Source organism: Lactuca saligna, chromosome 8, assembly GCF_052625555.1.
Source record: "Lactuca saligna cultivar CGN05327 chromosome 8, ASM5262555v1, whole genome shotgun sequence".
In the NCBI taxonomy this organism is placed as follows: domain Eukaryota; kingdom Viridiplantae; phylum Streptophyta; class Magnoliopsida; order Asterales; family Asteraceae; genus Lactuca; species Lactuca saligna.
The window spans coordinates 25,746,826-25,818,914 of NC_136424.1; the positions used below are offsets into that span (position 1 = coordinate 25,746,826).

The window sequence follows — 72,089 nt, forward strand, 5'->3', positions numbered from 1 at the left end:
AAAAATGGGAATGAGACATATAACTATCAATCGATACAAAAGTAACTATTATATATTCATATTTGAGGAGCGGCTTACTCGATGAAACACTTTGAGGATATGGATGATAAAAGTAACTATTATATTTTCATATTTGAGAAGTGGCTTACTCGTGAAATACTTTGAGGATATGGATGGTATCTTGTATGTTCGGGTTCTAATTCGGCTGGCCGTTTGTTTCTATGGACATGAAGATTTGTTTGTGATGACTGCATGTCATGAGACATAATCTCATATTTATACAAGGGCTCGTATACATGTAAGGTGACATGAACACCTATGTTAGGGAGACTCGCACTACAAGAAACACGAGTATTAGCGGCGACAGGAGCCGCCGCTAAAATTCTGGTATGTCGCCGCTAAAACGACTTGTCAGTGCTAAAAGTTCGTGGTCATTTCCTCACTAGAATTGCCTTGTATGTCGCTGTTATTGCTCTTCGTCACCACCAATACCCTGTCGCCACTAAATAATACACTTATAAAACACACACATACATACATATACAAAATATGCATTCCACATACAAAATTAAAAACAAAAAAGTGATAAAGAACATGTGGAGGTGTAATTTGGCGGAGAAGATGTTTGTTCCAAATGTCGAGATTTTCTAGTAGGGAACTCTAAATCACGAAAGTGGGGCAGGAAATTTCGACAAAGTCGAGTTTTCAGTGGAGAAAAGAGAAAAGGTAAAGAAAAATAGAAAAAACGGAGAACAAAAAAGAAGAAAACTCAAATGCAAAAGTTTATAGATATCTCCAGTGATGAAAGGTCGTTGATTAGGAGGTCGTCGGTGATGGAAAGGTCGTCGATTATGGATTTGGTGGTGAAATTCTGACTCAATCGACGAGCTGAAGGAGTAAACAACAAAATCAACGGTAAAATTATGTGGAGTGAATTTTACTGTAGACATGAGGAACACACAGAACAAAGCGGAATGGGGTATATTCGTCAAGGCCTTTAGCGGCGACGCAAGCGTATTAGAAGGGGTAAATTAGCAGCAACATGGAAACTAATTGTGGCAACACGTGTCGGAAGTAGGTTTTGGCGCCATGTAATTAGACTATTAGCGGTGCCATTGTCACCGCTATTGTTGTTGTTGTTATTGATATTGTACACAACGTGGTCAAAGTTGTTGGATTTGCAACAAAATTGGCAAATAAGGTGTAATCTCAAGTTTTCACACGGATCAGGGTTGAAGACTATTAACAACAACTGTTATTAGCGGCGACATCCAACAAGATTGATGGTTGTCGCCATTAATAGTGGTTGTCGCCGTTAATAATAGTTATTCTTCTATTGCATCTTTAAAAAAAAACTAACAAATAATTCTAAATTAGTCTATGTTTAGTTTATACTTTATATATCCACATTCCCTTTAAGTTAGATTCGAAGCACTTTTAACTTTGTCTTCAATTGTTTATGAATTTTCCAACATTTTTTACATGTTTAATTCAATTTACTTGCAAATTATGGGCTACCATGTTCATTCATCAGCCTCTCCATAATATGATGAAGACTATAGTCAGGGAACGGATGAATATTCTTCATAGCAAACAACGTAGGACATAAGAGGAAATAGTACAAGGTTGATATGTAAAAAAAAGATGGTCATTTCTTCATTTTCGTCACGTCATGCTTTCTTTTCCAGAACTCATACACCCATTTCAAAGTAGTAGAAAATATGTAATATTATTTGATATCATGTTTCTTTGTTTGGTACTATATATTGTAAGAACCCACACATGAAAAGATGTATTTCCCTTTTTTTTTAATTCTCAACAACATAGTTTTTTACATATATTTTTACTATATCGTATTTTCACCTTATCTCTTGACACGTGGACCTATGTGAGAAACCATAGTTTTTATCTATGTGACAAGTGATGAGATAAATTTTTCCATGGCAAGAATTTAAAAGGAGTCGGAGCCATCTTTTCTTTATTCTTTTAAACAAAAACATGCATGTTCTTTTTACATACATATTCTTATGTCCAAGTAACAATCAACACCAATATATATATATATATATATATATATATATATATATATATATATATATATATTACATCAAGTTATTGAGTTACACAATGCATATGGATGAATAATTTCCTTTACATATCGAACTACTATTTTGATGATGTATGAATAGGATGTTATATAGTATAAAATATCCATCAAATGTAAAGAGAAAAACATAAGATGTTATATAATACAAAATACCCATCAAATGTAAAGAGAAAAATACACCATCTTGAGTACAATCATCTAAGTGTTCAAGAATCCTCTCAAATCTCCTTTTATTTTATAATGTTTTAGTTTAATTTTTCTAGTTTTTATATTAATTACGTCGAATTTATAACACGTTATCAACACGAAAGCTCTAATCAAGTTGAAATTACATCTATCATATCGAATGTATGTATTACATAACTAGGTTTAAACCCGTGGAAACCACGATTGAGAAACAAAATGAATGGTAACTCAAAATAAGAAAAAGAGTTGGAAGTATAATGCTAAAATGGAAAAAAAAAAAAAAAAATCAAAGTGGATTGCTGAAATACATAGAGTTTCAATCTACAATGCTGAAAAAAAAAATGCAAATTAAATCACCAAGGGTAATAACATCCACACTAACTAACATGAAAAACACCAAAAAAAAAGAGCAGCAAGAGGAGCCAACAAGGGCAAAATAGCCCAATCCAAAACTTCAACCACTTAGAACAAACATACCAGCCAATCAAAGAAGCATAAATAGAAACCTGTAAACCAAACTCACCAAAGAAACCAACACACTAACCATCTCAGAAAATAGTAACCAACTTAAGAAGCCATCTTAAAAATAACAATCCACATATAAAGAACAAATCCTAATCACGGAATAAATAAATACATGATACACTTTGAAAAAAAAAACTTAATGAAGTCATTAATTTGAGCAGTGCCAAGCATAAGCATGTAAAAAACATAGATAAAGTGAACAGCATCAGGACCATGCTCTTGATATAGCACAACGTAAGGATGACAAAACCATAATTGTTGTAAATAGCACCAGAACCATGTAATCCTATAAAGCAACCATCATCTGCCTCAACCATCTTTGTAACAACCATAAGGAAAACTAAAATTGGATCTACTTGAAACATCTGCTAATAATAAGACACGAGGATCAAGTCCTAGCCTCATTACATACAAAACAGAGATCTATGACAAAATGTCAATTGCTAAATAAAAATATACATTTACAAAATAGATTCCTAGCTTGTAGTCTTTTAACTGTTTTGTTTTTTTTTAACATTTTTAATTTTCTTCTTTCATATTATAGTTTTAAATTACTTGTTTTATATGATTTTAGTTTTATCATTTCAAAGTTTTAATTTATATATTATGATTAAAGTTTTAATTATTCACGAAACATATTTTATAATACTTTAAATTAGTATTAGAAGATAAATATTATCTTTTTAAATCATGAATTATTATTAAAACAACATTTAGTTTATATTATTTTGTATTTTTGTTTTGTGTTTTTATATTTTATATTGGTAAACATATCATGGATTTAATATCGATAAAAAGTCTATGAAAAACTATCAAAATTTTAGTTGTTCGTCGTTATGTTAAATAGAAATTAAAGAAAACAAACTAATATGTCACTATCAAATTACATTAAAATACTCATACAAATAAACTAATAACAAAAAAATATATATATATATATTTAGAATTATAAGTATTCAATTACAATACAATATGACTTCATATTATTCTTTCAGATTTAAAACAGTAAAAATAAACAATAAAAATAACAAACATTTAGATATGCTCATCAATTTCCTACATTAAAACAACATATTAATTTTTAAGAATGCCACATAAATTTAGATTAAAGACAACCTTATAATCTTCTCCACGCTTGTTTTTATTTTAGTTCATGACAAAGACTTAGTAAATTACCTTTACCCGCATAGAATATAACATAAGTAGCAACTGCGAGAGCATTCTTTTTCACAATATCATTTTTCAATTTTTTAACAAACACTTGATTGTTGCTTTTTACAATAACAACAAATCTATTGTGTGCAATGAAGATTGAGAGCCAATAACTCCTCTTTTTCCTTCTTGAACTTTATAGCCTCTTGTGAAGCTATATTCAGGGACAATGTAGAGTTTGTATGACATACTATCTGCTTCTAAACATATTAAGAGAACGTTTTCTCGAGGGTTATAAGAAAGGGTTTGTGGGCCCTAGTTTAAACTGACTGATCCTGGCCTTCAAATTGGTAGGATTTGATTTTCTTTTTGTGTTGAGTACTCATAGAAACGAAGAAAACAATTTTTGATGAAGAAAAAATAATCACCAATAACATAAAAACCAGGGCGTTCTCTTTCTAATTTTAAACCTATCACGCCACTATCGTGCCTGCTGCAAGAAGAGTTATTTCAGGCTGACACCCAAGAACCCAAAATCTATCATGCTCCCTACGAAATGTTTGAAGACATGTCCTTTTTGTAGCATCCCAAACTCTTATGCTTTTATCCTTTGAATTTCACATGATCTCTTCTTAACCTTTTGTATCGGAAACATGCAAAGTAATATTTTTAAGTATATTGTTTTATGAAGTATGAAAAGTCTAAATGTGTCCGAATGTAATCAAGATGCCCAAGAAGTGTGAACAAACATATATGGAGTTTATGGTTCCATAGTTTGATCATGTAATCATCTCCTGCATGAACCATTACATGTTTAGTGTAATAGATGAAAGGAGTGAGATAAGTAGCTTGAAAACTCTTTGATTTCTTTATAGGGGTGGTAACAAAACATTACATTTTGTCCAACATCCATTGTTGTTGTGCAAGGATTCACTGTCTAGATACTCTATAATCAGAAATAACAAAAAAAAAGTATAAGAAAGGACTAAGATAAGTAGCATACAATGTAATTTATTATTCGTACAAAAAACTTAGCTTCTGAGATAATCACATTTCTGTCATTGATGCACTTACAATTGTTCTTGAGACCTTTGAGGCATTTCATTGAATGGGTGGTGAGTGGAAGCAACAACTTTCCATTCACGCCTGAATCAACCGTTTCTATAAGCCCAATGGGGTTGATTGATTCAAGAACAAATTTTGGTAAATCCGATAAGAGAACTCATCATATGGATTTATGGTGGATGTCGAGTTATGATTAGGGAGATGGTTTTGCATTTAATGATAGGAACCCTTCGGTGCACTTATCCTACAATCATCCATACATTCAACAAAAAGTTTGAAGATGAGTAAGCAAATCTTAGGTTCTTATTTTCAGCAAAAAAAAATCAACTTAAAGATGAGGAAAATTTTAACATTGTGTCTAAAGCTGTCAGAGCGCTATAGAGCCATAATCACATAGATTTTTTCTTTCTATAGCAAGAGGTCATTTGATTCTCGAATGCAGTAAAAATTGGAGTTCTAAATCCATAATCAGAAGGTGTGTGAGAGGTTTAAAACATAAGATTTATTAATAAAATTTAGAAATGTTTACCTTCATGATCATGCTAAACGACTTAAAATTAATTAGGAAATGATGAAATCTTATGTTTTGAATGGATCGTGGCGTTACAAGAGTGAAACGCGACCTAGAGGGAGCAAGCCCTGACCACTTTCATGGCAGAGGCAGTGGAGGAGGAAAAGAGAAATACACTGATTTTTGTTGACTTAGTGAATACTAAGAATAACTAAGAAAAGGAAATCGATAGAAGAAAAGGAAATGAAATTCGTGTTTTGGTCCCTCGTATCATCGTTAGTTACACATAGTCACTGATTCGGTGGGACAAATTGATGATTTCATTTGATTGAAACTGATTTAAAAGGGTAGTATACATGCGCAATGAATTTAAAATAAGAGAAGGGTAAAGCATAAAATTCACTTTGGTATTTTGAGCGGGAAAATTAGATGAAGGGGTGCTCAGCAACCGCCATGTGGCAATGAAGGTACTTATTTATTAGGATATGAGATAATTAAAAAAAAATATTATTATAAAATAACCATTTAAAACAAATAAAAATTTATTCATTATTAACGACTAATGATATTTATTTATTTTTTGTCAAATCATTATTTATTTATTCTAACTTTTATTTATGCATTTACATTATGAAAATAATTTTATATATATATATATATATATATATATATATATATATATATATATATATATATATATATATATATATATTATATACTAACATTTAAATTATGCAACTAGTTTTTATGTATACTAGCGTTTGTTTATACATATCCATATTTATATTTTAGATATTCTTCATAATTTTACTTAAATATTTACTAATATTCATTTATGTTTCTAATTAGTAAAATTGTACCAAGTAAAAAATTGTGTACCAATTAAAAATCTTATTAAATTATTTATAAAATACATATACATTTATAATATATATACACACACAAATACTATATATATATATATATATATATATATATATATATATATATATATATATATATATATATATATATATATATATATATATATATATATAGACACACACACACACTCAACGGTTATAAACATCAAAAACAACGACTATTGTTTTCTGCTATAAATAACATAACTATCATAGTTCTTTCTACCATAAAAAAGAGTTAATTCTTTCACTTTTCAAGGTTATCGAGATCAAAATAATTCATCCAGTTATGATTCTCGCAACTATAATGACCATAGCACTTAGCTTCATATTTTTCAATCTCATGTTGGATGTATTTTATACTAATCCATTTTATCATTTCTTAATCTTGTATGTGATTATTCTTTTATGCTTCTGTTTTGTGCAATATATATTGAAATAAATGGATTTTAATTTTCATCTTGTTATTTTGTTTAAATTTATAGTTACAGTATGTATAACATTGCAAAGCTCGAGTGTGCAACACTTGAAGTTAGTGGGAAAAATTATGTGCCATGGATGATAGATGTAAAAATGCATATTAAGTCCATGGGAATCTCAAATGCTATACATGAATTTAATAATTGTTTGGCACAAAACAAGGCAAACATACAAATTTTCATTTGTAAGCATATCGATGAAATGTTGAGATTTGAATATATTGATATTACTGATCCAAGTATTCTCTGGAATCTCTTGAAAGACAGATTTGATCATCAAAAGGAAGTTATATTTCCAAATGCTAGAGATGAATGGACAATACTAAGGTTTTAAGACTTCAAGAAAGTAAATGAATACAATTCAACTTTGTTCAAAATACGTTCACAACTCAAGTATTGTGGAAAATAAGTTATTGATGAAGATATGTTAGAGAAAACTTACTCCACGTTTCATGTAACAAACATTACCTTGATGCACCAATATCGTTGCAAGAGTTCACAAAATATTCTGACCTGAATGCATGCCAGCTTGTTGCAAAGCAAAACAATGAGCTCTTGATTAAAAACCATGAATCTCGCTCAGCGGGATCAGTAGCACTTCCTGAAGAAAATACAACAAATACTGATGGTCATCAAAACAATACACATGGACGAGGGCGTAGTTGTGGTTGAGGACGATGTCGATGCTATTTTAATCGAAACTGAAGCCATAATCATACCCATAATTCTAGTCGTGGACAAGGTAATAATCGTGGTCGTGGCCAGAAAGGGAATAATACCAACCTTCGCAAATAAACAATGTCCATACACAAGACAATGCCAAAGTGGCAAGACATGATGTTGGGACATCACAAAAATCTAATGGTTCATGTTATAGATGTGGTAACAAAGGCTATTAGGCAAGGACCTGTCACACACCTACACATCTTAGTTAACTCTATCAAGAGTCCATTAAAGGAAAAGGAAAAGAAGTAAACCTCATTGATAATGTTGAATGCACTTCGCTAACTATTGTTGATTTCTGCAATGACATGGAGGACATAAACTAAAAATTTTATTATTATTCTAGTAAACCTGTTTTTCCTTCCTTTGTTTTTCATGTAACGTATTTCCTACAATAAATGAACTTTCTTTATAATAATTATTGTGATTATGTTTATTGGCTTATTGTTTCTTTCATATGTGAAGTTTAATATGAGTCTAAGTGGAGCACAACACCAAGAAAATGTTGGAGATTGTATAGCAGATAGTGACAATACACATACTATTCTGAAATCAAAGAAATTTTTTTAAAAATTAGTACCAACGAAAACAATGATACATATAATATCAGGTCATGCAGACTTGATAGAGGGAACTGGGAAAGTCCATTTTATATTACCAAATGGTACAAGCTTTTGTATAGTAAATGCCTTATTTTCTCCGAAGTCTAATAGAATCTTACTAAGTTTCAATGACCATTGAAAATATAACATCCCAAAATTTCAAGACTAAAAATTTCATTTTTAATTAAGGAATTACAAAACCATTAGTTCAAAACATTCATAATATCATCCATGTCAAAACCCAATATGTCACTAATTAAAACATGTCATAGTAAAACAACATCAGAGTATAACTCCCGAAGATCTCATGTGTGGAAACCATGGTGTGTTGCGTTGTAATCATGCCGACTCCTTTCCCTTCGAAAAAGAGGTACCTGAAACCAAAACTGAAAATCGTAAGTACAAAGCTTAGTGAGTTCCCCCATCATACCACATACCATATAACAAATATATTGCCAAGCATATTTGGTTGATGGCCTCCCATTCGGTCTATTTCGACAGGATACCGTCGAGCATATCTGGGTGCTGGCCTCCCCCTTCGGTCTATTTCACATACAAAATTAAAAACAAAAAGGTGAGAAAGAACATGTGGAGGTGTAATTCGACGGAGAAGATGGTTGTTCCAAATTTCGAGATTTTCCGGTAGGAAACTCCAAATCCCGACAGTGGAGCTGGAAATTTCGTCAAAGTCGAGTTTTCAGTGGAGAGAAAAGAAAAGGTAAAGAAAAACAGAAAAAAACGGAGAAGAAAGAAGAAGAAAACTCACATGCAAAAGTTTAAAGATGTCTCGGTGATGAAAGGTCGTCGATTGAGAGGTCGTTGATTAGGGCTTTGGTGGTAAAATTCTGACTCAATCGACGAGCTGAAGGGGGAAACAACAAAATCAACGGTAAAATTATGTGGAGTGAATTTTACTTTAGAGATGAGGAACACACAAAACAAAGCAGAATGATGTATATTCGTGAAGACCATTAGCGGTGACACAAGAGTGTTAGAAGGGGTATATTAGCAACGACAGGGAAACTAGTTGTGGCAACACGTGCTGGAAGCGGGTTTTGGCGCCATGTAATTAGACTATTAACGGCACCACTGTCACTGCTATTGTTGTTGTTGTTATTGGTATTATACACAACGTGGTCAAAGTTGTTGGATTTTCAACAAAATTGGCAAATAAGGTGTAATCTCAAGTTTTCACACGGATCGGGGTTGAAGACTATTAGCAACGACAACTGTTATTAGCGGCGACATCCAACAAGATTGATGGTTGTCGCCATTAATAGTGGTTGTCGCTGTTAATAATAGTTATTCTTGTATTGCGTCTTTCAAAAAAAAAACTAACAAATAATTCTAAATTAGTCTATGTTTAGTTTATACTTTATATATCCAACATTCCCTTTAAGCTAGATTCGAAGCACTTTTAACTTTATCTTCAATTGTTTATGAATTTTCCAGCATTTTTAAACATTTTAGTTGCAAATTATGGGCTACCATGTTCCTTCATCATCCTCTCCATAATATAATGAAGACTATAGTCAGGGAACGGATGAATATTCTTCGTAGCAAACAACGTAGGACATAAGAGGAAATAGTACAAGGTTGATATGTAAAAAAAGATGGCCATTTCTTCATTTTTGTCACGTCATGCTTTCTTTTTCAGAACTCATATATCCATTTCAAAGTAGTAGAAAATATGTAATATTATTTGATATCATGTTTCTTTCGTTTAGTACTATATATTGTAAGAACCCACACATGAAAATATATATTTCGCCCATTTTTTAAATTCCCAGCAACATAGTTTTATACATATACTATTTCTATATGTTGTTTTCACCTTATCTCTTAACACGTCTGTATCGACCTATGTGAGAAACCATAGCTTTTATCTATGTAACAAGCGATGAGATAAATTTTTCCATGGCAAAAATTTAAAAGGAGACGGTGCCATCTTTTCTTTATTCTTTTAAACAAAAACATGCTTGTTCTTTTTAACATACATTTTCTTATGTCCCGACGTCAAAGTAACAATCAACACCAATATATATATATATATATATATATATATATATATATATATATATATATATATATATATATATATATATATATATACATTTATCTTATGTCCCGACGTCAAAGTAACAATCAAAGTAACAAAAACATGCTTGTTCATTTTAACATACATTTATTTTAATTAATAGAACTACTATAGAATACACTGGAGGGTTCCAAGGATACAATTCATGGTTTTATTTTAAGAAATGAAACTACTATACATACTGGTGATAACCAGGGTTTTCAAACAGAACATTCTATATATTACTGGTGGTAGCTAGAGTTTTCACACAAAAGGGTTTTCATTTAAAATAACGATATACAACATTGCTGGTAGTAACCAGACATGCAACTAATACCTTATGGAATACAGTAACAAACACATATGTTAGAAAATATTGGATTTTCTTTGAAAGCATATAAACATTTGTATACAGATTCAATGATAGGTATTCATCACAAAAACATCCTTATGAACTCACCAACTTAATGTTGATACTCTTTCCGTCTTTCGAAAATTGCTTGATTCTCAGGAAATCAGTAGATAGGTACTCCACCAGGATTTTGAGAAGACGGAGCATATAGAGTCACGTCTTTTTATATTTTGTTATACTTTTGATGTATACAACCTATGTATCAAACATATGTAAACACCTATATTTCAATGTAATGGTTGTGTTTACTTTCATTACTATAATGCGATTGTTGTGATACCGTACATGATGTCCTCCACCCGAACGTTTCCGCCCTTTCAGTTTGGGGGTGTGATAGATTGGTATCGGAGTTATTGTTTATAGTGAACTAAGTATACCAAACCTTACATGGTATACAACTACAAACACTAAGGGATCAAAGTGCTCTGAACTAAAAGTACATTTTTTAAAATATAAGTATCTTATATGAAGTATCCTAATTCTAATAAATAAGTAGAACTCTGCCACGTGTCAATCTATAAGACCTCCAAAATAAAGTTTTCCCGCTCATTTTATTCATCTATATTTACGTAAATGCCATACAATCCAAATTCAATAATTCCGGAAAAATCTGCAAACAAATATGTTAATCAATCTTCAGATTCGAAAAACACGCATTAATTTTGAACGTTTGTTTATTTTGATTGCAAATTAAATCCCTAAAAATCTGCAATATTTATCTTTTTCAAACGTAATCTTCTTAATTCTTATTCTTATTTATTCAAACATAAATAGCATTCATATGGTTATTTTCTTTTTACCATTCTGCTCCAGACGAATTCTGCTCCATAGTAATATTTGCAAACATATTCTTCTTCATTCTTCTTGATTCTGCAACGCTTCAAAAATTATAATATCAGGTTAGTGTATTAAAATATCAGCATTACTAATATTTCTAACCTCTTAATTGTCTGATTTACTAGTTTCTATCATTTTTCATTTTATTAGTGATGTTCTTCTTCTTCCTTTTGCTAATTCTTCTTAATCATGTTCTTCTTCTACCTTTTCAGTTTAAAAGACGTAAATGTTAATGAAAATGATTACAAAATACGAAATTAGTAATAAAAATGAGAACTTTATTTTCTTTAAAAAAAACTGTTCTTCAAAGCCTTAACTATTACAATATGTTTTTTTTGTTTTGCTGTTTCATTTACTTTGATTTGCTGTTAATTTAAAAGGTTGCTAATTTTCGCCCCAATTCCAAAATCAAATAACAGATCCTTCGTATGATTCATTTAATAACCAAGGCTTCTTTTACTTCAAAATGACCATATTGCCCCTAACTTGATAAGTATTTCATATATCACAATTAACAATTAAGACAAATCAATCAATCAATCAATTTGTATAATAAAAATGCGAAATTCTTAGCTTTCTTCCCCAATTCGCATTCTACTGTAAAATTCACATTCTTCATTCACCCTCTTTCTTCGCATGTTCCAGTCATTTTTTTTTTAGTTCATTCGCATTTGAGTTGTTTGTCTCACCAAATACGAAATGAATATTAACCATAATCACCTTCGCATCTTTAACCCCAATCCATACAACCTCATATGCGAAACCCAATTTTGATTTGTATTACCAAATGCGAACATTTTTGCTTTTACACGTGAACTGCATTTGACTCCAATATGCGAACATCTTTAACCCCAATCCATACAACCTCAAAGCTTTATCTATTACAATATGTTTTTTTTGTTTTGCTGTTTCATTTACTTTGATTTGCTGTTAATTTAAAAGGTTGCTAATTTTCCTTACAATTCTATAATGATTAAATTTATTGCAGAAAATGGAAATAGGAAATAAGGTTTACCTAAATAACATTGACCAGATAGATGAAAAATCGCATATCAAGGTTCGGGTGCTTAAAATTTGGAACTTTGTCAGAAATAATAAAGTTTGTTCCATTGAAATGATCATCATGGATGAGGAGGTTTGTTGTATTTGATATATTTTTTATTCATCATTCAATATTAGACATGTTTCATGAACATAATAATTTTTAATTTTTTTTTAAACAGGGTACACAATACCAAGCTCGTGTCTTCAATCAGAATTTCTCCAGATTTCGTCATCTTTTAAAGGAAGATGAAAGTTATATAGTTATAAAACCCAATATGGCTGCTGTTACTAATGGTTTTAGTTATACAAGTCATAAACAGACCTTAACTTTGGATTGGAAAAGCATCCTAAAAAAATGTGATGATTTCTCGGGTCCGGTCAATGGATTTATGTTTGTTGACTTTAATTCTATCATAGAACAAACATGCCCAAAAGACACATTCTTTGGTTAGTCATAAAATATTAATAAAATCATTTTTTATCATTTGTTTTTTTGGTTATACATTTTATTATTTAAATATTACGAATTTAATCCTAAACTTTTATTTTTTTGTGGTATCTGTTGTGTAGATGTTATTGGACATATCGTGTCATTTAGGCCTCTTGAAACTTCAAATCCAGTACCATCCAAGCATTATATAAAAGTCACTCTTAGCAACCTAGAGTGAGATTATATTGTATTATTTATTTATTATTTATTATCTTTAATTACTCACAAATTAATATTAATATACTATTTTATGGTTTATTTAGTTCTGTACATCTGAAGGTTACTATTTTTGGAAGTCAAGCATATCAAATTTTAGAATACCTAAAAAATAACCCGACTGTTAATTTTGTTGTTATCGTGATGCAGTTTTTGAAGCTAAACATTTGGAATGGTTTGTATTCAGTCTTTATATATAGATGTTTATAATTACTGTTTTTATATAAATTTTAATAATTGGATATACATTTTTTACAGGTCTTGGTGAAGCTAAAAGTCATTTTGAAGTAACGAAATTGTTCATAAATTCTGACATTTATGAAATAAATGAGTTTAAAAATAAGTTAGTTTCCAATTGTTTTTTATTTTTTTATAATGTATTTTAACTTAAAAAAAACACAAAACCTAATATTCATGAATCTAAATTAAACATTACAGGTTGAAATGTCATGACAATTTCGGTATAACTGAAAAAAGCATAACTACACTTCAAAGCTACTCTTCTTCATATACAGATGACTTTAAGGGCAATTTTCCATTAAAAACAATCTGTGAGATCACCGAACCAATTAAGGTATATTGCATTATTTTATATGTTTTACATTTTATTTTTGCATAATTTATTTTAATAATTTTTACATTTTATATGATACAGGAAATGAAGTTTTTATTAGTTGCTTCCATTGTTAATATAAGGCAGAATCTACCATGGTATTATGAAGCATGCAAAAAATGTGGAAAAAAAGTTATCCCTGTTCCCAAAACCAATCATTCGTATACCAACCCTGAGGGAATTTCCGAAACTATGGTTGTCGAGTGTACAAATGCACAATGCAAAAAATCTGAATTTCAGTCAGTTATAAAGTATAGACATATTTATTTCTATTAATTTTATCAATCTTAAAACAACACTAACAATGACATAATTATTTTTTGTTTTAGGTATATAATTCCAATTAACGTACAAGATTGTACTGGAACCATTGGATTGACTCTTTTTGATAGGGAAGCAAGGAGGTTGTTAAATATAAGTGCCTACGAGTTGAAAAGGATACATGATGCGGTATATTATTCATACCTTTAAAATCAGAAAACATTTACTTAATTTTTTTAATTTATTAAAATATATCTTACAGGCCGGAGACAGTGATGCCCTATTTCCAATGCAACTTAATGTGTTGAAAAACCGCAAGTTTGGTTTTGTTGTAGATATTACAGAATACAATGTCAACAACTATAATAACATCTACACAGTTCTCAGAGTTACAGAAGATATGTCCATTGCTTGTGAATTGGAAAGTAAAATAGAACTTATGGTATATAATTTTTTATTGTTGAAAATTTACAATTCTTTAATGTTAAAGTACATAACGATTAACATATTTCCATTTTATTTTTTAGAGTAATCAATCTGTCGCCTTAAATCAAGTTGCTTTGGAATCCGATGATGTTGTATAGCCTGTTCAAAAGGTTTTTCATTTTATTTTATAAAATTTTAATTATATTAGTTATTTTTTTTAGGAATCAAACATTTTTTTTTTAAATTAGGATGTGATCTCACAAACAGACGAAAGTTTTACACCCTCAACAGTTGATAAGTCAACCGCAACAAGTCCTTGCAAAATATCAGGTGATTTGAAGCGCAACCTCCAAGAAATTTATGATGTTGATTATGGATATGATTTAAGTTCAACTAAGGCTAAAAGAAAGTCAACCGCAGAGGAAACTCCACTCTTGATTCCAAAAATTGAAAAGTGAGTGTCTATCGGTTATAAGACACATTTAATATATTTTGATCATTTGTTTTGGTTATAAAGATATTTTAATTGCTTGGTATGATTTTTATTTTGGGGTATTTAGGATGTCAAATATTATTGGTTTTGAATATTTTTAGATACTTTTATTGTTTTAAATTGGACAAGTTAGTTTATTTTGGTTATAACTCAAATAAAATATATTGCCCCTAACTTGATAAGTATTTCATATATCGCAATTAACAATTAAGACAAATTAATCAATCAATCAATTTGTATAATAAAAATGCGAAATTCTTAGCTTTCTTCCCCAATTCGCATTCTACTGTAAAATTCACATTCTTCATTCACCCTCTTTCTTCGCATGTTCCAGTCATTTTTTTTTTAGTTCATTCGCATTTGAGTTGTTTGTCTCACCAAATACGAAATGAATATTAACCATAATCACCTTCGCATCTTTAACCCCAATCCATACAACCTCATATGCGAAACCCAATTTTGATTTGTATTACCAAATGCGAACATTTTTGCTTTTACACGTGAACTGCATTTGACTCCAATAATGAATATTAACCATAATCACCTTCGCATCTTTATGTTGATTATTTTAAACATGGAACATTTATGTCTATTATTTAGAATAACTATTATTTTTGTCACGATAAATATGTTATTTTTAATAAATAATCAATAACCAATTGTAAACAAAATTTATATCTTTGATTCTCTAAAATTAATTCATACATTTTTGTAATTGTTGCAGCATATTTACTTATCTTCTGTAAATAACCTATATTCAACCAACTATTTCCTAATATTCTATACTCCTTTTTTAGATGAAATTTGAATATTAAACTAATTTTTAGTTGTAATCTTTTAAATTCCAAAAAATCAGGAAGAAAATTATATCTAATAAAGATCCAACAACAATAAAATCATATAATCGTAATCTTTTTCCAATATTCAAGCATATAACTTTAACTCAAAACGTGAAATCCAAAATTTTGAAACACCTTATTCGTCTTCTTAATGTTCAATTGTTTCTGCGATTTTTTTTTTCATTAAGCTTACATCAAACTGCTTCGTTAAAGTTGTAATCCTCATTCCAGTTCTACCTGCAAGATTTCCATATCCATATGTCAGGTTAGTATTATCAGTTTAGATCACTTTGTTTTCTCTATGAATTTATGGTTGAAATTTACAACAATAATTAATATGCTGGAATAGATGTTTTTCTAATTGTAAAAATATAATATTGAATAGATACATAAGATCAATAAGCAAATTATAATCATCACGATTATCGTGTATCACACAATTTTACCTTCATTGATTCCATGGAGATCTAGGGTTTTAACCCCTGATATCATCCGAACCCACGATTGGTTGAAATTGGGGAAATAGTAGATTTAAATCGAATAAACCCTAGGTTGGAAATGAGGATGATGAGTCATGATGCTAACATTTTAATAAACAAATTAATAAAAGTAACTTTTTAAATACATTTACTTTATTATCATTATTTATTTAATTCTAACTAACTTCAATTGTATTATATAAACATATTATGTACATAATTTCACATTTCATTTCCTAACCTATGTCTTCTTATGCAGAAAACAACAGTAACATGTACCACATGCAGGCCAAAGAGAAAAGAAGACAAAGAAAAATATATTTGGAAAATAAAAGATTGAAGAAAATAAAAACAATACCAAACGTTCCAAGTATATCATTACAGCATCTCTTCAAAAAAACCATTAACTATAACCGTATTAGTATTTTATATTCCATCTTTTACTGTTATATAGTTGAATACATATATTTACAAGTTTTATAAGTTATTTCTATTTGCAGATCAATCAACCAACATTGTTCGTCAAACTCAAAATGTCAATTCATTTACAACACCTGCAAAGCATAACACAACCATACAATACTGTCCTTCCTTTACAGATGTTAGAACTCCATTTTCTAACATTACAAATGTTATAAATCCGTTATCTAACATTACGAATGGTAATTATTTATGGTTTTTAAAATATACTATTATCCATTATGTAAATATTTATTTATTTAGTTAACTATTTTATTTTTATTTTATTCAGATAACATTGGTTTCGATAAATATATCAGTTCCAAGTTAGCAAAGAAAAGACAGTACCATGTACTTTCAAATGATATGACATCAAAAAATGCATCTACAGTAACAACTTCTTCATCATCAATCAAGTTAAATCCAGGATGTCATAAATTAAAAACGAAGACAAGACATTTATCCCCTATCCCATTGATTGATTTGACAGAAGATGTAGAAAATATACATCAAGTGAACAATGAAAATCGTATAGTTGGTATCTCAAATGGTAATGAAAAAATAAAATCCATTTTACATTTCAGATACTATGTTCTATATAATTATAAAATTCATTGATATTTTATTCAACGCTTTTATTTTACAGAATATTTGGATCATGGTGATCAAGATGTTGTATGTCAAACATGTCGTGCAAAGTTATGGAGAAATGAATCCATTAGAGGTAAAGAAAATGGGAACACGGATTATTCATTATGTTGTGGTTACGGCAAAGTTCAACTTCCAGACTTAAAGAATGCACCCCCTACTTATGAAAGAATGTTTCGAAATATGGATTCAAAAAGCAAACACTTCATGAAAAACATTCGACGTTACAATTCAACGTTTTCTTTCACGTCGATGGGTGGTAAAATTGACTCTTCAATCAATAGAGGAAACGCTCCTTACATTTTCAGATTGGGTGGTCAAAATTATCATAGTATTGGAAGTCTTTTGCCAGCAAAAGGATCGGAACCAAAATTCTCTCAGTTATACATTTATGACACTGACAACGAAACTACAAATAGACAAAGATGTTTTCGGTATTTTCTCAAACTTCTTATTCATAATCTATTATTATTATTATTATTATTATATATATATATATATATATATATTATGTATATATTACTAATATTATGTATAAATTTATTTATTTTAGTGGTGAAAAAGATCAATCAACATCAACTGATAGTGATATTGTTAAAGATATTAAGGTGATGTTGGATTCAAATAATGTCTTGGTTAGATCTTATAGAATGGTAAGAGATACTTTTAAAAAAAATCCAGAAGTTGATATGAAATTACGACTTATCGGGAGAAGGGAGCAAGATGGAAGAACATATAACCTACCGACTGCTTCTGAGGTTGCTGCTTTAATAATTGGTGACATTTCGGATTCAATCGAAAAGAGGGATATCGTCGTTCAAACAAAAAATGGTTGTCTACAACGTATCAGTGAATTGCATCCTTCGTACCTTCCTCTCCAATATCCATTGCTATTTCCATATGGGGATGATGGTTATAGTGTTGACATTCTTCATAGAGGTGTGTCATTTACGACCAACAGCAAGCGTGCGAAATGTACAATGAGAGAATATTTCGCTTATAGGATTCAAGACAGAGATCATTCGTTCTCTCTCATACTTAATTCAAGAAGGTTGTTTCAATAATTTATGGTAGATGCCTATACTATGATGGAAACGGAGAGAATGTACTACATACGTAGGCAACAACATGTTCTTAGATGTGATTCTTATGAAAATTTACGTAACCAAAAAGCTCAAGGAACGACTGATATCTCGAATGTCGGCCAACGTGTCATATTACCTTCATCCTTTACCGGAGGTGCACGTTATATGCTGCAAAACTATTTGGATGCCATGTCACTATGTAAATGGTTTGGATATCCTGATTTCTTCATAACCTTTACGTGTAATCCCAAATGGCCTGAGATTAAAAGGTTTCTTAAGGATACTTCACTTCAACCAGAAGACAGACCTTATATACTATGTAGGTTGTTTAAGATCAAGCTTGATGCATTCATTAAAGACTTAAGGGAGAATCAAATTTTCGGCAAAGTTCAAGCATGTAATTAAAACTATATTTTTAATTTTTTTATAAAACATTGATCTTATTATTATATTTTAAATACGTTTTGATATCTAATCACATTCTCTTTTATTTTTTGTCAAATTCTTTTACAGATGTTTATACCATTGAATTTCAAAAAAGAGGTTTGCCGCATAGTCATATATGTCTATTCATGCATTCTGACAACAAGCTACCAACTGTTGAACTTATCGATCCAATAATTTCAGCAGAGATACCAGACAGAATTCAAGATCCTGAATTGTATTCACTTGTAAATGAGTTTATGATTCATGGTCCATGTTGAGCTGAAAATATGAATTGTCCATGCATGGTGGATAAAAAGTGCTCTAAAAACTTTCCAAAACAATTCATTAATCATTCGTCTGTTGATCAGAATGGTTTTCCGTTATATAGGCGAAGAAACGATGGTCATTTTGTAGAAAAATCAGGTGTAAGGTTGGATAATAGAAATGTTGTTCCATACAACAAATATCTATTGAAAAGATATCAGGCACATATTAATATTGAATGGTGCAATCAGGGATCTTCTATAAAGTATTTGTTTAAATACATAAATAAGGGTCCTGATAGAGCTACAGTTGCTGTTGTACCAACCAACAATGAATGTGAAAATAATGATGCGGTCGATGAAATAGCTGAATATTACGATTGTAGATATTTATCAGCATGTGAAGCATCATGGCGAATTTTTAGATATGATGTTCATTGCAGATATCCTTCTGTTGTTAGACTACCTTTTCATCTTCCTAATCAACAACAGATTGTATATGGCGAAGATGATGATATTGATGATGTTCTTGACAAACCTTCTGTTGCCGCTTCAAAGTTCACAGCTTGGATGGAGTGTAATGCAATCGACAGTGAAGCACGAAAACTCACATATGTTGAATTCCCTACAAAGTTTGTTTGGATATTAAATGGTCGGTTTTGGAAGCGAAGGAAAGTAGGAAAAGCCATCGGTAGAATTCATTCAGTTTCACCTAAACTAGGTGAAGCATATTTCTTAAGGATTCTTTTAAATAAAGTAAAAGGACCAACATCATTTGATGAAATTCGCACGGTAAATGGAGAAACACATTCTTCTTTTAGAGATGCCTGTTATGCACTCGGGCTATTAGATGATGACAAGGAATACATTGATGCAATTAAAGAAGCAAGTCATTCTGGATCTGGTTTTTATCTACGCTTTTTATTTGCTACATTGTTGATGTGTAATAGTATGTCTAAACCAGAGATCGTTTGGGAAAATACATGGGAATATTTGGCAGATGGAATTCTATATAGCCAACGACGAAGATTTAAGTCAGCAGGTATTACATTTTTTCTTATTTTTTAAAATTAATTTATTTTTATTTTTCAACACCCATTAAATAATTAGTAATGAAATTATTAAATATCAACCACGTATTTTATTAATTATTTAATATTTTCGTGCAGAATTGTCTCTCGGAGTAGATGAACTTAAGAACTTAACTTTGTTCGAAATACAACAAATTTTACTTCGAAACAACTCTACTCTTAAAAACTTCAAAAACATGCCATACCCAGATGTTAAATCCGTTTCTTCTTCAAACAATCGACTTATCACCGAGGAACTAGATTACGACATTCCCGTGATAAAGAATGACTATGATCGTATGTTTCTTGCATTAACAAATGAGCAACGGAACATTTTCCTAAACATCAAGAGTGCTATTCAACAAAATAAAGGAGGTGTCTTCTTTGTTTACGGGTATGGTGGAACGGGTAAAACTTTTTTATGGAAAACAATATCTGTAGCAATTAGATCTGAAGGAAATATTGTATTAAATGTTGCTTCAAGTGGTATTGCTTCCTTATTATTGCCCGGTGGTAGAACAACACACTCTCGATTTATAATTCCATTTGAGCTTACAGAGGATTCTTTTTGTAACATAAATCCAGACGGTGAGTTGGCAAGCTTAATAAGGAAAACCTCTTTGATAATTTGGGATGAAGCACCTATGGTCCATAAGCATGCATTTGAAGCTTTAGATCGAACTTTGAAGGATTTATTAAGGTGCGTAAATTCAACCATCTCAAATATTCCATTTGGAGGGAAAGTTATTGTCTTTGGAGGAGATTTTAGACAAATTCTACCTGTTGTGCCGGGTGGCAGTAGACAGAACATTGTAAATGCTTCTTTGAGTTCTTCATATTTATGGGAACATTGCAAAGTCCATAGATTAACAAAAAAACATGAGGCTAACTGTTGGAAGGGATCAATCAGATATAGGAAAAATAAGAGATTTTGCAAATTGGTTGTTGGATATAGGAGAAGGAAAACTTGGTGGTCCGAACGACGGTGAAACGATTATCGATATTCCGGATGATATTCTCATTAATGATTCACATGATCCTATAGGTTCCTTAATTGAGTTTGTATATCCTTCAATTTTAGAGTACTATAGCGATATAAATTATTTCCAAGAAAGAGCGATACTTGCTCCAAAAAATGAAGTTGTCCAGGAAATAAACGACCGTTTACTTAAGAAGTTTCCAGGAGATCAAGTTGAATATTTAAGTTCAGACTGCATATGTGAATCCGAATTTCTCCATGATCAATTTGATGCAAATCTATACTCTCCTGATGTATTAAATGGACTCAAAGTATCCGGTTTACCAAATCATAAATTAGTTTTAAAAATTGGTGTTCCAGTAATGTTACTGAGAAATATTGATCAGAAAAACGGCTTATGTAATGGCACAAGACTACAAGTGTTATCATTGGGCAAACGTGTTATTGAGGCACGTATAATAACTGGAACTAATATTAGAAATCGGACTTTTATTCCAAGAATGTCTTTAACTCCATCAGAAAAAAAGATTCCCTTCAAATTCACAAGAAGACAGTTTCCTTTGGCTGTATGTTTTGCAATGACTATTAACAAAAGTCAAGGACAATCGTTGTCAAAGGTTGGTCTATTTCTGAAAGATCCAGTTTTTTCACATGGACAATTGTATGTTGCCTTATCTAGAGTTCAGAGTAGAGAGGGATTAAAATTATTAATTTTAGATAAAGATGGCAAACTCACAAATAAAACTTCCAATGTTGTTTATAAGGAAGTTTTTCGAAATTTGTAGCCAACTTTTTTGTAACGTCGTTTTATTCAATTTTAGGAAATCACACTTAATCCATCATATTACTGTATTTTTTTATAATTACGTATTGTTGTATTTTATGTTAATTTCATTACACACATTGGTATTGTATCATCTGCATATGTCCAATTAGAATGATGAATAAAAAAAAAATAGTTTTCAAAAATCTTCATTCCTAATTAAATACTTCCCATTTAGTTAGTAATTAAATAATTACCAATAAAAAAAATTATTTAAATATTCAATATTACAATTTATAAGTTATCAGAATTATTGATATAATATTTTATTAAATAATGAATTTTTAAATTCAATTCAAAAACAGCACCCGTGGGTTCCACGGGTTTTAACCTAGTACAAGAAACAGTATCACAAGTAGAACAAGACAAAAGTATTTGGATGTTGGACACTGCAATTAAACCTGGATAGTTGTGTAATCATGTCTAGAATAAATATAGCATGATCAACTATATTTATTTGAGACATGACTAACATGTGTTTGGGAGTGACTGTGGTGTTACAATAGGCCTAAAACTTACCAAACTATATACAACAAGAGATTGATAGAACAGAGCATACAACATTAAAATACTATAGGAATATTTTAGCTAGAGTGAACTCAGTATAGAGATTCATTCCAAGTGTTGCTACTTATTCCTTTCCTAGCGATAGTTCACTTTGTCTATCAGGTTGAGATATGTCTTGTTTCATATCACTTGATTATAGGGGACTTACCATCCTCTTCTTATTGATTCTTTTAGAATAAGATGCCTCCGAGGAAGAGACCCAACAGAAAGAACAACAGTCCCCCGACAGATTCGACGCCGCCACCTCCTCAGTTCGATCCTGCTATGTTCCAAGCAACAGCTACATCCGATGTGGATGCCGTAATGTCGCAGATTAATTCTGGCAGCTCTAATGGATTAAGAAGTGGCACCCATCCCCTTAATCTTGATGGTGGTCAGGGACACCAAAAGGAGTGTTCCTACAAAGACTTTATGAATGCAAAACCCAAATCCTTTGATGGAAATGGAGGTATCATTGCCCTCACTCATTGGTTCGAGAAGATCGAATCAATTTTTGAGATTTTTGTGTGCGCCGAGGCAAGCAAGGTGAAGTTCGCCACCTGCACCTTCATCGATAGAGCCTTGACGTGGTGGAATAGCCGAGTCAAATCCCTAACTTTTCCAGTAGCTAAAGCCATGGGTTGGGAGAGTATGAAAGAGTTAATGCTTGCGGAGTATTACCCGAGGGGCGAGATGCAAAAATTGGAGCACGAGCTCTAGCACCTGAAGGTGAAGGGTTACGACATTGCTGCATACACTGCTAGGTTCTGCGACCTGGCTCTTCTGTCTCAGGATGGTCACCCCGGAAAGCAAGAAAATCGAGAGGTACATTTGGGGATTGATACCCCCAACTCAAGGGAACGTTTTGGCTGCAAAACCTCTCACTTTTGAAAGTGCCAAGTGCCTGGCGCAAACCCTGATAGATCACGGGGTTGATCATGAACCTGTAACAGCCGTTCCCGAACCACCAAAGGCGAGTGGTGAGAAAAAGAAGTTCTAGAACAAGCGCAAAGGCAAATCTTCGCAAGAGCCCTCAAAGAAACAACAAATAGTGGCAATAACCTATATTCAAGCCACAGTACCGAATTAGGAAAGTGATTCGGAACAAGGTGTTACACTCTCAAAGACTTGGAATTGATTATGAGGAAACTTATTCACCGATAATGGTTCTAACCACTTTTAGGTATTTAATCGGCTTAGCAGTCTCTTAAAATTTAGAGGTGCGTCTTATGGATGTTGTTACACCTTACTTGTATGGATCACTTGATAGTGATATCTATGTGAGAATCCCTAAAGGATTTAAAATTCATGAAGCATTAAGTGCAAAACCCAAAGAAAGGTATTCTATAAAATTACAAAGATCTTTGTATAGGTTAAAACGATATGGACGCATTGAGCGATTATTTGACAAGTAAAATGTTATAAAATTAACACTATTTGTCCATGCATATTCATTAAGAAAACAACATCTAGGTATGTGATTATAGCGGTCTATGTTGACGATCTAGACATCAAAGGAATGAATAAATAAATCATTGAAGTGACTGAACTTTTAAAGAAAGAATTTGAAATGAAAGATCTTGGAAAAACCAAATATTGTCTTGGTTTGCAGATTGCGCATATTCCTAACAAAATACTTGTGCATCAATCAAATTATACAAAAAGAGTCTTGAAACGTTTCAATATAAACAATGCTAATCCTTTGAGCACCCCAATGGTTGTTAGATCATTGAATATTGACAAAGATCCATTTCGTCCCCGCGAAGAAAATGAAGAAGTTCTTGGTCCAGAAGTACCATATTTAAATGCAATTGGGTCTCTTATGTATCTTACCAATTTTTACTAGACCCAACATTTCTTTTGCTGTAAACTTGCTAGTAAGGTTCAGTTCATCCCCAACAAAAAGACTCTGGAATGGGATTAAGCATATTTTACGATACATTCGAGGAACTACTGATTTAGTGTTATTTTATCCCAATGATTCAAAACAAAGTTGGATTGATTATGCAAATGCAGACTATTTCTCTTATCCTCATAAAGCTAGATCTCAAACTAGATAAGTATTCATGAACGAATGCACCACAATTTCATGGCGCTCTGAAAAGCAAACACTTGTTGCCACATTCTCAAATCATGCTGAAGTAATTGCACTAAATGAAACTAGTAGAGAATGCACATGGTTAAGATTGATGAGACAACTCATTTTGTCTTCATGTGGACTAGATAAAGATAGAGTTTCAACTTTAATTTATGAAGATAACTCAACATGTGTTACTCAAATGAAAAAAATGATATATTAAGAGCGACAAAACTAAACATATACCTCCAAAGTTTTTTTAGTACATTCAAGAGCTTATAAAAGATCAAAATGTTGAGATAGAATATGTTCAATCCAACAACAATGTAACAGACCTGTTCACGAAAGCACTTCTTGCTGCAATCTTCAGAAACATGTAAATGACATCAGAATGCGACATGTGTATAAAACATAACGTAACAAATGTCTAAATTGGGGGGGGGGGGGGGGGGGGGGTTCAACTATATACTGCACTCTTTTTCCCTTGGTTAAAGTTTTTTTTAAAGTTTTTTTCCCACTGGGTTTTCTTTAACAAGGTTTTTAATGAGGCGGTACTTAAAGGTTGGACTCATATTAGAAGATTGTCATCCAAGGGGGAGTGTTATAAAAATTACATCAAATTATATACTGGGTTAGACAATGCATGTGGATGAACAATTTTTACCCATTGAATAATTTCCTTTACTTATTGAATTAGTATTTTGATGATGTATGAATATGATGTTATGTAGTATAAATACCCATAAAATATAAAGAGAAAAACACCTCATCTTGAATACAATCCTGTAAGTGTTCAAGAATCAATCCTCTCAAATCTCATTCTTTTATTTTATAATGTTTTAGTTTAGTTTTGTTGGTTTTAGTTTTAATTACGTCGAATTTATATAAAAAACACACACACATATATAATATATATATATATATATATATATATATATATATATCATTCCGAGGTAAGATCGGATCCAATTCAGATCCGAATCCTGATCGTACGAGCTCTCATTTGCGATCTTATATCCGATATAATTCTTTTATTGATCATGTCGATATCGGGATCCGGATCTTGACACCTTTGTTTATTGAAAAGGTGAAAACAAGTGTGGGAAATAGCTCATCACAAAGTGCCTTATTACTAGGGTAACGATGGGTGGTTTGGATCGATCCGTGGTTGAAGTATAACCTCAATCTGCTCGTGGGGCCGGACTGGCGGTGGTCAATGCCAACGAATGTATACCGCAGCCGCGTCGTCTCTCTCTCTCTCTCTCTCTCTCTCTCTCTCTTCTAATTCGACTCGTAATCGTATGACTTGTAAGGGATTGGATTTGTGAATCATCTCCAACGACTATCCCAGTCGGTCTAGTTCCCATTTTATCACTCCCTTGACCAATCGTTGCGTTGTTGTGTTCGATTCGATCGAAATTTGTGCGACCTTACAGAAAGTCAGGTGAGGATTTCCAAGTTTTAAGCCTTGCGATTTCCGTAGAAAAGTATTGATTCGCAACAACCCCAGATCGATTATTCGTCGGAAGGCCAAAGAAGAGCTCCGACCGAGAAATATATGATCCATGGTGAAGGAGACGGAGTACTACGACGTCCTCGGGGTTAATCCCACGGCAACGGAGGCTGAAATTAAGAAAGCTTATTACATCAAGGTCCTCATCACTTCTTTGATTACTAAAATATCCTCTGATCTTCTTCATCTCGCCCTTTTTATGTTACCTACACTTTAGTAAACCAGTAAGATCCTTGGAAAAGAATTACAATCGTTAGGAATTGAGGTATTTTATATTTTGTACTCAACGGTGATATGGATTATAACCCCATTGAATCTATCCCCATTAGCACAGTCTATATAGGTTTCCTCTCTTAGTAACTTTGCCCTAATCATACCAAATGTCAAATAGAAACCAAGGAACTGTGTTGTGACAATACAAATTTCTCCTTTTCCCCACAATTTCTACTTAACAATTCGGATTAGGGATTATATTCGAACTCCAAAAATGTAGCAGATTTTCATTGTAAAGATATTATCTGGAACATGCATTTGATTCTTTATGAGCAAACACTTATCCCCATGCCATGAAGGCCCTAATTTATGATATTTTTAACGCTTGTATGATTGCAGGCACGACAGGTCCATCCAGATAAAAATCCAAATGATCCTCTTGCAGCACAAAATTTTCAGGCAATACTTTCATCCACATCTTATAAAGATGTTTATATAGTTTTTTTTTTCAGAATTTTTTCTTCGCTTTATTGTTTTCAGTTAAAACTTTTATGTTCTATTACAGGTGTTAGGAGAAGCTTACCAAGTTCTGAGTAATCCAGAGCAAAGACAGGCTTATGATGCTTATGGGAAATCAGGAATCTCAACGTCAGTTTTGTGGTTTTTTACTATAGATATTGGAGTAATATTGTGTAGAGATTATGGTTTTCTGAATAATGAACATGCACAAACTCATATGTGTCTTCTTGATGTTTACATAGTTGATTTCTGCTGAATTTTTAATTTATGCTCTCTTGATTCATTACAGTGATGCAATCATTGATCCTGCTGCCATTTTTGCAATGCTTTTTGGGAGCGAACTATTTGAAGAATACATTGGACAGCTTGCCATGGCATCAATGGCTTCTTTGGATATTTTCACAGAAGGGGAGCAGTTTGATGCTAAGAAGTTGCAAGAGAAGATGAGGGTATGTAATAATAATATGTTGTAACACATACCTTAATTAACTTTACTTCTTATTATCTTGCATTGCAATACACAATCACTAAGCCACTAACTAATTCAATTTATTAAGTTTCTAAGTGGCTATGTAGATTTGAATCAGTTTAATTGTTTTCATCACAGATTGTTCAAAAGGAAAGAGAAGAGAAGTTAATCCAAACACTTAAAGATCGTCTCACCCCTTATGTGCAAGGAAACAAAGATGAATTTGTTCGTAATGCTGAAGCTGAAGTCTTAAGACTCTCTAATGCAGGTGATGTACATTTTTTTTTCTTTTTTTTTTTTTTTTAAATCTTCAGTGCATAGTTTTGTTATGATAAATCTTTTTTGTATATATGTTAAAAGTTGTATTAGATGTTAGGCTGTAGGCATTGATATCTATATCTTACTTAAAAACATATTTTGACACTTTTACCCTTTTGCAGCTTATGGCGTTGACATGTTGAACACAATTGGCTACATTTATGCAAGACAAGCAGCAAAGGAACTCGGTAAAAAGGCAATCTACTTAGGTGTTCCATTCATAGCTGAATGGTTTAGAAACAAAGGTCATTTTATCAAATCTCAAGTTACAGCAGCAACAGGTATCAAACTATCAATCTACCTTTCCAATATTATCCAAATCTTTTTATGGGTTTTAAAAAAGTTTACTTTTTTATCCCTGAATCTAGGTGCACTTGCTTTAATTCAACTCCAAGAGGACATGAAAAAACAGCTGAGTGCAGAGGGAAAGTACTCAGAGGAAGAACTCGAAGGATACATGCAGTCACACAAGAAACTGATGATTGATTCCCTTTGGAAACTCAATGTAGCAGATATCGAAGCCACACTTTCACGCGTGTGTCAGATGGTTGTTTTACTTTTATACCCTTTTTTCTTCTATAATCCAACACCTTTATAGTTTTTATACTGCTTACATTTTGTGATGTTTTCAGGTTCTTCAAGATAACAGTGTGAAAAAAGAGGAACTGCGTGCAAGAGCTAAAGGATTAAGGACACTTGGAAGAATCTTTCAAAAGGTAAAAACAGGAAATGGAAGTGAAGGTGAAATATTACATGGTGGAAGTGGAATGCATAACATTAATGGAGTTGATGGGGATAATAATGTTTCAAGAGGTGCAGAATTTGGTCAAAGCTCTCAAAGTCAAACCACCATGGCACCTCAGGTAATAATAACTTAATAAGCACACTAACATTGTTTTAAAGTTAGTTAAAATGGAGAATAGTAGATTGTTATAATGTTTGGAAATTGCAGAGTCCATATGTGGAAGCTCCATCGTTTGTGGGTGTTGAGAACTTTCACTTTCCGATTCCGACAGCACCACCTGGAGTTCAGAGGCTTTAGTGAAGATGGAATGGAATGGAATGGATTAATGGAATGGAATGTGATGATGGTATGTGTTGTATGTATCATTGTGGTATTGGAGTTGAATTTGTTTTGTATTTGTTGAGTGAATATTCATGTGATGTGAAGTTTGGATTGGTTTTTAAAGCACATATAATGTATTTGTGTTAAGAGAGATGTGCTTATGCCTTATGCCTTATGTTTGGTTAGGATTTGCTGACATCAGCATGGTGTGCTTATACTATTCACTATTGCCTCTTGTTTGAATTTTTCTGGTAGGGTTAAAAAGGTAAATCACAATATATAGTTACGTATTTCACCTTGTGTTTTATCTGGTTGTTGAACTTTAAGAAATCATTACCAACACAGTTGTATTTTTATTTTTATTTTATTTATTTATTCTTTATGTTTCAAATAGACTCTAGGTGTTTTATCCGATAGATTTGGAAGTTAACATTGAGATATCATGTGTAGGGGAGTGTTTAGTAGATCTTGGTTATTTAATAAAGGGTTATTGTTGGATAACCAACTTTTATGAATTGGTTTAAATGACCCCTTAGGTTTTTTCTTGCGTTCTAGGGTCACAAAGTGCATTTTATCGGGGTTAAAATGCCACTTTCAAAAATGTCACCGGGTAGCTTGATAACTTAGAAGATGTGGCATTCCAATTGGTAGTATGGGCTACATGGTCAAAACAATAAGTCTATGTGACAGTTTGGTCAAAATAATATGTCTACATGGTAGCTTAGTCAACACAATAGGTCTATGTGCAAGTTTGTTCAACACAATATATGTCTACATGGCAGTTTGGTCCGCACAATAATCCTTTTATGATCTTCTTTCTCATCGACCATAGTAATCCCTTTTACCTCTAGAAATCTGATCAGGAGGAGACAAAAAAAGAAAAAAAAATGTGCGGTCTACAAGGCGATAAGAACGAAGCTGCCTTTGGCCATTTTGGCCAACAATGGGGACGACAAAGTCGAAAAGAGGAAAACGATCTCCCCTTGTTTGTACGATAGAGACACAAGATTGAAAGATATCGGAGATAGAGAGCAACATGACAACGTTTTTTTTTGGTGCGATGGCAATGTGTGTTGGCAACGGTGACACAAGGCAGGGGTGTGGTGGCCATATTTCTGACAGTGGCTTCTTATACGAGTTTGAAGGTAATATAGATGTTTGATATGTCTATGATTTCTCTTTGTACCAATGTACCAATCAGCTCCCTATAACATTGCCATTGATTTAATACACGTTTGACGATTTAGATATGCGTTTGCAACAAGTTTCATATCAGGGTTTCATCTTAGCATCAACGTTCATATTGTGAAAGTAGTTCAACTTTGAATTATCAATTCCAATGCCTAACTCATATCAACGGAGATTTTTTAGGTACATAGTAAAGGCAATAGAAAGAAAAGAAAGAGGTAGACTTACTCTTAGCATCCTCCATTTTAGTTGACGTCAATGAATTTGATTAGAAAGAAACATACAGACGATGAAGGAAATGTGAGTTGACGTTAATGAATTTAGTTGGATTCCTTCTACAACTGGTTAAATAGATAACGACTTAAAATGGTAATATATTTTTTGATTTGTACATATTTGGTCACTGAGTTTTTTTTTTTTATTTATTTTTATTATTATTATTATTATTATTATTATTATTATTATTATTATTTTGTTCACATTTACCCTTTTAACTTGTTAAACTATACACGTTTAGTCTTTATGACCAGTCACTCTAGATTAACCGGAAAAAATGACTTAATAGGGTAATATATTTTTGCATTTTGTACACATTTAGTCCTTAATATTTTTGTACATATTTAGTCCTTAATATTTTTTTGTTTCAAAATAAGTCATTTTTGTTTTTGTACTCATTCAGTACTTATGAATGATTTCTTTAGGTTTTCTCACGACATCTTACGTGTAACAATCATTGATGATGTGTTTGGGTTGTTGATGCTTATGTCCATCACGATCTTGACTGCTTAGTTGCATAAGTCTTATGGTTTGGCTTAAATCTTGTGTTCTGAACGACGTAACTTTTTCATATGATATCATATTTTAACGATCTGTATATCTATGTGTTCATTTTTTGAGTCTACTATAACTTTCATTAAGATTACTTCCTTTAAAATATAATATATTTTTACTCATGATTTTATAAAAAAAACATGGATACATGTATTCATAAAAAAAGTATGGATATAAAGATTGTAAGTAAAAATATATTATTTTTTAACAAGAGTAATCTAAACGAAAGCTGTAGTAGACTAAAATACGAACGCATAGATATAAAGATCATTAAAACCCGAGATCGTATGAAGAAGTTATGACGTTCAGAACACATGACCTAAGCAACCAAGTAGTCGAGATCGCGATAGACATAAACATCAAAAGCCCCAAGACATCTCATTAATGATTGTCCCACGTAAGATGTTGTGTGAAAACTTAAAGAAATCATTCATAAATACTGAATGAGTACAAAAACAAAAGTGACTTATTTTGCAACAAAAAAATATTAACTAAATGTGTACAAAAATATTAAGGACTAAATGTGTACAAAATGAGAAATATATTATTCTATTAAGTCATTTTTACCGATTAATCTGGAGTAGCCGGTTATAAGGACTAAATGTGTACAATTTAACTACTTAAACGGGTAAATGTGAACGAAAAAAAAATTAGTGACCAAATGTGTATAAATCAAAAAATATATTACCATTTTAAGTCATTATCCCTGGTTAAATCAGGTAACAAGACACCAATTAAATAGGTCAATATGCATTTTATGCCCTTAGAACACGAGAAAAATACAAAAGGGACTATTTAAACTAATTCATGAAAGTTTATTACCTAACAATGTCATTATCCTTTTAATAAATTACTAGATAAAACAACAAATCTTTTATATATATTGTTAGAATTTTTTTTATTCAAAGTCTAAAAGGTTGTTTTCTTGATAGTAATAATAATGATTTTAACATATTTTATACAATAGATATTTTTTTAAAAGTTGTCACCTATAATTCCATTTTTCTTTTCATGATAGAAATATCAATATATTAGTTTATTTTCACAGATCTTTAATTTTGGGAAATACGGGTTATATTGTAGTTATTGTTTCTCTCGGATAATATCTGTTTTGTTGCAATTAATACAAAACTGATTATGTAATAGATAATCAAATCAAAACTATTTTACCTAAATATAATTTATTATGTGCAACTTGAAATTATAATAATCAATTAATTATGATGAATCTAAATATTAGATAATGTTTTTGAAAGAAATACTGAAGCATGAAGGAGTTGAAATCTAATTCAAAATTTAGATAATATTTTTGAAGGAAATGAAATCTCTGAAACCTAAAAGAGTTTAAATTTAAATGAATTAGATTTTGTTATATGTTTGGTTGATATGTAATGGTTTGAAGATTTGTCAAAGAAATTAAAAAGTAATTATGTAATATAATCAAAACACTGTTTTATTGACTTTTATAACTTATTATTATGTTTAATAAAAAATGATAAACTTTAAATTAAATTAAAAATTTTCATTTATTAAACTTTTACCCGCAACCTTAAGTTTTCTATTGAATGCATATAATATATATAGTAAAAAACAACTTTACAAATTGAAAAGATATAATTACCCTTGATAAAAACAATTAATAAACATATTGCTTTAAGGTCTAGTGTTTTTAGTTAGGAGCTAGATGCATATTTAAAAAGTTGAAAAAGTTAAATACTTATTTTTTTCTTTTTAATAAACATAAAAACTTGAGTTTAAAATTTTTATCAGTAGCTAAAAGAATGACCAATTCGTTATAATATAAAATTTAATGAAATTTTAATAAGTACACTTTTTTTGAATTTGTCAACAATTTTTAATGAAATTTACATTCTATTTCTTCCGCTTTCTTTTTTAATCATTATAATAAATAGTCAGAAGTTGTCTTTTTACAAAAAAACAAACATGTTGTAAATGTTTCATCTGATATATCATTAACCAAACTAACACTATTATACCAAATTTTGTCATAAGCTAAAAAACCATGGCTGATGATGGTTAGACAAATTTTTGACATCGTAAATATCTATTGTGCTTCAATGCCATTCTATATTTTGCATGAAAATCATCTATTACTTAACGTATTTGGCTATTTCTCGACAAATTTTATATTATTGGAATATTTTGTGTTTGGGTGTCATACTATACTTTGTATGATAAATACTTCATGTGTCAATAAATTGTTAGTATTAACTTCAACAACCAACATTTGGTTAGTGCATTTATAGTTGCTTAAGGTAGCAAGCACTTTCAATAGTATTTTGAGCAATCATTTGAATATCCATGAAATCAAGAAATTATCATTTATTGAATTTTTTTTTACTATCTTGATATACAATTGTCTCACAAACAGTCACCATAACACTTCTTTTTCTTTTTCTTTAAAACACATTTTGTTTGGTTAAATCGGTTTTAACTTTTAACATTAAACTTATATTTTTTCAATTGATTGAAACGATATATAACCTAGAAACCTGATCTTGCTAACCCGATACAATTGTAACCACATCATATGTCACGTGCACGACACAATATCTTAATAAAATTTATCTTTAGTCAATAATTTTATTTTTCTTATTATGAAAATAGCTAGCAACCTTTTTAATTCTTCATGTTAGCAACTCTATCTTCACCCTTTATTGATTGTAAGCCCTTGTATCACAATGATCGTGTCATCGTGACTATCATGGGGTGGAATGTTTTTTCACATACGTTTCTTCCTTTTACAAAGTTTATTATTATTATTTTTTTCTTTCAACACGTGACAACTGTCGATCCTAAATCACATGAAAAGCAATCAATAGAATTTCTCCAATGTATCAATGGTGATCCGAACATCCCGCCTCATTATGTAAAATCCATATGTGAGCAATGTTATTGCTTTTGTAAAATTATTGTTGCCAAAAAATGAACAAAGCATTAATATTTTCACTTGATTATAACTAATATGCACTTTTATATGTACATTAGTTTTTAATCATTATAACATGAACTATAATACTACATGATGATGAAAATGTCACTTTAACTGTTACTTTAAAATAATTGCAAACTATAAATAAAAAAGGACACTTAAATTTACAATTCAACATTATGCAACTTAAATTGATAAGTTAGCACATGATTTATCATCATAATGTAAACTTTATGAATGAAAAAATCACTTTAATTATTACTTTAAGTAACTCCTTACTATAAATAAAAACTAACAAACTATTTATTGAGTACTTGGTGGATGTTACATGTGATCTTATATAATTCATTTCAGTTTTTTAAAAAAGAAACATTAACCTTATTATTATATATAGAACTAAAATAGTAACATCAAAGGTTAAAAAAAAAAGGACCAATAATGAATCATGGTTGGTGGCCACAAAAAGGGTGAATAAGATGAGTAAACAATGAGTCTATATTAGTAAAGGTGAAAAGAAAAAAGAGAAATAGATGTTAGATAGACCAGAGTCCATTAGGCAGCAGCTCATTCCAAGCTATTTTCCATTTCTTTTTCCCCCAAATGGATCTTGTCTCCATCTGCGATCGATTGAGAGACTAGATCACCGCATATATCATTCATCAGCATCATCGCTTGATATCCTGTTATTCCTTGGAATCTTGATTTCTTCTTGCTGTCATCGTCGTGGGTCTGGTCTTATTCAACTCATTACTCATCACTCTTCACAATTCACAATTCATAATTCACAATTCAATTCACACCCCATTTGGAGTGTGGACCTTTATTGAAATTGCCGTCGGTGGGTTTCTAAATCTTCTCACGTCTCTCTCTCTCTCTCTCTCTCTCTCTCTCTCTCTCTTTCTCTCTTTGCTTGCTTCCCTCTTCTTCTATCCCTCCTTCTTTAGATTTACTTGATACCCGTTTGCGAGATCGAGTCAGTAAGAAGAGGGAAAATGGAGAGCGAGAAGAAAGCTTCCCCCGTTTCGGATATGGGCGCATGGGCTATGAATGTTATAAGTTCTGTGGGAATCATTATGGCGAACAAGCAACTCATGTCCGCCAATGGCTATTCTTTCACCTTCGGTCAGTCACTTGTTCCTCTATTCCTCAGATCCAATCCATAATTCATTCTCTGTACCTTAATTGATTTGGGTGTTTGTTTAGATCTGCTTCCTGTTATCGTTTTCTGACTTGGGAGAGGGGTGTGCATGGATCGTTTGGTATAATTGAATATCTGTATCTCTGTAGTATATATATGCAATATGTTTCCTGTGATCTTATTGATCCGTGGAGAATTCTCTATTCGTCCGTGATTTGCTGCTGCATCCAAGCATCAATTTGCACGATCCTAAATCCTAAACTTAGTTTTACTTTGTTAGGTTAACTGTTCTTCCACGCTATATGATTGCCTTTTACAGAACGCAATCCTGTTATAGGGTTCGGTCTTCAAAATACAACGATATCCAATTGAAGTGTTTACAATGTCTACATTGCATCAATTATGCAAGAATTTGCTTAAACTTATCTCCGTTCTATAGATCAATTAAACCCTTTGAAAATCTCCATTCACTCCCTACTCTCAGTTTTCAGATCTTAAATTTTTTAGTTGTTACTCTTGTTCTTCTGCCTTTATGATACACCACCATCATAATCTGCCCTATTATTACCTAATGGCAGACTCATTCCACCCCTAATTTCCTATGATACTGTTTATACTAATTATCTTCTGTTCAATTTTGCTTTCTGCAGCCACAACATTAACAGGATTCCACTTTGCTGTAACTGCACTAGTTGGATTCGTGTCAAACTCAACAGGATACACTGCATCAAAGCATGTTCCTTTATGGGAGCTTCTCTGGTTTTCAATTGTTGCAAACATGTCAATCACAGGGATGAACCTCAGTCTCATGCTGAACTCAGTTGGATTCTACCAAGTATGAAGCTCTTACATCATTCAAAAGATTCTTTCATAATCCCACAATGCATAACTTCATTCTCTTTTTCTAGATTTCCAAACTTAGCATGATCCCAGTGGTTTGTGTAATGGAATGGATTCTTCACAGTAAACGTTACTCAAAGGAAGTGAAAGTTGCTGTTGTGGTTGTGGTGATTGGTGTTGGTGTTTGCACTGTGACTGATGTCAAAGTCAATGCCAAAGGTTTTATATGCGCATGTGTTGCAGTTCTTGCAACTTCATTGCAACAGATTGTGAGTGTTCTAAATTCTAATCATCTTTTAAACATTTCATCTATACTCATGAGCTTGAGATATTGATTTTCTTTTTTTATATATAAATATGATGCAGTCTATAGGATCATTGCAGAAGAAGTACTCAGTTGGAGCTTTTGAATTGTTGAGTAAAACAGCTCCCATTCAAGCTCTATCACTTCTTGTATTTGGTCCTTTCATTGACTATTATCTAAGTGGAAGACTTATTTCAGACTACATGAAGACCATTTCTTCTGGTGCAATTGTAAGCAATTTTGTTTCTTTTTGATTTTTTTTTTTTTGGTGAAGTATAAAGTATTAATATTATATGTCTAATTTAATCTGATTGATGACAGATTTTCATTCTGATTTCATGCTCATTGGCTGTTTTCTGCAACATAAGCCAGTACCTTTGCATTGGGAGATTTTCTGCAGTTTCATTTCAGGTTTTGGGTCATATGAAAACAGTATGTGTGTTGACTTTAGGGTGGCTGTTGTTTGACTCAGAGTTGACTTTCAAGAACATTCTTGGAATGTTGGTGGCGGTTGCTGGCATGGTGATATATAGTTGGGCGGTTGAGGTTGAAAAGGCGGCTACAAAGGGTGGCCCACCACATCCTAAGCATAGTTTGACTGAGGAGGAGTTAAATTTATTGAAGGATGGATTGGAGAAAGATTATGAGGCTGGTGAATCAAAGTAGAGTAAAAAAAAAAAAAAATTTGAGATTGTGTTTTTTTATTTTTATTTTTAGAGATGATGATGATCATCATATTTTGGTTGTTCTTTCAATTGTTTGTCTTTATGCATTTGAAGATTAGATGAGGAATTGGAATTTATATAGTGTTCTTATGTAGCTCAAAAGCTCATTGCAGATGCTCTGTTATAGAAACTTTTTTATGTCAATTCATTAGATTTATTTATGATTAATTGGTTGATGCTGATTGAGTGTTTTTGCTTTCATCTACTACTTGATAATGTGAAAGGTTCTTCAAATAGATTGAAAATATCTTTTATAAGCATAATTTCAGAATTCAAATAGTTTGCAAAAAAAGATAATAACAAAAATATCAATTGAGGCAACTTATCACATAAATATGATCGATGATCATCATCATCTCTAAAAATAAAAATTAAAAAAACACAATCATCAATCATATTTTGGTTGTTCTTTCAATTGGGCATCGGTTTCTTCACATTGTTGTTTTGGTCTTGGTTTATAGCTGGTAACTTTTTGTATTTTCAATAATCTTACTGAAAAAAAAAAAAGAGACAATTTACTAAAATGGGATCACTTTTCGATTTAACCTTGCAAGATAAAGTAAAAAACCTAGACTGTTATTTATAAAAACGAAGAAACACAATAATTGTTCAAAAGATTTCATTTTCTTACAACTATTAAGAAGTACCAATGTTGATATATGAGTGACCAATCACATGGTCCACGTTATTCCTTTACAAACACGATGCCCAACATTTAGAACTACGATGCACAATGTATAAGATCAATGATATATATAGGAACAATGGTCCCTATTTTTTTATTGAACAAGTGGCCCATCTAAACGAGTAAGTGTGCAACCATGTGGTGAACGTTAGATCCTTTACAAACACGATGCATGTTCGTTCCTAATCAAATCAAGGACGTGGCATTCTAAGTTAGAATAGATAGAAGCATAATATTTATTCTTTTTGGCTTCTTAGGAGACCAGGGTCTAACATATTGACATTTCACTGTTAATGTAAATTATATATTTAGCCCATGTATTGTATTTGTTGTAAGCCCATTAGGTTACATCCCTTGTAAACATGTAATATGTATATACATATATATATTTTTTATGGAATGAAGTTATGTTTTACGGGAAAATATTATAACTCCAATATGGTATCGACCTAGTTTTGTCGTTGCTGCCCTCCTCTCGATCTTTTGCTACCACTGATCACTCTTCTTCTTCTTCTTCTTCTCCATCATGACCGGTGAATCATCTAGCCCTTATGGTGGAAACATGAAGCCATACGCCATTGCCAACATCAAAGCCTTTGTTCCGCTCATTCTCGACTTGAATCAACTTAATTATGATTTATGGAGAGTTTTTCCAAACCCATTGTACCGGGTTTGGTGTGCATGGTCATCTCGACGGGACATCAAAGCTAAAAGGAGACAAAGATGAAGAATGGTCCACCCTTGAATCTCTTGTCAAGATGTGGATCTATAGAACCCTAACTTAATATCTCCTCAACATGGTGACCAAACCCGTTTAAGTTAGATCATACTTGTACTCCTATTCAGGATCCGACACTCTATCGTAACCTTGCGAGTGGAATCCAGTACTTGGCTTTCACTCGTCCAGATACTGTATTTTCTGTTTAGCAGATTTTTCTCTACATGTATGACCCCCGCGATACACCAAGCACATTCTACGGTATATTCAGGGTACTCTGGATGATGGTCTTTATATTCACCCCTTCTCCACTACGAGCCTTACTGCTTACTTTGATGCAAATGGGGGAGGGAGGATGTCCGGCTTCTCGTCGCTCCACTAGTGGCTATTGCGTTTATCTCGACGACAACTTAATTTCATGGCCTTCAAAACGCCAAGCTATTGTCTCTCGCTCAAGCATTGCAGCGGAACATAAGGGTGTAGCTAATGTTGTAGCCGAAACATGTTGGCTACGCAACCTTCTTCAGGAACTTCGCTACCCGCTGACCAAGGCTACCATTGTCTATTGCAATAACATAATGTGGTCTACCTATCGACTAATCCCATCCAACACGAATGAACTAAGCACGTCGAGATTGATATACATTTTGTACAGTATAAAGTCTCCGCCGAACAAGTTTGTGTCTTATATGTCCCTTCTAGTCATCAGTATGCAAATATCTTCACGAAGGGCCTCCTAATCTCACTTTTTACGAATTATTTGTCCAGTTTGAGGGTTTGCTCTCGTGATCCCGCTCAAACTGCGGGGGGTGTATTAGTGTATATTATATATTTATCCCATATTCTAGATAGCCCATGAATTGTATTTGTTGTAAGCCAATTAGGTTACATCTCTTGTATTGCTTTCCTTACTTATGTTTATATTGAATCTGATCATGTATAAGGACTTTCTTAGTCAATGGTATGACTGCTTATGTTCTATTTAATTTGGGTGCTACCCGATCCTTTAAATCTCTTGCGATTAGCAAGAAGTTTTGTAATGGTCTAGGTTAACCTTTGTAACTCGTTTTGAAATAATAGAAGTGTATTATTTGAGTATTATGTGTTTTGTGCTTAATTGCTTAATTATGTGGTTTGATTAATTAAGAATAAAAATAAGTGTCAAAATTTAAGTGTAAAATAAACTCGATATCTTTAGATAATGTTGTAGTAGTTAAAACAAGGTTTCCGAAGATATAAAGAATGCCGAAATCCGAGTTATAACGAAGAAGTTATGACATGTCGAAGTTTCGCGACAGAACCGGCACGACCCAGAGCGATGTAAATAGTGAATTTAAGGTAGATAGATATCTATCCTTAGTGATCTAAATGAGAATTGAAGATCTCATCGATAGTAGTGCAACGACGGAAAGACGGACGGAATCGGAGTTCAGATGAAGGAGTTATGAATTTCGAACGGAGTTTTCGTGTCCCGACCTACTAAAAATAATATATAGGTAATATACTTATAATATATTAAAAATAAAGTCAAAATTAGCCAATGGAGTCTAAACGAGACTTGTAGATCATGATCTCACCTTCGCGGCGCTATAAAGAACGTCGAAAACGGAGTTCGTATGCGAAAGTTATGAATTTCTGAAGTTCGGGGCGCGAAACCCCAAAACTGTCAGAGACCACGACGTGGCAAGCAGTGCCACGACGTGGAAAGTGTCCTGACACTCCGGGAGGCCCCCAGATGCAACTTGGGATGACGCATGCAGTGACGACCAAGCCCACGACATGGAAAAAGGTTGCCACGACATGGCAAGGGCCAAAATTGCCCTATAAATAGATTTGAAGGGCCAGTCGTTTAGGATTGCTATTTTCTCTCTTCTCTCTCCCGTTTTACCTCGATTTGCGTGCTAGAAGTACCCCAAAGCCCCAGTAATATTCAAAAGTCCCGAAGCAAGTCCCGAGATCCCAAAGATCCCGAGAAGTGCGGTTTCCGAGCCGAAGCTCTGCCCGCGAGAAGTTCGATTTTTGTAGAGATCTTCCAGATCTGCTGCGGATTACTATTTTTGCAAGCCGTAGTGCTGTCTAATCATCTTCTTATCAAGTGAGTGTATACTACCTTTCATAAACGCAATAATAATACAAGTATGGTTTGAGTGTATTAAGTATATTGTTGTTTATACGTGTGAGTGCGTTGTTACTTTCTCCTAACGTATAATTATGAAGTATTTTATATGAGATACGTGTTATGTGTATATTTTGTTGTTATGTGTGTGAATGTATATTCACTTTCTTCTATCTTACAGATCTGATTATTTCTATATGAAATACGTGTTATGTGTGTGTGCGTCATCTGTTATATGGAAAATGTATTGATCAAGCATGCTATACAGGTTTTGAAAATATGTATAAAAATGTATGTTTTTATCTACTAATATGTTGGGTAGAACATGGGTAGATAGTTGGTGTGTAATAAACAGATGAGAGGCCTCGTTGTTGTTTTGATCCAGTCATCTAGAGGAATTTAGATGACGACCACAGACTTTTCTAGACAGTCTAGTGGAACGCTAGCAGGCTCATAACCTGTAGGTGTTAATGAACTTGGGTGTTCATTCGCTCTATTCCATCCCCCTCATGGTTGCCTTATTTGACTTATATTGCTGAGGAACCCCCGCAGCATGTGTTGTCACCCCGATGAAAATATTCTTAGATTAGGTCCCTTGTGTTAGTTATTTTAGGGACGTAAAGTGAGAATAACGGGAATGGGTAACTGAGTTATTGTTGGTTGATAATAGTTAATTTAATTATTAATTGTGGGTTGAAAAACCCTATATGCTCACCAGGCTCCCAAGCCTGACCCACTCAGTTTTATTTGTATTACAGGAAGTGGCGCAAGGGCGTAAGATGGATGAACCATCAAGTTGTTTTGTTTACAAGTCTGTATATGTAAATATTTGTTGAATGACTTGTAATGTTATCGTTTATGCTTATTGGTCTATATCGGAACATGACACCCCGTGTTTTGATTATATAATGAAAAATACATTTCTTTTATGAAATGCTTTGGTAAACATTGTTTTATCATGTTTTGTTTTTGGGAACAAATTCCGCAATTCTTTCAAATCCAATGGATTTACTCTGAATTTATTTTAAAAGCATAAATGAAAATCGGTCTTTTCTGGCTGATATTTTGGGGATGTCACAAGTTTAGTGATGATTCTAGGATTTTGGATTATTCGTTGGAGTTCGAGATTGTTGGTGATCGTTCTATGAATTCTTCGAGGGTTTATCGCTGGTGTGTCCTGAACTTGTTCAACAAGAGATACTCTATTGATTTGGTATCGATTCCCCTGCGAGGGCCGAAGGTTATTATTATATAACATCCCAAAAATACAGACCAAAAATTTCATTTTTAAACACGTTATTAAAGAAACCATCAGTATAATAAAAGATCCATAATATCATGTCCTGTCAAAACCAAAGTAGAAATAATCAAAACAAGTTATCATAAAACAATATCAGAGTGTAATCCCAAAGATCTCATGCACGGAAAACCATAGTGTGATGCGCTGCGATCAAGCCGTCTCCTTTCCTATAAAAACGAGTACCTAACAACTAAACTTGAGTCATAACTGGAACTCTAACTTGGTTCCTAAAACTTGAGTCATAACATTGATTGTGCCTCACGACAATGGTTATCTAGCTGAGGCTCGTGTTGTGGGCCGCCTTGTTTTCGGATGAAGTGTTCAACAACAGAGAACAGTTAGGAGTCCTAATTCCCCAGTGGAATCAGCAAGGTAAGTCATGGTCAGGAGGGTTCTGTATTATTCATATGGTAAATATATCATAATAACTGCGTTCCGAGATAGTTTTGCTTGCTTAAGAGTCAGTTGAGGTATTGGATTTCCGTATTTTGGGAAGGTTGTGATGGTTTCTCCAATGATGAAAGTTTGTAAGTCAAGGATGGTATGGGTAGTTAGCCGTCTGAATGAGCTGAATTTTAGTTCGAATCGGTTCTAGGGAGGACTGTCTGAGTGACCCGAGGTGGAGATATGGAAACACTACCATGGGTTATTACTGCAGTAGACTTGGAGGATGAAGTCTAAGTTAAGTGGAGGAGAATTGTAACATCTGATTTTGAGGCACTTTCATTGTTGACCCTTATATTGAGCTTTATTGCATTTTGGTCCCTAAGTAAAAGAAAGAGTGCAATGAGGGCTCTAGTGGCATTTTCATAATTTGGGTTTTGGGGGAGTACGCCATGCGTACGTGTGTATGTTGAGAGTACTAGGGAGCACCCTAGTACACTAGGCACACTTCTATACGCAAGGTGTACGTGCCAGACATGAAAACACTATTTTTTAGGGTTTGGCTCATATTTAAACCCCATTATAGCCTCATTTCCCCTCATTTCTTCAGTCTCCATCCTCTTAGCACGTTTTTGCAACCTTAGTCCGTCTTGTAAAGCATTTCTATGCTTGAGTGTGTGTTTTTTGTGCCTTTGAAGAAGAAGGAAAGAAGTGGAGACCATCTTAGAGGAGTGAAGCTCTTTAGATCCAAAATCACACCACCTTTTGACACCATTTGGAGGTGACGGCTACAGCTGAGATTTGGAGTTGGGACCTCATCAACTATTGATCAAATCGAGAAGTGAGTTTCGCCTCACTGTAGACACCAATGTCGGCGCATTGGTTTTAGTTATATGTTAGTATAGGGATGCCTTGGAGGCTGTATATAGTCATGTAGGATAGACTGAAGACTCTTGATCTAGGCTCTTTGACATGTTCCTTGTTTGGTTGTGGTTCTAGAGTAATATCACCTGTCCGGGTGCCTATCTCACATCTGAGTACATACGGTTATGAATTCCCTGGATTGTTGATATTTAATATGTTGTGATGCGGTAGTGATTTGTTAGATCGATATCATGGTATATAAAATATTTCTATGTTGTAGTGATCTGTTAGATCTGATTATTGTCTGCTGACTGGTTATATGTTTATATGTTATGTATATGTTGATATGTTATCTGCAGTTAGGTTAAGGCAAACTAGTGGAGGCTAAAGGCCAAGCGACCCAGGGTAGCCTAGATAGGCTAAAGGCCTATGAGGTGGACCAGTCATGCCGAAAGCCCAGAGAATGGTCCAAATAAGATGAAGGCCCGGTGAGGCGGTCTAGTCATGTTGAAGGTTCTGTGAGCGGTCTAGAAAGTCTGTAGGCCGATGCGGTGCTCCAATCAGACTGAATGGTTTGTATGCATGTTGTTATTTGTTATGTATATGTGGTGGTACTTTGGGGGAACTCACTGAGCTTCATGCTTATAGTTTCAATTTATTGTTTCAGGTACTTTAGATGATTGTGGCAAGGCGAAGGCGTGACTGTACACATCCTTGGTTTTCTGACTGATTGGATCTTGGGAGACTCTGATTTTAATAATGTTTTGGAAACAATGGTTTTTGTAAACACTTCTTTGAATAAATCGGCTGTTTTGAAAAGTTTAAATCTGTTGAAAATTTTGGGACGTTATAACTCCATAACGGATAAAGTTTCCAACGTTATCTATAGAATGATCAAAAGAACGAAGATCTAGTCTTTAAGTCTCAAAGGGACCAAAAATGCATATTTTTCAACTTAATACATCAAGTTCAAGTCTCCAACCGTTAGATCTGAATCAATATGATGTTTAGATGGATAAAGTTTCCAACTTTATACATAACAATAGGGCTGTAAACGAACCGAACAAACACGAACGGGGCTTGTATATATATTCATTCGTTTAAGTTATCCGAACAAATGAACAAACATGAACGGATAAACAACCATGTTTTCTTGTTCATGTGCGTTCGTTTAACAAATTACATTGTTCATGTTTGTTCGTTTATGTTCGTGAACATACTAAACGAACATAAACGAACAAACATAAATGAACAAAGATAAACAAACAAAATTCAAATATATATGAACATATAATATAGTAATGTAATCAAATATAATTAAGCATATATAAACTTTAAAAGAACTTATATGAACGAATATAAAAAAATGTAAACGAACAACACAAATGAATGTTCATGAACATAATTGAACGAACGAGATCATTGTTCATGTTTGTTTGTTTAATTAAACGAATAAGAATTTGTGTTCATGTTCATTTATTTACTAAATAAACGAACATAAGCGAACTTCCTGCCGAACGGTTCAAGAACAGTTCACTGAACGTTCAGCTCGTTTATAGCCCTACATAACAAGGTCACAAACTTTCAAGATCTAAACTTTATGAACTAAAATGACCAAAATCTCATAACACCAAAAACTAGCTAGATCTAGTATCATGAAGATTCAAGGTTTATACCTCTAGAAGAAATATCAAGGTGAACAAAATCTGGATCTACAAGCTCTAATACAACCAACACTTCTTCAATGAGTTCTTATTCTCCAAGGTGGACCACGAACACTCCAAAGCACTTAGAAACACCTTCTTTTTGCTTACAAGGCTTAATCTAGGGTCAGGGTCTCAAGAAAGGGTGCTGGAGAGGTGGATGCTGAGAATGGAATGAGTTTAGGGAAGTTAAGGAGCTTAAATAGGGTCAAACCATGAAAATAGGGTTTGGACACTGATTGTGTATGCCCAGAGTACTCTAGGTATGCCCAGCGTACTCCAGAAATGCCTAGTACACCGTACGTACAAGTTGAGTACGCCCAACGTACGCGGCTTAACCCAAAACCGCTCTAACTTTTAACGGTCATAACTTCTTCGTTTCAACTCCGATTTCAACAATCCTTATATCCACGGAAATTTAATGAGAGGCTCTACAATCATATTAACTCTCCTTTGTCTTAAAACTTTCCAAACTTAAATCCAAAATTCGTGAAAAGCCCGAACTATCACTTTACCGTTATACCCTCGCGCTCCAAAGAACCAACCGAACCTTGGATCACCTAATATACATTACCCATATCCAAAGGGGTCTAAATCTCTCTTCCCCCTAGGCCTGAAGCCTTATGATAACTGATCTTCGGGTCACGACCCCGAATTATGAAACTATTCGAAATAGAGTGTTACATGTATTAAGACCTTAATAGAGTTTTGATCGCCTGTTAAGTAACAAGGCGTATGCTTAGTAAACCCCATAAGTCTTCCAAGATTGAGCCGTATGATGAGCGTAACAAGGCGTATGCTTAGGAAACTTTTTTGGGACATTTTGGGACTTGGGTCACTAGGGAGTTTTGGGCTTTGGTTGTTGGGCCATATGTAGGAGGGAAAAATGGTCTTTTTCCCTTGGTAGGGTAAATTATGTTTTGCACCATTATTTTGTTGTTTTTATTCAAAAACATAATATTTAGGCAAAAGAAGACTTAATCATTTTTGAATAACATAAACAAGTTAAACCCACTTAGGATCTTCTTGCAAAGTTTGGAAAGAAAACAATCACCAAAGAGGAAGATGGAGAACATTACAATCTTTGTAGTTCTTTGGATCCTCCTGGGAGGCTTGGAAGTTGATGAAGAATGTAGAACTTTATAGACACCAACAAAGAATCAACTTGATGTAGAATGCTAGTTCTTTTGTATAAAACTCTTAAGACTTCTAGGCTTTATGTTCTTATCAAAATAATAACATAAAGAGAGCATCAAGAAGCAAGTAATCTTCATGTGGTCTTAACAAAACTAGAGCGAATGAGAAGAAGAGAACAAATTTTGAATTTTTGCACGGGTTAAGACAAGATAATAAAAGCCTCACCTTATATAGAAAATCTTTGGTCCATAAGTTCTTAACACTTTAAGAACCCATGCCCCTAAAGCCTATGTGTTCCCATGCTTCAAGTTGTGCCTTTCTTTTGAATAAATTAATCAAAAGACCATCACTCCTTATTTGAATCATATTGCCTATGCTTGTCTATTCAGAAGAGTGTTCTTTTCATTAAACAAATGAAGAGCTCATACTCTCTTTCGTCTAGCCATATTTTGAAATTATAATGTCAAAAGAAGACAAAATTGTAACACCCTTAGATCCGGACTAGTCAATTTAGAGACGATAAACATAAAAAATGACTTTTTGATGGAAGATTATTTAGATTGATTAATCTTAACTATGTTATAATATATGTTACAAGGATTCCGTACATATAAAGAACACTGAAATCCGAGTTATAACGAAGAAGTTATGATCTGTCGAAGTTTCGCAGCAGAACCAACACGATACAGCGCGACGTAAATAGTGAATTTACGTTAGAATGATATTTGGTCTTAGCGATCTAAATGAAAGTCTTAGAATACGTTAAACCAAGAACGTGCATAAAAAGAATATCTAAATCTGACTTCGTATGAAGAAGTTATGATTTTTCGAAGTTTCAACATTAACAGTATGCAGCCCGAAGTTCGAATATGAGATCGAGTGATTTCTAGCCGAAATGATCTAAACGAGAATCTAAGATCTCATCAATATTAGTCTAACGGTAAAAAGACAGACGAAAACTGACGTCAGACGAAAAAGTTATGGATTTCTAACGGAGTTTTCTAGTCTCGGCCTACTAAAAATAATATAATAAAAATATAGTAAAAATAAATTCAAAATTAGCCGACGAATTTTAAATGAGAGTTGTAGAGCATAATCTCACCTACGTGTGGATATAAAGAATGTCGAAAATGGAGTTCGTATGCGAAAGTTATGAATTTCTGAAGTTCGGGGCGCGAAACCCCAAAACTGTCAGAGTTCACGACGTGAATACAATGTTCATGACGTGAACTCAGTATTTATGACTTCTGGAGCCTGATAAACGCAAGTTGCGATGACGCACCTAATGACTATTGAACTCACGACGTGAATATTTGAGATTCACGATGTGAATCTAGAAAAATGGCCCTATAAATAGAACTCAAGGGGCAACCGAGTTTGGTTGCTCAATCTCTTCTCTCCCACTCCCAATACCCTCTCTAAGCCCTATTTTATAACTCTGAAGCCCCGATATCATCCCGAGACACGAAGCAAGTCCTAAAGCCTGAAGATCCCAAGAAGAAAAGAGTTTCCGAGCCGAAGCTCTGCCTGCGAGAAGCCTGGTGTGTAAAGATCTTCCAGTTTTACTGAAGAATACTACTTTACGAGCCGTAGTACTGTCCGAGAATCGTCTAATCAAGTGAGTGTGTAGTTACTTTCTTCTAACACATAGATATGAAGTATTTGCTATGAAATACGTGTTATGTGTTTATATATTGTTGTTTACATGAGATGTATGTTGAATAAATGTTTTATATAGGTTTTTAAATAGTTTTTAACTGTATATGTAATTTATATCTACAAATATGTTGGGTAGAACATGGGTAGATGAAATAGTTAGTGTGTAATGAAATAATGTGATAAGAGATATGTGAGGATATAATGGTGATGATAATTAGGTGATGATAGATAGGTAATGAATTACGAGTCCAGGCAATGTTGTGGCTACATATTCATGCGATGATAGTCTAACCCTTATTATGAAATACGAGCCTAGGCGATGTTGTGGTTGCGTATTCATGCGATAATAGTCTAACCCTTATTATGATTTACGAGTCCAGACGATGTTGTGGCTGCGTAATCATGCGATGATACCCTAACCCTTACTAGACACATATTGAGTGAGTGATCCCCAAATTAGTATTGTCTATGCGATGTAGGCGATGATCTTTAGGAAACGTTCTTAGGAACAAACATATAAGGAAATAAGATGTAAGGAGATGAGAGGTAAATATGATATAGGAGATGACCCTTAGGATAATATCTTTAGGGAAGATTAAACGAGGATAATGGGTATGGGTAATTGGGTTGATTGTTTGATGATTAAATATAATAATTATATTATTGTGGGTTGAAAACCCTATATGCTCACCAAGCTCTCAAGCTTGACCCACTCAGTTTTCTTTGCATTACAGGTAATGACACAATGGTATCACTGTTGTAAAAATCCCGACTAGGTCCCGATTAATCTCCGATTAATCCCTAGGCACTACTCGACCGACTAGAGGGCGCCTAGCGATTAATACCTGCATACATAATGAGTGAAACATTATGAATCGATGAAAATTTTACATTTTGAAGAAGTTTTATCTCAGTGGAAACTATTTGAAGCATGATTAGTGTTGTATTAATCATATTAATCTATTTTGTTATCATATTAGTGGTATTTACGAACTTTGGTATGATATTAGTCATATTTAATTTTTTAAAATTTAATAAATTAGCAATTAATGGTACCCGATTAATCCTCCGATTAATCTCCGCCTAGCCGATTAATCCCTTGACCCCAGTCCACCGACAAGCTAAGGTCGAGCGTTTTTTGCAACCTTGAATGGTATAAGTTTGGTGGACTTGACGAAAGATTTTGGATTATAGATCAGTAGTTATAAATAATTATTGTAATGTCGATTTTATATTGTTTATGTTTTTGGTTTGTATTAGAACATGACATCCCAAGATTTTATTATTTAATGAAAATACATTTTTTTAAGAAATGCTTTGATAAATTTTATTTTATCATATTTTATTTTAGGAACAAATTCCACAACTCTTTTAATTAAATGATTACTCTGATTTTATAAAACAAAGCATAAACAAATCGGTCTTTTCTAGCCGTGAAATTGGGGATGTCACAAAAATCCTTTTATATTTCATAAACCAAGTTTATAAAATATAAACTTTAACTTTTTGGTAAAATACAAAAGAATTTATCTAGTCCAAAATGTTATGCATGACTTATTAATTCATACCATATGAATTATATATAATGTTACTTGCTAATGAAAACTATTATTTCCTAAAAATAAATAATTTTCAATTTAATTATAAGAGTTAATTGAATATTTATTAAAATCAGTTTCTAATAAATAATCAATCATATCAAGTTCTTAGTGTGACCCTTTAGTGTTATATGTTAATTAGCAATATCACTTTAATATGATTCTTGAGCATACCGGATCTTTTATATTCGTAGGTTAAACCATGATTATTAATTAGGGTTGTTATTGAGTTATGTCTAATGTGACGAGTCGTGTTAGCAACAGCTCGAGTGTGCAATTCAGTTATCTTCTATCAAAGGTGAGCCTTCTCACTCTACTTGTGGGTCGAAAGCACCAATTAAGCTTTGTGAAAAACCTTGTTCTTACTTATATTTTGTTTCGATCCTACATGTATTATTGGCACCAATAGAGGTTGAAGTGCCTTCGAGATGGCCCGTTACACCTAAGGCTTTGTAGTGAGTTTCAAAAATAACCCACCAAGCATCATAGTTGAGTTGATTAAAGTCAATGAGCTGAGTTTGTTGTCAAGTTCAATAGCATTGGCATCCTTGATTTCCTAAAAATAAAGCTTGAAGGCCATTTAAACATCATGAGTCGTAGAGTCATCTTTAAGGACTATGGTGAGAAGCGGTTGGATGAGTGTCTCATATATCCACATGGTGACTCATGAATTGAGTTTTGATCTCGGTATCATTAGCACCAATAGAGGTTGAAGTGCCTTCGAGATAGTAGTGGAGGCACATTGTAATAAGAGGGTGGGGGGGGGGGGTCCATTGACCCCCCATTTTACTAAAACAACTCTTAAAAAAATCATCTTTTGTTGAAATTATCCCTTTTGACATCCATTTTTGCTGAAAAACCTATTTTTGTAATATTTTTAACAGAATGAACTCCTAAAAAACCTCAAAATTTCAAATATTTGTTTAACTTTTTATATAAGATGGCCCCAATAATATTTTTTTCTAGATCCGCCACTGCTTCTAGAAAGCCCGCTACACCAAAGGTTTTGCAGTGAGTTTCAAAGAGAACCTGCCAATCATCATAGTTGAGTTGATTAAAATCAAGGAGGAGAGACACGTAGGCTTTAATGTCCATGATAATGTTGTGTTTGAGATTGGTTTTAATTGTGTTGTTGTTGTCGCCCATTTTCAAGAAGAAAGAAGAAGACGAACGGAGAGGGCAGAGGAATTGAGATGAACGACGGAGAAAAAGGAAGGGCAGTCGTCGGTGGGATGGAGCTGTAGGTTTTTCGGGTTAAGATCAAAGGTGCTCTGTTACCATTTTAAGGACAATATTTTCCCATAATTAGGATTTGTGATATTTATCAAATAAATAAGTGTTACAAAGTGTACATGCTAAGCCCTACTAAACTAGACTAAAACTATGAACTATACAACGTAAAACATAATACAGTAATGTACACTAATATAGATTATGTTTATCCAACAAAACATTGAAAAAATATGATATTTGTTAACTAATTTGTACTAAAGTAGCTTATGAGAACTCCACCAAGTTACCTTTAATATCGATATGGATAAAGATGAGGAGTAAATTGTTTTTAATTTGTATTTAGACTTATTAACCAAGCCAAATGCCAATCCATGGCATTAATTTGCATAGTTACCAATCTTTTACTGACTTAATATTTTCAATCCATGTATGTTAGTCCCGAAGAAAATTACAATATGGAAAATAGATAAATACCAACATCTAAAGGAACATGAAAGAGAGATAGTTGGTTAGAGATCGTGAAATAGAAGAATTGCATCCAAGAGTTTGAAATGTTAAGAGGGTCTATTGAAATGGAAGTGGAGGATAACCGGAGTTTTGTGTGACAAGAAGGTTCCACTGAAAATCTTTGGGAAAGTTCTATATGGTAGCTGTAAAGCCAACTTTGTTGTATGAATTTAAATGTTGACCGATTAAGAAGTATAGGAATATGGAGGTCTCACAAAGTGTGCATTCTTCATTGTGGGCTAATGTTTCATATAAGTAAGTGCTCATTATATAGTTTAAGTAGATATTATACATCAAAACTCGACTATAAGTACATACATGCACATTAAATCATTAACATATACATAATAAGCCTTGAAAGTTGATTTAAGAATTGAATTCGAGTTCTTACAACCTCAAAAAGAAAGGTGACTTCCCTCCACACTATTGTATGACAAAAAAAAATAGAAAATGAAAAGAAGTTCAATGGTTTAAATACAACACACACACTGTAGAGAACTCACAGACAAACAAAAATTCAATGAAAAGATTTGAAGTGAAAAATACCAACACTAAAATTGGGATGATGAGAAACAAAAATTCTTTCATTGCATTGCATCACATCATGATTCCACAATCTGAATAGATGCCACCAATTCCGCTAGCTGATTCCTATCAAGACTGGAAACAAGTTCCATGGAAATAACAACACTTTCCTCTTTACCACAATTCCCTTCAATCTTTCTAGCTTCAGCTTCCTTCAACAGAATCTCACCTTCTTCAACATCACCAAACTCCATAGCTGCCAATCTATCACCTCTAGCACCATTGCCAACAAGAAGCAACCTTTGGTGTCTCACCATTTCCAATTCCTTTTCCATATTCAAAATCTTCTCTTCTTTTTCCTTTAGCCTCTCCACACTCTCACTGATATCATCTTCTATCTTCTTAAGCTCAGAAACAGCTTCCTCTATTTTAGTCTGTAAAGTTTCCTTTTCAAGATTCAGTGTCTTTACCTCATTTGCAATCCTTGCTGCTTCCTTGAAGTTTCTTGCAGTTGCAGCAACTTTCTTTTCAGATTCTAATTCTGGTATTCTTTTGTCTATGAACATAAGCCTCTGTTTTGATGATTCAATCTCCTGTTGGGTTCCTGATTTTGTTGATGAAAGATCCTAAAACATAACAGACACAAAAAATAAAAAGTTTATATGGTTTTCTTTTAACTTTTTATTTCATAAGCAACTATTAAAGTTGTTTGTGACTAACCTGAAGTGAAGCTCTTACAGAAGAAATATCTTGTTTGAAGATTTGCACATCATCAAATAACTTTTGTTCATTTGTAGCTAATCTTGCTTTTTCTTCGCGTGATTTTGAGATGAAATTTACTAGACTTTTTCTCAGGTTTACAACTTCTTTATACATATCAGCTTCATTTGCAGAAATTCGGCTAAGTTCCTTGATTTTTGAACCTTTGGTTTCTTCTTGAATAAGAAAGTCATCGATTTCCTTCTTTTTTCTAGATAAAGATTCATGATCCGATTCGATTTCAGAAAGATTTGATTGAAGAACACTGGACTTTGAATGAAGGCTTGATTGTGCTTCCTGGAAGCTAGAGGTTACATCAGCTATCTTTTTCTCAATAACTTCGATCTTTGAATCGTTTTCTGCTATTTCTGATTCCTTTTGTTTTACTAAAGATAGTAATTCCTGCAGTTCTTCTGCTAATATGTTCTTCTTGTTGTGAAGGAGGTTGCTTTCTTCTTTGTCTTCCTTGACTACTTGTTCTATGGAATCATCTAACACTTGCCGTGTTCCTGATAGAACATGTGATTCGATTTCTATTTCTATTCTTTTCACCTCTAAAGCTTCAGATAATGAAATCCATTTCTCCATTTCTTCTGAAGTTTTCGTTTCAGCATTTGAGATGACAGCATCTGCTTCATGATCAGCATCCTGAGATAAACCATTGTTCCAAATTAGGGTTAAGAGAAAGAATTAGGAAAACAGTAAAAAAAAAAAACTAGGTTTCTAAATCACACCAAAGAAACAATTGGATCTCTTGAGCATCATAACAAGATCAGATAATGAAATCATCAGTTGTGAGGATTGCATCTCTACATATAATAACACCAACCAGATAGATTTTTATTTAACAATCCTTATCCTAAAGATAGAAAGAGTCTTTGATGTATTAAGTCAATAAAAACCCCAATGGAAGAATGTACAATTGTATTGTATAAATCAAGGGCAGACTGTAAACATACAAGTGATTGGGCAACAAAACTAATTGTAGTTTTGGGATAACAAACAAAATAGGTTTATAGATCATATATTTGATGAAAAAGATAGCAAACTTACCACCACAAAGCTTTGCAGCAGAGCTGCACATTCCTCTTCGGTTACAATTTGCAATTCCAAAGCCTCCTGCATCTTGGAATCAATGGCATCACAGTCTGCTTCAGCATCTCTCAAGGCAACAGAAAGAAGCTCCTTGTTCCTCTCAGCTGATGCAAGACTATCACTGACCCTTTCTGCAGTCTCAAAATCCTCAGACTCCACAGCTTCCTCCAGCTCCTTCTCCATTTGTTTATGCTTTGCAGATGCAAGATTCAGCTCCTCCTCTGCTTTCCTTCTCTTCCTAATGGATTCCTTGCGTTTGGCTGACACAGAAGCTACTGCTTGGTGAGCACCATTGAGTTTGTCAGCAATCTGTTTCTTAATTTGGTCGTATCTAAACTCCACTGAATTCTCCCTACTTTGCACTTCTGTAATCATCTCTTCTTGTGGTGTATTCTTCAATATAGAATCCACGGACTCTGAATTGGGAATGGCCACATTCATCTTGATCCGTTCTTCAACTGCTGAGGTGGTTGCTTCTGCCACAGTTGGAACGGAACCACTTCCAGAATCAGGAAGGATTTGCTGCTTTTCTTCTCCTGGTTCAAGATTTTTTTCAGCAGCAACAATGGGAAGTGATGGAGAGGGGGGCACGGATGGAGATGGGAGACGGATCTGTGGCTGCGTATCATCAGCATCAATGGTGGAATCTTGTGACTGGGCTGCTCTACCATATCCGATCCTTAGACCAGCTCTCTTCTTCTTTCTGGTGGAGGAAAGCTGTGATGAGAGCGATCGGGCAGGGGTGGCAACTCCTCTACTATCACTAACACTGGTGGAATCTATGGCGGTTGACAATTGTGATGGCGATGCAAATGTTGATGTGGGAACATCCGTAGTACTGCGCGATGATGATGATGACGGCGAAAGAGGAGGGTCGAGAGAGGAATAGGCATCTTCTTGAGATTGGGGTTGTACGAGGGTTAGATCCGAGAAGAGATTTTCATCCAGGGGCTCAAATGAAGCTCCGGCGGTGGTTGTGGCGGCGGAAGTAGGGGATTGAGGAGGTTGCTGACTAATTTCACGATGATTAGGTAGTTCAACAGCACCATCCTGCTTCTTATCATCATCTACTGGCAATTGAGAAGAAGAGGATGATGAAGAAGGGTCAAAAAGGACCATACCCTCGAACAAAGAATCCTCCATATCATCCATGGCTACGCCGGTGCCAGTCTCTGCGATCCCTCCGGCGGATTCCAGACGGTTTTTCAATCAATAAGAAAATTGAAGGGAATTCAGATGTATCACAGTCTCAGTTGCAGATTAATTCTTCTGGTATAATCAAATTGCCCAACTCTCTGATCAAAACTCAAACGACCACTGCTTTGGACTCCCTATTCCCACTTCTTGATCTTTGTTATCGACATTTTACATTTCTCTCAGTTTTTTAGTTACACATTTTGCCCCTCTGGTTTTCCCAAACTCACCCATTTAGTCTTTAACATTAGTAGTCTCTATGGTTTGTATTATTGCACTTGTGATTTTTGGTCCATATAAAAAAACCAACTTACCATTTTTACTATCTTTTTTCTTTTCTTTTAACTATATTTTAATAATTAAAAACTAAAATGGATGCAAGTAAAGAACACTAGTTAACAAAAAAAAAAAAAATAGTTAACTACTATGATCCATCTCATAGTAGACACCTAGATTTATAAATCACAAACTTATAGTACTTTCGATCGATGTGGGATCAATAATATTACCCCATGCTTTAAAGAGCCAACCTCCTCATTGGTCACGGTTGACACCCATTTTTTGGTTCAAGCCACCACTTCAAAGGCCACTACTACAAGTGTTGGCACCTTAAAAGATGGGGATGTCTCTGATACCAATTGATACAGACCAATCCCATACTAGACACGTATCATGCTATAAGCTCAAATATATAACTCACTCCCAAGAGCCAGGTTAAAAAAGGAAGGGACACCTAGACTTATAAGTCAGTCACCAACTCATAGTACTTTCGACAGATGTGAGATCATAACATTAACCCATGAAAATATGTTACAAAGTTCTAAACAAATATTGTTACTTGTGCAACCACAAATTGTTTTGCAAACATCTTTGATTGTTAACGAGAAACCATTTCATTTTGAGAATTCATAATTTATTAAACACTATAGAGTTTAAAAGATTGTAATATCATCCATTAAATTTACATATTGAACTTTACATTTAACACTTACGTTAACATCCATATAATCCTAAACATTATTCTTTTTTCTCTATTGATCCTTATTGAAGAATTAAATGATTATTGAACTCTTCAATTGATCTGCATTTCATATCATCGCCCACATTCCATTAAACACACATTCAATCCTTATCACCACCTTATTACTTTTGTATTATTTGCATTGTGGATGTCATAATATTATTTTTGTTGAAAAGACTTGTTGATTTGAATTGTAAATCACACCAAAAGGACACCTTGTGTTTTACTAATCAATAATGTTTCCGATTCACCTTTAAATCCAAAACCCCAATATGTGTCTAATCAAATCATTATGGAAAAATAACTTATCTTTTATCAAGAAAAAAACTATAAAAAAATATAAACGATCATAATGCCACATTCTCAAACAACATGTAATTACATACATTTCAAAATAATTCTTGATAGATTAATTAATCCGTTAAAGTGGTTCAACCGGAACAAAGATCCCCAAATAGGCTAATCCGATAGATTAACTAAAATGTTAATTTTTAGTTAATGATAATAGAATAGAATCGGGCAACATGATTATCGGGCTCAATCATGATTAACTTACATCGAATTAGAAAGAAGTATCCTTGGTATGATTTGATAAAATAAATCAATCTAGTTAACTTAAAATATTAATATTGATAGAAGTAGAAGTTTTGAATTTATGAGTTTGTGTCATTCATTTTGTTGACATCTCCATGTGAGAAAGGCTATAGGCAGGCAGATGAGCGACGGGTAAACTCGTACACCATATGTAACTCCCTTCCATTTTTAGCCAAGAATTTTGTTTCTATACGACACACACACTCATTACATTCTTCTATAATCTATTTACTTGATTTCCTTACCTTCTTCTCCCCTTGCGATTTCAAGGAGGAGGATCGACCTCCATTAACCATCTTCAACAATGAGTTCGGTGACTCTTTCCCCAGCTTCAACTACATCACCCGGACACCCATCCGTTTTCTACCGGAACAGAACCAGGTCGACCAAAACCATTCACCCTAAATGTCGGACAAGATTCAGGGCGAAACCCCTACGTGCAGCGCTGGTTGAGGAAGCTAGACCTCGCGCTTTGCCTCCGGTTAGAGGTAATAACAATATTAATGGTGTCGTCTCTTCCATAGTGCCGGCTTCCAAGAGTAGAGAAGATGATATTCAAGCCGAAGCCAAAGCTTTGGCTCGTGCCTCCAACGCTTCCGTCTATAGTCCTGAACTTCTTAAATTAAATTACGCTTCTCGTCCCTTCAAGGTGAGTTTTCCCCAATTTATTGAATTCACCAAAATTCTGAAATTGTTGTTCAACCTTACCTTGAACAAACGTCGATAATTTCAAATTTGAAATTCTAATTCCTGTGGTAGTAAATCAACTTCAGGTGCTGCGAAGGACTCTTCAGATTCTAGTTGGACTCGGTTCGTTTGGATTGAAACTCTGGATAGATCAGTTGCAAGGTCAGCTTGTACAGAACAGAAGATCGCGAGCTGTCGAATTGAGGGAGACTTTCACGAGGTTAGGTCCTACTTTCGTTAAACTTGGTCAGGGTCTCTCCACCAGACCAGATCTTTGTCCACCTGAATTCCTTGAAGAACTCTCTGAACTCCAGGTTCTGTAAAACCACCATTTCTTTCCTTTCTTTCCAGTCGACACCATTTTCATATGCTTGACAGTTGACTCCATTTTTTTTTCATGATTGAGCAGGATGCTTTGCCAACATTCCCAGATGCAGAGGCATTTGCTTGCATTGAAAAAGAGCTCGGAGTCCCACTTGATTCCATTTACTCATCCATATCAACATCTCCTATTGCTGCAGCCAGTCTAGGTCAAGTTTATAAAGCTAAACTCAAGTATTCTGGGCAACTTGTTGCTGTGAAAGTACAGAGGCCTGGTATTGAAGAAGCCATTGGGCTAGACTTTTACCTCATCAGAGGTCTTGGTTTGCTTATAAACAAATACGCAGACATAATAACCAGTGATGTTGTTGCTTTAATCGACGAATTCGCACGAAGAGTCTATCAAGAACTCAACTATGTACAGGTTAGTCCTCTGGTAACTTCCATTACTTTTTGCATCCACAAAACTGTTTTAGGCAAATCTTAATTTTGACAGGTGTGTGCAGGAGGGGCAAAATGCTAGAAGATTCAAGAAGCTATATGCTGACAAAGAAGATGTTTTTGTTCCAGACATCTTCTGGGATTACACCAGTGGGAAAGTCCTAACCATGGAATGGGTTGAAGGAGTGAAACTCAACGAACAAGCAATCATCGAAGGTCAAGGGTTAAAAGTCTTGGATTTAGTCAACACAGGTATTCAATGCAGCCTTAGGCAGCTTCTTGAATATGGTTACTTCCATGCAGACCCCCACCCTGGTAATCTTTTAGCAACCCCAGAAGGAAAACTTGCTTTTCTTGATTTTGGAATGATGAGTGAGACACCTGAAGAAGCAAGATTTGCAATCATTGGTCATGTTGTTCATATGGTTAATCGCGATTATGAAGCCATGGCTCGTGATTATTATGCTTTGGATTTTTTATCTCCTGATGTTGATGTCACCCCGATTGTTCCAGCACTTAGAAACTTTTTTGATGATGCATTGAATTCTACAGTGAGTGAACTCAATTTTAAAACCATTGTGGATGGACTCGGTGCTGTTCTTTATCAGTATCCATTCAATGTCCCCGCTTACTATGCATTGATATTGAGATCACTAACTGTTCTAGAAGGTTTGGCACTTTATGCTGATCCTAATTTTAAGGTTCTAGCAGCTTCATATCCTTATTTTGCAAAAAGGCTGCTCACAGATCCGAATCCATATCTAAGAGATGCCCTTATCGAGTTGCTATTCAAGGATGGAAAGTTGAGGTATGTGTCTATATATATATATATATATATATAATATTTTTTTCTTTTTTGTTATTAATCGAGTTTAAAGTCTTGATTGTTGTGAATATGAAACAGGTGGAATAGGCTTGAGAACCTGTTAGTGCAGGGGAAAATGGATAGGGATTTTGCAGCAAAAGATGCATTGCAGCCTGTTTTGAAACTGGTGTTGGGTCCCGATGGGGAGGAGTTGAGGAGTTTGGTTATTAAAGAAGCTATTCGGGTGACTGAGGCGATTACTATCGGAACTGTAATTGACACCTACAATTCCATTCCGGGGCCTTTGAGGAGTTTTCTCCCGAATGGGAATGGAATTGGGACAACGGGTCTCAGTGAGGTGGAAATGGAAAGCATGTTGGAGCTGAGAGAACAAGTTTTGAGGATTTGGGGGCTTTTACGCGCATCCGATAATTTTGATCCTAGTGTCCTACAGCCAGTTATACAGGTGAGAGTAACATTACTCGTGTGTGTCTGTTTGATAATTGATATGTTTCTTACTGAGTCTGATCTTATCAGGTTCTTCAAGAACCAGAGGCTAGAAATCTTGGAGGGCGTGTATTTGGGGGGATTACACAGCGGCTTGCTGCACGTCTTTTGCAACAAGTTCTTCGTTCCCCAACACCAACAACAACACTTCGTGCACCGACTTTATAGCACCACATTCTTTCAATGTGTATAATTGTTATAATAATAGAAAAAATAACTAAATACACACTTCATTTTCATTGTTTGTAAATTTGGATATTTATGCCTCTTTTGTACACAAACAAGTTGTCCCTCATATTTACTCTAATACAAAACCAATCAAATCATTCAACCTACATCATCATCAATTCATGGTTATTGATATCTCAACTCAAATATGATATCAGCACACATTAAACATTATGGCAACTAATGCTCATTCTTTGTTGTTTCAGTTTGGTTTTTTGATATCTACATGAGCCCTAATTCAAAGCTATATTATATGTAGACATGAACAAAAAGACGAAACCGATTCCAAGATCAGCCTTAAAAGACCAAAAGTCATAGTTTATATACAAATTAATTTTTTTATTTTACATAAGTGTTGATCATACCAATGATAAAAACAGTCAATTTTTAGTTAATTAATGGGTTATTGTTAGAATGGTGAATTCCAAGTTATATTACATGACTTTTCCACTTTTGGAAAAGTCATTAAAGAGCAAAGAAGGAAGAAACCTCAAATTGTTGTTACTGGTAAACAAATTTTAGCCTGGGTAAGTGGCTGTTTCCACAACAAAATATGAGAGATTGTCCGAATAAAAAGTGTCGAAACTTAAATGTTTTTCCTATATTTAGAAAGAGCCCTTCTATTTTGTTTTTGTAAGAACCCCCTTAACGGCTAAAATCTAAGATGACTACTTTTGTTTTCAAAAAGGCCCAAATCAATTTTAGGAGTGATAATATGTAAGGTTTTTTTTTTTTTGGTCTAATAATGTGATATGTTTAACATATTGAAAAACTTAATCCAATACAAACTTTTAATTAAATTTAGAGAATTCTTAATCAAACACAATATGCTTAATAAATGAATTGAAATCAAGATCGATATATTTATGTTATTTTTCCTAACCCAACATATTTAATAAACAAGTTGAATCATGATTGACTCGTTTATATTTCAAACAAAGAAAAAAAGAATTCCAATAATTGTTTAAGTTTGAAAAAAATATATAACCATAAACACAAATCAAGTGTTCAAACAATGTTATAAATGCTATTTTTCGCTTTATATATAACTTTCATTTTGATCTTCTATCTTCTTTATCATTATGGCTCCAAATAGCTATTCAAAGTGTGAATTCATTTTTGCTATAAAAATATACAAGATTAATGTTGCTTATTAATTATAACAGAATACATGGTTGTTTTAATAAATAATAGCCTCCACTATAAAAGATTTCAAAGAACTTCATAAAACAAAATAATCATATTGTTTGAAATTTATTTGGTCAGAGACATCGTTGAGTGAAGGAGTGACCTTAGAGCATTATGTGTTGGCAACAAGATGTAACACAATTTTGATGTCACATCACATGTCATATCATCAATGGTGTTATAACACCAAGTGGCGAAATAGTCACCATGTTGTATCTTGTTATAACACCAACTTTTTTTTTCCATTTTATAATTTTTTTTTGATTTTTTTTTAATTTAGACAAATATTTTTAAATATAACATAATAAATAAAACATAATGTGTAAAAATTATGAATAACATATAATAATTTTTAAAGATTAAATTGACATAGAGATTAAATTACACATAACATCCAAATTCAAATAAATAAATAAATAACATCTAAATTCATATATATATATATATATATATATATATATATATATATATATATATATATATATATATATATATATATATATATATATATATATATATATACTAGGTTAAAACCCGTGGAACCCACGGGTGCTGTTTTTGAATTGAATTTAAAAATTAATTATTTAATAAAATATTATATCAATAATTCTGATAACTTATAAATTGTAATATTGAATATTTAAATAATTTTTTTTATTGGTAATTATTTAATTACTAACTAAATGGGAAGTATTTAATTAGGAATGAAGATTTTTGAAAACTATTTTTTTTTATTCATCATTCTAATTGGACATATGCAGATGATACAATACCAATGTGTGTAATGAAATTAACATAAAATACAACAATACATAATTATAAAAAAAATACAGTAATATGATGGATTAAGTGTGATTTCCTAAAATTGAATAAAACGACGTTACAAAAAAGTTGGCTACAAATTTCGAAAAACTTCCTTATAAACAACATTGGAAGTTTTATTTGTGAGTTTGCCATCTTTATCTAAAATTAATAATTTTAATCCCTCTCTACTCTGAACTCTAGATAAGGCAACATACAATTGTCCATGTGAAAAAACTGGATCTTTCAGAAACAGACCAACCTTTGACAACGATTGTCCTTGACTTTTGTTAATAGTCATTGCAAAACATACATCCAAAGGAAACTGTCTTCTTGTGAATTTGAAGGGAATCTTTTTTTCTGATGGAGTTAAAGACATTCTTGGAATAAAAGTCCGATTTCCAATATTAGTTCCAGTTATTATACGTGCCTCAATAACACGTTTGCCCAATGATAACACCTGTAGCCTTGTGCCATTACATAAGCCGTTTTTCTGATCAATATTTCTCAGTAACATTACTGGAACACCAATTTTTAAAACTAATTTATGATTTGGTAAACCGGATACTTTGAGTCCATTTAATACATCAGGAGAGTATAGATTTGCATCAAATTGATCAGAATACATAAATAGCAGAATTTTATTATACAAATTGATCAGAATACATAAATAGCAGATTTTATTATTCAGAATACATAAATAGCAGAATTTTATTATACAAATTGATTGATTGATTTATTTGTCTTAATTCTTAACTGCGATATATCAAATACTTATCAAGTTAAGGGCAATATGGTCTTTTTGAAGTAAAAGAAATGGAAAAGAGTAAGATAACAGTTATAAAAAATAAAAAAGTATATCATACACTATAGTAGAAATTTTTTTTATTCAGAATACATAAAAAAAAAAAGTAGAAATAGCAATATACATTCAGTTATTTGTTTTCAAATTAAGGGCATAGATTGATTGATATAGCAGATTTATTATTCAGAATACATAAATAGCAGATTTTATTATTCAGAATACATATATAGTAGAATTTTTATTATACAAATTGATTGATTTATTTATCTGTCTTAATTGTTAACTTCGATATATCAAATACTTATCAAGTTAGGGGCAATATGGTCTTTACATATATAGCAATATTTTTATTATACAAATCAAAATTGGGTTTCGCATATGAGGTTGTATGGATTGGGGTTAAAGATGCGAAGGTGATTATGGTTAATATTCATTTTGCATTTGGTGAGACAAACAACTCAAATGCTTATGAACTAAAAAAAATGACTGGAACATGCGAAGAAAGAGGGTGAATGAAGAATGCGAATTTTACAGTAGAATGCGAATTGGGGAAGAAAGCTAAGAATTTTGCATTTTTATTATACAAATTGATTGATTGATTGATTTGTCTTAATTGTTAATTGCGATATATGAAATACTTATCAAGTTAGGGGCAATATATTTTATTTGAGTTATAACCAAAATCAACTAACTTGTCCAATTTAAAACAATAAAAGTATCCAAAAATATTCAAAACCAATAATATTTGACATCCTAAATACCCCAAAATAAAAATCATACCAAGCAATTAAAATATCTTTATAACCAAAACAAATGATCAAAATATATTAAATGTGTCTTATAACCGATAGAAACTCACTTTTCAATTTTTGGAATCAAGAGTGGAGTTTCCTCTGCGGTTGACTTTCTTTTAGCCTTAGTTGAACTTAAATCATATCCAGAATCAACATCATAAATTTCTTGGAGGTTGCGCTTCAAATCACCTGATATTTTGCAAGGACTTGTTGCGGTTGACTTATCAACTGTTGAGGGTGTAAAACTTTCGTCTGTTTGTGAGATCACATCCTAATTTTAAAAAAAAATGTTTGATTCCTAAAAAAAATAACTAATATAATTAAAAGTTTATAAAATAAAATGAAAAACCTTTTGAACAGGCTGTACAACATCATCGGATTCCAAAGCAACTTGATTTAAGGAGACAGATTGAATACTCTAAAAAATAAAATGGAAATATGTTAATCGTTATGTACTTTAACATTAAAGAATTGTAAATTTTCAACAATAAAAAATTACATACCATAGGTTCTATTTTACTTTCCAATTCACAAACAATGGACATATCTTCTGTAACTCTGAGAATTGTGTAGATGTTATTATAGTTGTTGACATTGTATTCTGTAATATCTACAACAAAACCAAACTTGCAGTTTTTCAACACGTTAAGTTGCATTGGAAATAGGGCATCACTGTCTCCGGCCTGTAAGATATATTTTAATAAATTAAAAAAATTAAGTAAATGTTTTCTGATTTTAAAGGTATGAATAATATACCGCATCATGTATCTTTTTCAACTCGTAGGCACTTATATTTAACAACCTCCTTGCTTCCCTATCAAAAAGAGTCAATCCAATGGTTCCAGTACAATCTTGTACGTTAATTGGAATTATATATATAAAACAAAAAATAATTATGTCATTGTTAGTGTTGTTTTAAGATTGACAAAATTAATAGAAATAAATATGTCTATACTTTATAACTGACTGAAATTCAGATTTTTTGCATTGTGCATTTGTACACTTGACAACCATAGTTTCTGAAATTCCCTCAGGGTTGGTATACGAATGATTGGTTTTGGGAACAGGGATAATTTTTTTTCCACATTTTTTGCATGCTTCATAATACCATGGTAGATTCTGCCTTATATTAACAATGGAAGCAACTAATAAAAACTTCATTTCCTGTATCATATCAAATGTAAAAATTATTAAAATAAATTATGCAAAAATAAAATGTAAAACATATAAAATAATGCAATATACCTTAATTGGTTCGGTGATCTCACAGATTGTTTTTAATGGAAAATTGCCCTTAAAGTCATCTGTATATGAAGAAGAGTAGCTTTGAAGTGTAGTTATGCTTTTTTCAGTTATACCGAAATTGTCATGACATTTCAACCTGTAATGTTTAATTTAGATTCATGAATATTAGGTTTTGTGTTTTTTTTAAGTTAAAATACATTATAAAAAAATAAAAAACAATTGGAAACTAACTTATTTTTAAACTCATTTATTTCATAAATGTCAGAATTTATGAACAATTTCGTTACTTTAAAATGACTTTTAGCTTCACCAAGACCTGTAAAAAATGTATATCCAATTATTAAAATTTATATAAAAACAGTAATTATAAACATCTATATATAAAGACTGAATACAAACCATTCCAAATGTTTAGCTTCAAAAACTGCATCACGATAACAACAAAATTAACAGTCGGGTTATTTTTTAGGTATTCTGAAATTTGATATGCTTGACTTCCAAAAATAGTAACCTTCAGATGTACAGAACTAAATAAACCATAAAATAGTATATTAATATTAATTTGTGATTAATTAAAGATAATAAATAATAAATAAATAATACAATATAATCTCACTCTAGGTTGCTAAGAGTGACTTTTATATAATGCTTGGATGGTACTGGATTTGAAGTTTCAAGAGGCCTAAATGACACGATATGTCCAATAACATCTACACAACAGATACCACAAAAAAATAAAAGTTTAGGATTAAATTCGTAATATTTAAATAATAAAATGTATAACCAAAAAAACAAATGATAAAAAATGATTTTATTAATATTTTATGACTAACCAAAGAATGTGTCTTTTGGGAATGTTTGTTTTATGATAGAATTAAAGTCAACAAACATAAATCCATTGACCGGACCCGAGAAATCATCACATTTTTTTAGGATGCTTTTCCAATCCAAAGTTAAGGTCTGTTTATGACCTGTATAACTAAAACCATTAGTAACAGCAGCCATATTGGGTTTTATAACTATATAACTTTCATCTTCCTTTAAAAGATGACGAAATCTAGAGAAATTCTGATTGAAGACACGAGCTTGGTATTGTGTACCCTGTTTAAAAAAAAATTAAAAATTATTATGTTCATGAAACATGTCTAATATTGAATGATGAATAAAAAATATATCAAATACAACAAACCTCCTCATCCATGATGATCATTTCAATGGAACAAACTTTATTATTTCTGACAAAGTTCCAAATTTTAAGCACCCGAACCTTGATATGCGATTTTTCATATATCTGGTCAATGTTATTTAGGTAAACCTTATTTCCTATTTCCATTTTCTGCAATAAATTTAATCATTATAGAATTGTAAGGAAAATTAGCAACCTTTTAAAATGTACAGAACATCCTAACCAATAATTAAAACAGAAAAATTATAAATCAACACATGACAATAACAACTGACTTAATGTACTCATAAATTTTTAAATTGAATAATTCATTTTATAATAAAATGGAATACAAACAAAAACAAATAATTCATATGAAATAATGTTTTAGATTGAATAAAAGTTTATATAATAAGATGGAACACAAATATATAATAAACATGAAAACGACAATTATACCGAAAATGCCCCTGCAACATACTAACACTAACAGATAACATAACAATGAGTAAAACAGAAAAATTAAAAATCAACACATGACAATAACAACTGACTTAATGTACTCATAAATTTTAAAATTCTAAATTTTTTTGAGATTGTATTTAGATAAAAACAAACAAATTTTAAAATTTCATACCATAAAAAAAAGTTACTGTGCACATTTGAAAAAGACTATTTTTAATTTTTTTTAAAGAAAATGAACTTGTAATGTTCATTAGTTTTTCGTCTTTTAAACTGAAAAGGTAGAAGAAGTAGACGATTAAGAAGAATTACAAAAAAAAAAAAAAAAGAATAGAAATCATACAATGAGAACGTGATAGATACAGATAAATAAGAACATGGAGGAAATAAAAATATTGGTAATTCTGATTTTTGAATACACTAACCTGATATTTAATTCTTGAAGCGTTGCAGAATAACAAAGAATGAAGAAGAATACGTTTGCTGTGGTTTCTATGGAGTAGAATGGTAAAAACAAAATAACCGTATAAATGATATTTACGTTTGCTGAAAAATACTGCAGATTTTTAGGGATTTAATGATTGCAATATATTGAATTTGCAATCAAAATAAACAAACTTTCAAATTTAATCGTGATTTTCGAATCTGATTATTCATTAACATATTTTTTCAAATTATTTCCATAATCTTTATTCATTTAAAATTAATGCATGAATATTTTAAATGCAGTTGACAGCTAAAATTTCCTGATATATTGCATCAGTTTGAACTTTTATTCAATTTTCGGATTCAATGGCATTTACGTAAATATAGAAGAAAAAATGAGCGGGAAAACTCTATTTTGGGGGCTGGGAGAATGCCACGTGGCCGAGTTCTACTTATTTATTAGAATTAGGATATATATATATATATATATATATATATATATATATATATATATATATATATATATATATATATATATATAACACTATTCTTTATCGTTATTGTTACTATAGAAGATATAATCCGCCAAGTTTTTCTCAAAGTTGTTTGTGTTTATTTGCGTCCTGAATGTCACCAACGCAATGCAAATACTTTGTTGTTCCTGGTTGAAACTGAACGTTTCTGGGCTCCGTTGGGATATAGTGTGCAATATTTCGCCCTTTATCTTCTACTACCATGTTATGCATTATGATACATGCATATATGATATATCGTAGAGTTTCTAAATCCAATGGTCGTGTTGCATGTTCGACTATATGCCACCTCGCCTTCAGCACTCCAAAAGCATGTTCGACATCCTTACGTGCTCTTTCTTGTCTTCTTTTAAAAAAATTGTCTCGTTCTTCAACCGGGTGGCGGAATGCCTTCACGAATGTGGAATATTGAGGATATATTCCATCTGTAAGGTAATACTCATGTTTGTATTCGTTTCCATGCACCGTGAAAGGAGCATCCGGGGGATTTCCATTCAAAAGATCGTCGAATATTGGCGACCGATCAAGAACGTTGACATCGTTGTTGGAACCCGCAACCCCAAAAAATGCATGCCAAATCCATAAATCTTGAGAAGCAACAGGCTCTAAAACCAACGAAGGTGATCCGTGATGACCACTTGCGTATTGCCCTTTCCATGCTACCGAAAAAAAAATTCATTTCCAGTGTGTGCAATCAATGCTTCCGATCATTCCAGGAAACCCATGGTGTTCTTCATGCGCCACATACAATTCTTGCAAATCATGCAATGAAGGTTTCCGCAAATACACGTCTCCAAATGTTTCAACAACACCTCTTGACAATGTATACAAACTCTCCTTTGCGGTTCTTTCGGACATTCTCATATAGTCGTCCATGGTGTCGGGTGACTCCCCCATAGCCATCAAACGAATGGCTGCAGCACATTTCTGCAACATTGTAAACCCTCATCTTCTTTTAAAGTCCTTATCCCCGTATACACAGTTATCCGCAAAGTAATCGCGATATAGATGTTCTGTCCTACCTCACGATTTCTGTTTAACATCGCACGTCTTGTTAGTAGCGGGGCTGAGTCTGGTTGTAGCAGGTCGGTAGTGTAATAATCATACATCATCCTGAAGAAAATATCGTCATCTGAATCATCGGACGAGTCGAAAGGGTCCATATATTTTTTTTGAAGATAATTGAAACTATGTAGAGAGGAGAAGAGAAATTATGTGAAATTTTTAATAAAATGGTAGTTATTTATAGGGTAAATGGTTTTTTTTAATAGTTAATTTTTTTAATACCGTTGCCATTTAAATGCTTGAAAACGTTTAAATTTTGTGCATTTCATCCAGTCGCGACGCCAACGAGCTTCAATCTCGACGACCAAAAACGAGTAGGGGGCGGTGTTCCCCCCATCACGATGTTGTTGAGGCGTGTCACGTCACCCCGGTTGCTTCTCATTTTGGCCCATACCGCATACTCTTTGTAAGGGTTATTGGTTAGAGGAATAGATGATTAGTTACTAGTTCAAGAGATTGAGGAGTGACCGAAAGAGGGTTTAGGATAAGATGACGGGAGAAACTAAGGAGTAACTGAACAAGCCTATCATGAGGGGGTGCGGTCGCGCAGGATGTATATACTATTTTATGTAAATGTTTACAAAAATAAGGTATGAGTTCAACTGCCAAGAGCAGCCCCTATTATTCATCTAAATGACCAATGTTCAATTCTTATCTTCCCCAACTTTTGCAGTTTTTTATGAATCAAAATTTTATAAATATATATAACTAAAGGGCCCATTTATGTGTTTTATGTGGTATATTGGGAAATTCACTAAGCTTTGTGCTTACGGTTTGAAGTTTAAATTGTTTTAGGTGTTTCTGGTAGTAAAGGGAATGTCACTTCGTACCATAAAGATAGTGTCTCCAGATTTTTAAAGCAAACACCAATACTCCTAATTCGAGGTCATGCGTGGTGGAGTTAACTTCGTGAGTCTTAAGTTGTATCGAGGCATAGGCAATGACCTTTCCCCGTTGCATGAGCACACACCTAAGGCCCTTCTTTGACGTGTCACAGTAGACCATAAAGTCTTCTGTCCCTTCTGGGAGAGACAAGATCAGGGGGTTGCATAGGCCTTGCTTTAGGGTGTGGAAGGTAGCCTCTTGCTTATCTTCCTAGTTGAAGGTCACTCCTTTCTGAGTCAAGGTGTAGCGCCTAGTTCCTAGTATGTAAATCTTCATTGAGTATTTTTCCTTTTTAAGCCTTGGACTCGGCGAGTCATAGGTTCGACTCGCCGAGTAGGGACGAGACACGGGACACGCTTAAGTTGGCGACTCGGCGAATCCATATCCTGGACTCGGCGAGTCACCGTTGTTGGATGAAACCCTAAGTTTCAGGGGTTTGCACCCTATTTAAGCACCATATCCGCCCCAATCCAGCCCCCATTCACCCCCAGACCTCCTAACCCTCGTTTAAGCTTGTTCTTTTAAGAGTTGAAGCAATTGTTGGTGTTTTTGAAGGTTTTGAAGAAGAAGGGAAGTAGATCCAGAAGAAGGGGAAGCCATCCAAGCACCATTGTGTTTTCTCAGCAGTTCCATTGAGGTATATCTCGTTTTTCCCTTGTTTCCATGCTTATTGCTTCATTTAAGACATTCTTGAGCCATTCCCCAAGCTTGTATGTGCATAATGAAATAAGCCGATTGGTCTCTTGATCCAAGCATAGTTGAGCTCCAGGAGCTCAGATCCACTACCTTTATGAGCCCATATTGCACATAAACCTTAGATCTACTCTTTTGGTGCATTTCAAACCCTAAAAGCCCCATAGATGGATATTTACACGTATAGTTGGAAACTTTACGTGTTATTCATGCTCTAGGAGCCCAGATCTACAAATGACATGGATTGGATTCGAGCAAAATCGCATTTTTAGCTCTTGCATGGAACGGACTCGGCGAGTTGCTCATCTGACTCGGCGAGTCCAGTCGCGAGTCTCCGGGTTTGCCCCCTTTTTGTTATGTCGAGTCGTAAGGTGATTCCAGGAGGGACTCGGTGAGTTGGAAGCCAAAACTCACCCATAATGGAACTCGGCGAGTCGATGCCCTGACTCGGCGAGTTCAAGGCAATCTCCTTAGACCAAGATCAGACTCGACGAGTTGTTCATACAACTCGGCGAGTCGCAGCATAAGTGTTCATCGGATGAAGATGAACTCGCCGAGTTGTTCATACAACTCGGCAAGTAGGATGAAGGACTTGAACATCAATTTGGATGGAGAACTCGTCGAGTCAACACCTAACTCGACGAGTAGAAACAAAATCTTGGATAGTCGTTTGGACATAGACTCGACGAGTTGGATAGCCAACTCGACGAGTCGGGTCAACTGGAAGTTGACTCTGACTTTGACTTAGGGCATGGTCGGGGGTAAAAGGGTCATTTCACCCAAAAAGGCAGTAAATATTGATTGATTGAGTATGTTGTGGGAATTACAGCCAGAGGATTTCCGGAGTAGCAACAGCAACAGACAGTCGGTTCCCACACACACCAGCAGCTATTTCGAGGTGAGTTTCCTTTCAGTAGTAACGCGTCTAAGGCACCAAGGCCAGTCCGTATAGACGAGACATTAGTATTAGAGTGTGGGCCGAGCCCGTATCTCTTAATTGAGTGATTGCGATATATGCTAGTAGGATAGAGCTGTCTATACTTGTTGTCTGTGTGATAATTATATGATATGAGTTGGCGGTTGAGTGTGGGCTAGGCCCGTATCTCTCAGATAGTGGAGTGTGGGCTAGGACCGTATCTCCCAAATAGCAAAGTGTGGGCAAGGCCCGTATCTTCCCGAGTATGGGCATGGCCCGTATCTCCCAGAAAGCGAAGTGTGGGCAAGGCCCGTATCTTCACGAGTGTGGGCAAGGGCCCGTATCTCATAGTTGAATGTTGTTATTGTTGGATTAATGTCTAAGTCCATAACTATAATTGGTAAAACTTGACCCGACCCGGCATGGTCCATTTGGGTTGCATGGCATCATGCACTTGGATAGACTAAAATGAGAGAAATAACACTTAAGGTTTGTTAATATATTATAAGTTCTAATATATTAATAAGGTTATTTAATTAGTATTGATCAAGAATTAATTTGGAATTAATTAAGTGATCAAAAGGAGACAAATTAAATATATGGGTTGATTGTGTAAATCATTCATTCTTATATATGTGGGCTTGTGATCCAAGATTCCTTATGTTGGACTAAGTCCATGGGGTGACCCATGGATACTCCATGGAGGTTAAAATCCATGGAGCATAAGGAATGGGTAAAGTCATGAGTTACATGGTGTAACCCTAATAGCCACCATATAAAAGAAACCCATGGCTCAAGAAATCGTGACTATGTGTGTGTATGAGGGCTAGACGATTTCATGAAGTGTTCTAATTTCTCTCAAGTTATTCCAAGTGTATTTGGTGTTGTGTGAACCATTTGAGGTGTCACACTTGGGGCACTAAGCACTCAAGCTTCATGAAGACAAGCACCATTAAAGAGGTATGTATTCTATCTTGTTATATTGATATTTTGTATGCTAGATTAGGATAATACCTTGGATGTTCATATTTGCATGTATAATAGAGAAAACATAGATCCAAGGTATTTAGGGTTGCATGTACACTTAGGAGTGTTAGAATGCTCATAACCCAACAGTTATATGCTTGCATGGTATGGGGTATTGTGGGGGAACTCACTAAGCTTTGTGCTTACGTTTTTCAGTTGTTGTTTCAGGTACTTCCTCAGCTAAGGGAAAGGAGCCGGCGCGGTAGCAGCACATCACACATACGCCTTTTGTTTTCCGCATTGTAGATTTTCTGGGATGTACTATGAATTCTGATTATGATGTCACCGGTTTTTCAGACATGGATTTTTATCATGAATGTTTGTAATGATGTTTTATGTTTTCATCTAAATTAAAAATGAAATTTTTAACCGGTAATTTTGGGGTGTTACACAAGGAAGTGAGGGGCTTAGCGATTTTGGAAAAGCTCTGTATGAATCTCTTGTAGTAGCCAACAAGGCCTAAGAACTAGCAGATCTTTGTCGATGTTCTTGGTGCTTTCCAGTTCTCAATATCCTTGATTTTGGAGGGGTCCACATGTATCCCTCTTTGCTACCACATGACCCAAGAAGTCCACCTCTCGGATCCAAAATTGGCATTTGGAAAATTTTGCATATCGTTTTTCCTTCCTCAATGTCTCCGGGACTTGTCGTAGGTGTTGACTATGCTTTACCTTACTTCGTGAATAGACCAATATGTCATCGATGAACACTATCACGAATTTATCTAAGTAAGGTTGACATACATGATTCATCAGGTCCATGAACATTGCAGGTGCATTTTTCAATCCGAAAGGCATCATCACGAACTCGTAATAAGCGTAGCGAGTCTGAAATGCCGTTTTGGAAACATCTTCCTCTTGGACTAGAAGTTGGTGGTAACCTGACCTCATATCAATTTTTTAGAAGTAGCATGCTCCCTGAAGTTGGTCAAATAGGTCATCGATTCGGGGTAGGGGATATCGATTTTTGATGATGAGTTTGTTCAACTCACAATAGTCAATACACATGCTAAAAGATCCGTATTTCTTCTTAACGACCATAATTGGTGCTCCCTAAGGGGAGAAGTTTGATCTGATGAGTACTTTGCTCATCAGTTCGTTTAGTTGACTGGA

At 33.4% G+C, this 72,089-nt stretch overlaps 5 protein-coding genes across 6 annotated transcripts; 4 read left to right on the plus strand and 1 right to left on the minus strand.

The window, feature by feature from the left end:
* The first annotated feature begins 18,634 nt into the window (after positions 1-18,634).
* Positions 18,635-23,458, plus strand: LOC145009488 (uncharacterized). Its single transcript, XM_078968179.1, has 6 exons — positions 18,635-19,028; positions 19,145-19,292; positions 19,446-20,362; positions 20,490-20,978; positions 21,346-21,818; positions 22,934-23,458. Exons 1-6 carry the CDS (start codon positions 18,635-18,637, stop codon positions 23,456-23,458), a joined length of 2,946 nt encoding a protein of 981 aa, XP_078824305.1.
* Positions 23,459-26,015: 2,557 nt separating this feature from the next.
* On the plus strand, positions 26,016-29,066 carry LOC145008954 (chaperone protein dnaJ 10-like). Of its 2 annotated transcripts, XM_078967596.1 has the most exons (10): positions 26,016-26,259; positions 26,326-26,467; positions 26,941-27,000; positions 27,107-27,189; positions 27,350-27,509; positions 27,668-27,797; positions 27,970-28,128; positions 28,216-28,394; positions 28,480-28,710; positions 28,800-29,066. In XM_078967596.1, exons 2-10 carry the CDS (start codon positions 26,381-26,383, stop codon positions 28,887-28,889), a joined length of 1,179 nt encoding a protein of 392 aa, XP_078823722.1. In that variant the 5' UTR covers positions 26,016-26,259; positions 26,326-26,380; the 3' UTR covers positions 28,890-29,066. The 2 variants fall into 2 exon arrangements, with proteins under 2 accessions (XP_078823722.1, XP_078823721.1); XM_078967595.1 differs by having other exon boundaries at positions 26,016-26,467.
* Positions 29,067-34,414: 5,348 nt separating this feature from the next.
* On the plus strand, positions 34,415-37,060 carry LOC145010994 (UDP-rhamnose/UDP-galactose transporter 2-like). The gene is made up of 5 exons (XM_078969594.1): positions 34,415-35,007; positions 35,674-35,858; positions 35,932-36,132; positions 36,230-36,397; positions 36,489-37,060. Exons 1-5 carry the CDS (start codon positions 34,878-34,880, stop codon positions 36,831-36,833), a joined length of 1,029 nt encoding a protein of 342 aa, XP_078825720.1. The 5' UTR covers positions 34,415-34,877; the 3' UTR covers positions 36,834-37,060.
* A 14,077-nt stretch (positions 37,061-51,137) lies between these two features.
* On the minus strand, positions 51,138-54,582 carry LOC145010803 (neurofilament light protein). Its single transcript, XM_078969351.1, has 3 exons — positions 53,134-54,582; positions 52,042-52,728; positions 51,138-51,947 (listed from the first exon to the last, which is right to left on the minus strand). The coding sequence occupies exons 1-3, from the start codon at positions 54,325-54,327 to the stop codon at positions 51,399-51,401; spliced, it is 2,430 nt and encodes an 809-aa protein (XP_078825477.1). The 5' UTR covers positions 54,328-54,582; the 3' UTR covers positions 51,138-51,398.
* A 1,519-nt stretch (positions 54,583-56,101) lies between these two features.
* LOC145009287 (Protein kinase superfamily protein) lies at positions 56,102-59,080 on the plus strand. The gene is made up of 6 exons (XM_078967990.1): positions 56,102-56,633; positions 56,758-56,985; positions 57,081-57,416; positions 57,499-58,241; positions 58,338-58,704; positions 58,776-59,080. Exons 1-6 carry the CDS (start codon positions 56,289-56,291, stop codon positions 58,911-58,913), a joined length of 2,157 nt encoding a protein of 718 aa, XP_078824116.1. The 5' UTR covers positions 56,102-56,288; the 3' UTR covers positions 58,914-59,080.
* Positions 59,081-72,089: the final 13,009 nt, after the last annotated feature.

Excerpts from the sequence above, each read along its gene's own strand:
- LOC145009488 (XM_078968179.1), top strand. The coding sequence starts at position 18,635 with ATGGAAACGGAGAGAATGTACTACATACGTAGGCAACAACATGTTCTT. Across the intron at positions 19,293-19,445 it reads AGAATTCAAGATCCTGAATT|GCGAAGAAACGATGGTCATT; the intron begins GTATTCACTTGT and ends TCCGTTATATAG. Across the intron at positions 20,363-20,489 it reads ACGAAGATTTAAGTCAGCAG|AATTGTCTCTCGGAGTAGAT; the intron begins GTATTACATTTT and ends ATTTTCGTGCAG.
- LOC145008954 (XM_078967595.1), top strand. The coding sequence starts at position 26,381 with ATGGTGAAGGAGACGGAGTACTACGACGTCCTCGGGGTTAATCCCACG. Across the intron at positions 27,001-27,106 it reads TTGCAGCACAAAATTTTCAG|GTGTTAGGAGAAGCTTACCA; the intron begins GCAATACTTTCA and ends GTTCTATTACAG. Across the intron at positions 28,395-28,479 it reads TTTCACGCGTGTGTCAGATG|GTTCTTCAAGATAACAGTGT; the intron begins GTTGTTTTACTT and ends TGATGTTTTCAG.
- LOC145010994 (XM_078969594.1), top strand. The coding sequence starts at position 34,878 with ATGGAGAGCGAGAAGAAAGCTTCCCCCGTTTCGGATATGGGCGCATGG. Across the intron at positions 36,133-36,229 it reads CAACTTCATTGCAACAGATT|TCTATAGGATCATTGCAGAA; the intron begins GTGAGTGTTCTA and ends AATATGATGCAG. Across the intron at positions 36,398-36,488 it reads CCATTTCTTCTGGTGCAATT|ATTTTCATTCTGATTTCATG; the intron begins GTAAGCAATTTT and ends GATTGATGACAG.
- LOC145010803 (XM_078969351.1), bottom strand. The coding sequence starts at position 54,327 with ATGGATGATATGGAGGATTCTTTGTTCGAGGGTATGGTCCTTTTTGAC. Across the intron at positions 52,729-53,133 it reads TGCTGCAAAGCTTTGTGGTG|GATGCTGATCATGAAGCAGA; the intron begins GTAAGTTTGCTA and ends GGTTTATCTCAG. Across the intron at positions 51,948-52,041 it reads CTGTAAGAGCTTCACTTCAG|GATCTTTCATCAACAAAATC; the intron begins GTTAGTCACAAA and ends GTTATGTTTTAG.
- LOC145009287 (XM_078967990.1), top strand. The coding sequence starts at position 56,289 with ATGAGTTCGGTGACTCTTTCCCCAGCTTCAACTACATCACCCGGACAC. Across the intron at positions 56,634-56,757 it reads ACGCTTCTCGTCCCTTCAAG|GTGCTGCGAAGGACTCTTCA; the intron begins GTGAGTTTTCCC and ends AATCAACTTCAG. Across the intron at positions 56,986-57,080 it reads AAGAACTCTCTGAACTCCAG|GATGCTTTGCCAACATTCCC; the intron begins GTTCTGTAAAAC and ends ATGATTGAGCAG.